This window comes from Lactuca sativa, chromosome 8 (assembly GCF_002870075.4).
Source record: "Lactuca sativa cultivar Salinas chromosome 8, Lsat_Salinas_v11, whole genome shotgun sequence".
Taxonomy (NCBI): Eukaryota; Viridiplantae; Streptophyta; class Magnoliopsida; order Asterales; family Asteraceae; genus Lactuca; species Lactuca sativa.
In genome coordinates this window covers 155,352,487-155,424,575 of record NC_056630.2, presented here as the reverse complement: position 1 = coordinate 155,424,575, position 72,089 = coordinate 155,352,487, and the positions used below count along the sequence as shown (strand labels likewise).

Here is a 72,089-nt window from a genome sequence, read left to right as displayed (position 1 = left end):
TATAGTGCATTCTCAAATTCGATTATGATCACGGCATCCCTCTTCATAGATCGAATTGTGGGAACAGGACACATAAAATATTATGGCAGAAGGATGATAAAGTATCACTTCTTTATGTGAGACATTATGCATCATGTCCAATACGCTTCGGGTATAGGATCGATTGCATATGCTGTAATATTTTACCATTATAAAATTTTCCAAATGCCTAGGGCATTAAGAGGGAAAAAGGAACTAGAATCGGTTTTGACTAAAATAATTAAACAACTATCAAAAGAAAATCTGAGGTTCACTGAGGATTTGTCGTTTGTGAGTAGTTAGAAGTATAGTACTGAATGGGCTATATTGACATTATTATGAATAGATAAGATTCTATTAAGAATAAGCTGTCATATGGCAAATATGGAAATGTCTCCATATTGGGAGTTGGATGTTGAGAGTCTGTGTCTAGATTAGAAACTTTTATGCAAGAAGGATATTCAAAGGAATGTACTTTGAATGTGAGACTTCACGTCTGTGGAATTATCTTGTAACAATTTCCGATAGAGTACTTTGTAATTTCATTGTCCAAAGTCTTGGTGACTTTTGTGCTATGACTTTGTGAAAGGATCGTTGCATAAAATGTTAGAATCTAGCATATTCTCGTAGTTGCAAGAACCTTGTGTTCTAACACTAATAATAGGGATTGGGAATTGTGAAATGAGCATCATTGGAAAGGTTTTTCAATTGATTTATTTCACAAAGTATGGACCATAGGAAACCAAAGTGTGCATGCTTGGAGCATGGGACAATTGTGGTTATAATTCAAGTAATAAGTTGATTTTCTGAAACTGTAAGCAATGAATAATGAGTAATCAATATGGTGTTTAAATAAAAGTGTTTTTATTTACGCTCAAAAGCTTTGGGGCCATATAGGATTAATATTATTATTGCGTTTCACTTTGCATGTTTTGACTTCCCGAATAATAAGATTATTCAAACTCCACAGTCACTCGTACTTTTGGAAGTAAGTAGTGAATCAAGACTGTCATGAACTGGATTGTAGAATTGTCTAAGGATAGACATGGCAATAGATTTGCTGCAACGTTCATGAGTACTCAGAAATTGAGATTTGAGTATTGGATAAACCCACGCTCAGAGTATTACTTCATGGAATTCATCACGAGTAATACTGAGACGATAATATCTATGATCTTGAAACAGAGATATATGAGTTGTAATTTGCAAGTCGGCTATACATTGGTGATACGAAAACGCATCAGTAACTTGGTGTTATAAAACGTATTGTCATGTATGGTTTGATGAGTAAAAGATACAAGCATATGAGTCAATGTTTATTCGTTCCTTTTTCCTTAACCGGAAAAGCGATATCTGTGGGCCCCTCGATGATTTGGTGTTGACTTATGTGCTGGGCCCAGCCAGGACTAATTGATGTGTTCGATTAGAAGTCCTATATCATCACAAATCAGAAATCGGGAAACATAGATTCTGGACTAAGAGATTGATTGTATTCCATGTCTTATGTCTGGGGATATCTTGCAGAACGAAGGATTATATGATCACTTATCTTAGGACTCGTAACTGACTGGGTCAGAGTTCGGCAGCAGCTTTTTGGAAGCTACAATTTGCTGGTCAAATTTAGAAGGCATACTAGCAATTATAGTTACAGACTTATCCAAGTGGGAGACTGTTGGATTAGGTGTCTAAGACCATAACTATAATTGGTATGTACTTAAATTGATAGCAGCACAGTCCTTTTGGGTTGCCCTCAAACCTAGCAACCGGACAAGGAAATTATGAAAGGAGAGATATTAATTTATTATAAGATTAATAAATTAATATAAATGAATTTATTAATATGTTAAAAGATTAATATATTAATAAGAAATCATTTTGTTTAATTAATTGTTAGCCAGAAATTAATCAGAATTAATTTTGGGGTTAAAAGAATTAATTATAAAGTGCAGGGACTAGTTTGCAATTATCTAATAGTTGAGTGGAAGGCTCCAGAACCTCCTTGGAAGGAGGTGGACGAAATCTATAGGGGAAACCCTAAGGATTTCGTCCAAGGGGGCTTGGATAAAGCCTTTGGCTTTGCTTAGGCCCTAAGCAAGGAGCATTAGGGTTTTTCCTAAACCCTAGATCCCTCAACTATATAAGGAGCCTCCTGGTTCACATTTTGGTCACTCTTTTTTTGGAAGAAACCCTTAGGGCCGAAAATTGCATACTCCCTCTCTCTCCTTCTACTTTCCTTCTTGCTAGTTTGGGTGTGATTCCATTAGAGGCATTACACTTGTGGTGCTAAGCTTCCAAGAAGATCAAGATCAAGATCAAGGGAATTATCAATTGTTTACTATAACAATTGAAAGGTATGTAATTTCTAAACCCTAGTTTGTGAATTTCAAAAATAGCCTCTCTCCTCTAGGGTTCTTGTTTTGCAATTCAAAGTTGTATGTTCAATAGCTAAAACATAGATCCAAAGTAGGTTGCATGTGAACTTAGGAATTGTATTCTAGTTTATTTGTTTTACCTAAAACCCATCACTTCGCCCTGAAGATTTTGAGGCATTACCTTTATGGTACGAAGTGCACCATCTTCACAGAACACAAGAGTCTCCATCACATCTTGAATCAAAAAGAGTTGAATATGAGGCAACGAAGATGGGTTGAACTATTAAACGATTATGAGTGTGAAATCAAGTACCACTCAGGCAAGGCCAATGTGGTAGCTAATGCCTTGAGTCGGAAAGAGTACTCTAATCGTCGTGTGAAAACTCTCTCAATAACCATCCAATCCCACCTAACCACTCAGATCAGGACAGCCTAGTCAGATGTTATGAAGGCGGAAGACAAAACGAGCGAAGCATTACGCGGAATGGAGAAGAATCTCGAGGTGAAAGAGGGCGGAGTATACTATTTCATGAACCATATTTGGGTCCCTAAACTTGAAGGATCTAGGGAGGTAGTCAGGAGTGAAGCTCACAAGACGTGATACTCCATCCATCCGGGTTCGGACAAAATGTACTTGGATATTAAACAACATTATTGGTGGCCTAACATGAAGGCAGAAATTGCCACCTATGTTAGCAAATGCCTTACTTGCACCAAGGTAAAGGTGGAATACCAGAAGCCCTCGGGGTTATTACAACAACCAGGAATTCCCGACTGGAAATGGGAAGGGATTTCTATGGACTTTGTGACCAAGCTACCCAAGAAGTCAGATGGATTGGACACTATATGGGTAATAGTTGACCGACTGATGAAATCCGCTCATTTCCTTCCAATAAAAGTATCCTACAAGATGGAGAGACTGACAAGAATATACATTCGAGAAATCGTGAGGCTTCACGGAGTACCAGTGTCTATCATCTCAGATAGAGACAGTAGGTTCACTTCACATTTTTGGCAATCACTTCAGAAAGTACTGGGAACCCATCTCGACATGAGCACTGCTTATCACCTACAAACGGATGGTCAAAGCGAACGAACCATTCAGACGCTAGAAGACATGCTTCGCGCATGCGTGATAGACTTTGGGAAGTCCTGGGATACCCATTTAACCTTAGTTGAATTCTCGTATAACAACAGTTACCATTCGAGAATCAAAGTTGCTTCTTTCGAAGCGCTATATGGACGTAAGTGTAGATCACCGTTGTGTTGGGCTGAGGTGGGCGACACCCAGCTAGCGAGGGAACTAGCATCAGACAAGACGTTAACAGGACCGGAGATCATACGTGAAACCACGGAAAAGATAGTTCAAATCAGAGCTCGACTACAAGCATCGCGCGACCGAAAAAAGAGCTACGCTGATAGACGGCGAAAGCCCTTAGAGTTTCAGGTCCGGGATCGAGTGCTGTTAAAAGTTTCTCCCTAGAAAGGGGTCATTCGTTTTGGAAAACGGGGAAAACTGAACCCACGATACATTGGACCTTTCAAGATTCTTTCCCGAATTGATCCAGTGGCGTACAGGCTGCAGCTACCCGCTGAGCTCAGCAGTGTACACCCCGTGTTCCATGTTTCCAATCTAAAGAAGTGCCTATCCGATGAAACTCTCGTCATTCCCCTTGACAAAATTGAAATCAACGAGAATCTCCTATTCGTTGAAGAACCAGTCGAAATCATGGACAGGGAGGTGAAGCGTACTAAGCAAAGTCGCATCCCGATCGTGAACGTACGGTGGAACGCGAAGCGTGGGCCAGAATTCACGTGGGAACGCTAAGATCAAATGAAGCAAAAGTACCCTCATCTATTCTAACATTCTCAAATCAGGCTTTCAAAAGAATTTCGGGACGAAATTCCCTCTAACGGGGGGATGATGTCACAACTAGGAATTTGAAGCCTTGTAAACATTGAACAAAGATAACAAATGTAAACCAACAATGGGAAAGCATGTAAGATGCTTATTCATTAACAACAAAATCTCAATCAAACACATCATACATGCACTGCAAATAGCCAACAAACAATTGGAAACCCTAGAAAAATCCTTGTTTGAGTCCATTTTGGACTAGGATTTCATTATTGGGCCCAATGGACCAATAAGCTTCTAATTGGACTATCTTGGGCTTAGAACTCTTGAATAGGCTCTAATTGGACCCACTTTCATTTATTTTAACATTTTGGGCCATATTGGGCCTAGAATGAAATAAAATACCTTAATGGACCTCATTGGGCCATAACTAACCTAATTAGCCCTAATGCGCCATAAAAATCATTTCTAGATTTATTTTGGGCCAATAGTTATCTAAATTATCTGTGATTTGGACTTAGGCATTTAAGGACCCAATTCTTTCCTTTTCCCTCTCCAAATCTCGGCCCAAGCCCAAATGAAAGGAGGAGTTGACTTCTCATGGCCACCTCATCTTTACATAATGGTCTTCCATGCAACTTATCCCATGTCTCCATGCACACATCACCTTAAGATATCTCTCTTCTCCTCTCTCTTTCTCTCAGCTGAAACAACACAAACACACACACTTCACTCAAAAATCTCTCAAAGAAACTCTCTCCATTCCTCTCCAAAATTTTCGAGATCTAGGGAGCTTTCAAGGAAATTATCCCACAAATTCTTCATCTAAGGTAAGATCATGCTTGGATCTATGATCTAGATTCTTTGTTTTATCAAAAATCTCTTCCTAACCCATGCAAAATCACGATCACTCTCTTAGAAACCCTCTAAGTTCGAATTCAACAAAGGAGGGCTTGCTAGGTCCGAAAGTAACAACAAACTTCTCCCAACATTCTTCAAAACCGAAATCACAACTCAAGGTGAGTTTCATACCCCTTCCTTTTCGGTTTTTATGAGTTTTATGGGGGAGAATACAAGAAAATATGTAGATGTATGTGTAAATGTATGTTATGTGTGATTTGATTCATGTATGTGTATGTTATCATGTGTTTTGGGATGAATATGTTATCAAAAAGTGTGTAAAAACCGAGATCTAAGACATGATAAAGGAAATAAACATAACTTAAGCTATTATACACTAATCAAGTCAAGAAAAATAGTTTATAAGGTTAGGATGAACATACTTGAACATGAGACCCATTTTTGGGCTTAAATTGTCAAAAATGCAAACTTGGGGTGAAAATCAACAAGTCACGGTTTATGGTAGGTTAAAAGGGGCCAAAACAGTTTCCATAAATATTTTCCTGATTTTTAGAAATTTCTAAGGACTTAAAATGTAAATTTTTAACCTAATGGGCTAATTTTGGGCTTTTCAGCCCAATAAGCCTCAAGATGCGAAAATTTTAAAAGTTGAGGGGCTGGAAAGGAAATTTTCTGGAAAAGAGGGAGTAATTAGCATAATAAAATGTTTATAAGGTTCAAAAATGTTTTTCATTATCAAAAAGGACTAAAAATGCAAACTTTTTAGATTTTGTGCCAAAACCGTAAAAGTTGTGAAAAATTGGTCTTTAACCGAGAATCACTATTCTAGAGGGGCTGAAGCTGTCAACTAAATAAACTTTGGGTTAAAATCGTGTTTTCATCAAATAAATTATACAAAAGTGTCAAGAAAAGTGTTTTAAGGACTAAAAATGAAATTCTTTTATATAAAAGGACCAAAAGTGTTATTTTTATAAAAGGAAGAGTAATGAAAAGGGTCAAACTCTACTTATAAACAAATCAAATCAAGATACAAGATCCGTAACTACCGACGAAATGGAAAACAAATACACTCTCAATAACACATATCGTTACAAAACGAATTGATTCGGTCTCGAATCAATAACAACACAAAATCGTTAAAACAAAGTAATTCGTTAATCACGCGATAACTACAATGAGTCAACATACAAACTTTGGGCTTGAAAGTTTCAAATCATGCTTGTTGGGCCTTGCTAGCCCATCAACATGATCTTTGGGCCCAAAGGGATTATGCTTACGTGATATTGGGCCTTCTATGACCCAATTCCATGTAAAAGGACTTTCAATAGCTCTCATGTGTTATTGGGCCCTAATGGCCCATTAGTACTGCTAAGAGGTCGAGAAGTCAAATGCGAGTTGGTCCAAGTCTCTTTCAAATTCCCGATAGCCTTGAATAACTCCTGGAAATAAAGGGGGCTTCGTACCCTCCTTTTTCCTCAGTTGTTGGGCTTATGAGAAATCAAGTAAACAGATTCATGGCGTTAATCAGGAGAAATTAGGGTGGTTGGATTAAGTGAGTAGTATGGACGACGCCTTAAGGATCATTCGTAATCTGTAGTTATAAACTAGTCATTTCTTTAAATGCGTGATTGTAACAACTCACAAACCCTAATTAATCCAATGTCACCTGGGTAATCAAAACATTCGTCGTATCGGTATAACAATAAACAAGTCATGAAATTTACGTATTGGGGAAAACATTGGGTTTTCCCGGGAAGTTCAACATTTTCACTTGTGTGACGTATACAAAGTTCAACAATTAAACATGCTTTGAAAATCAACAAGCACATTTACGGATCTTCACACTTTTTCTAAACAAACATTTTTTTTTTCAGAAAATATCGGATTTTCTGGGTTTTTCAAACCTCACCAAATCATTTTACCATAACATTACTTATGAAGTCACCAACATTTCATATGTTGACGTTTTCCAAAATAACTTGTATTCTCAGGTAACAGGTAAGCCGAAGAATAAGTATCAAGAAATGTCATGGTGTTTTGCTTAAATTATCTGTCAGACAGTTTGTGTTATGGATTTGGAATGTCTAAAACAATGTACTGAATGTAAATAATATCAGTTGTAATATTCCAATGCATGGTGATGAATTATGTTACGATTCATGTATATTCATTGTGATGGTATTCAATTTGAGTCACAAGAGCCCTCAGACGTTTCTGCCGTCCGGTTCGGGGGTGTGACATATTACTTTATTTTGTGATACATTCACATAAATGATAAGTTAGACTAAGTACTGTTAGTAATAGTCAAAAAGTAGGAAAAACCATCTTTGTTATAGCAAAACACACGAGTCTTGGTAGAAGACTACTTACAAAACACACGAGTCTTGGTAGAAGACTACTTACACAGCACATGAGTCTTGGTAGAAGACTACTCACATAATATTTAGGTCTTGGTAGAAGGCTACTCGTTATACTAATAGAAATCATAGGGATTTGCTAGAGTATTCAAACATTTTCAACTGCTTTCAAACAATTCACATTTATACAGTCTTTTTCCAAAGGTTTCCAAGTCATTACGTTACAGTTTTTGCAAATCAAAGACACATTAATACTTATGAATTCACCATCTTTACGCTGATACTCTCTTTCAAAATAACTTGTATTCTCAGGTCACCAGTTAGACAGGTACGATGGCCAGGCTTTGAGAAGACAGAGCACAGACAAGACTCGTCTTTTATTTTGATTACATATTTTGATGTCTTATTACAATGAAAGAACACACATGTATTATAACTTTACTTTTAATGCAATGGATGATGTTGTTGCTTGTTTACTACTTTACACTGTTATGATACTTTACATGACGTCCTCCACCCCGGAACGTTTCCGCCGTTCTGGGTTTTGGGGTGTGCCAGATTGGTATCAGAGCACTGTTTATAGTGAATTAAGTATATCAACCCATAAAAGATATACTAAATATAAATACATTGGGATTAAAACACTCTGTCTAAGGTTTATACTTTAAATAGTAAAATATTTAATTTAGTATACGTGCCTGCATTCATACTAAAATCCGTGTCACAATGACAAGAACAAAAGTATTACGATTGTTGAACATCACAAGTAAGCCAGGGGATGTATGGTCAGTCATGGGAGTAGCATAGCCTGATCAACTATGATGTTCCGAGGAGTGATTAGCACATGCCCAAGAATGGTTGTGATATGGCAACAAGTCTAAAAACTTACCAATATTACCAAAATGAGAACATTATAACAGAATCTAAGTTTAAAATACCATAAGGGTGTTTTGTGTTACCATAGTTACTTACTTGAGAACTAAAAAGGGTCTTCATTACTAAGTTGATAGTTGCTAAGTGGATACACTAAGGCTATATGTAACTAGGATGTTATAGACTTAGAATCGGTGAAATTTTGCTTTACCCCTATTCCTTGTGAATTTGGAGTTAAGGTCACTTATTCGAAGGCCTATCCTATGCTGATTACATATAACTGGTATGCACTTTACAAATAGCGATATAACTAATGAAGATTTTCTAATAATTACCTAGATAGTTCGTCTAATAATTATTTCCTTACCCAAATTCTTACGTAGATAACATGGCTGGACTCCATCCCCACGACAACCCGTACCTTCCGAACGAGGTCATTGCTGGATGGTTTGAAGAAGAGCCAGAGAATGATCATCCTATCCCTGTGAATGATCACCATGGCGAAGACCTTTCAGACGGTTCTAACTCCAAACCCGAGGTTGAGAACCTACCCCAGGCAGCTCCCTTTCCAATTCCTAACCCTCGTCCAGCTTTTCATGGCCCGACGCCTGAGTGGGTGGAATGTTTGGAAACATGGAGCCAAGGACAAGATCAGCCCATGCCATTTAATGGTGACCGAAACTTCTATGACCTGAGCAATGGGGGCTCAGCAGACAGAATCTTGCCAATCTTGGTCCGCAGAGTGGCCCGAAATGAGATTCAAGGCAGGACAACCCTACATCAGATCACTGAAGTTATCGCCGATGCGAGAATGCACACCCTCCGCACAATTCGTCTAGAAGATGCTCGGGAGAGATCTGAGAGAAACCATGAAACCCTGCTGCAAGCACTGGCTGAATCACGAGCCGAAGTCATAGAACTTCGAGTACGCCAGAGGGTGTACGAAAGACACCTACTTGATGTGGAACGCCAACTGGCTGAACTGAGAGTTCACCAGAGGGATGACCGTCGCCAGTAGTAGATGCTTTACTTTATTTCGTTTTTAGAAAGGAATTGTTTTCTGTCTATGCTCGATGTGGCATTTTCTATGAAACTATCTTGTACTGTAAGTACTTTTGGTTAGGTCTTTATGCTGTCAAGAACTATCTTCTCTGGATAAGATGTAAGACCTTTTACAATGTCATTTTCCCGAACTTATACGTCGTGAATATCAAAGATATTGATAGTCGGCTAACTTCTGTGTCGTTTTCCTCATTCAAGTACTATTATCATACTTCCATTAGAGTTTATCTAAAACATGCTTTAGTCAAGTCATTGGACTATAGCAATTTAACTCCGGAGACATTTCCAAGTCTCTTTTAATGGTTGGATCATGTTATTCACCAACCAACGATACCTCGGCTAGAACGACAATCATCTTGAGACCATTGTACGAACTTATTTCTGATCTTTGCTAGGACTGCATCATAGGGATGTAGGTCAAACCTTCGTGAACATACTTCTATTCCGTACTAGGATTGCATCATAGGGATGTAAGTCAAACCTTAGAGAGCACACTTCTATTCTTTACATGAGCGATTGAACTACGTCTAAGTTCAACCATTCTCGCTCACAAATTCATTTTTCTTTCCGTGTAACAGAATCATGTCGCCAAAGAAAAACAATCAACCCTTCAACCAAACACCAACTCTTCAGATTGATGCAACTACCTTTCAAGCTGCAGTCTCGGCTGTCGTGTCAGCTATTCTGACCCACCTAAACGCTAACAACGCAAATGTTAGCAGGATTTTTAACAACAATTCCAATCCGGGTAACAATCAAGCACCTCAATAAGCAGCAAACTACCACGACACCCCGAGTCCCGAGGCCAAGAGAAACAAACAGAAGTCTTGGGCTAAATCTAAAGACAAATCGCTTCGAAGGGCGAACATGAAACAACTACCAGTAACAACCTTCACAGCCACGACATCGATACCTCCTACTACCATCCCTTCGGGTATCCCAATTGTCCCTAACCCAGCCAGACAATATGCTGGAAATCTCCCAAAATGCATCAAATGCAGTTATCACCACCATGGACCTTGTCGGGAGATGCAGTGCTCAAACTGCAACAGAAAGGGGCACACCATACGTTACTACAAGAGCCAAACAAGGCCGATCAACCAAGTGCCCAACACCGGTGTGAACCAGGCTTGCTACGGTTGTGGCAAGGTTGGTCCCTACAAAAGGAACTGCCCAGAGGCAGCAAATGCTGGCACAATCGGAAGTATGCTACCGACCACCGCCGCAAGAGAGACTACTCCGGACCCACGTTAATGTAATTTAGGCATTTCGTTGTAACAAACTTATGAACCACCCAAAACTAGTGCAACCAGAGTCTTATATTTTGCGAGATCCCGTTCGTTATGGGATGCTCGTACTGTGTATACTTGTCTTTTGTAGTATACCTTGTTCGCAGCAATAGTCTTGTAGTAAATCTTAAGTACAGTAACTCTGTTAAAGGTTGCACTATTGTGTTTTGTCTATAATGACTTATGTTCAAATCTAATGTCTTTAGTTTCCATATAATTCTGACTTTATCATACGACTCGAGTAAATTCGATTCTCGCAATATCAGCTTCATACGTACATCCCTTTCTTCGAGATCGCTTTTTCAGCGAAGCCGCCATATCAGAAGACCGAAGTACTCTTGCATGGAGTACCTTATAGTTGTTTTCCTTTCCAAAGGAATCCCCGCAGTCTCACTCGTGCAGTACGTCAAGTTCAATCCAAAGATTCATACGGTTGATCTATCACTGAAGAATGAATACATAGGGGTGATATATAATCAAGGTTCTACGAGTTTAGAATTGATGATTCCATTTTAACTTCTTTTCTCTCAAGGGGATGTGAGCTTAAAGAAGAATCAGTTATTCGACTACCTTTTCAATCATAATTGTATATGACTCGTATACACGAGATTGTGATCGTTGAACCATGTATGAATTCTAATATGAACTTCAGGACGGAGACTGCCCAAGACTACGAGTAATTGCATTGGCATGTGGACAAACTTAGAACCTAGTATGACTCTTATAACCAGATCGCCTTACAGTCTAAACACCTATGGAGATACAAGAACAGTCCAGACAACTCAGCGAGCTACTCAGCAATAGAATTGGAAGACCAAGCTTCTCGCCCTTGAGAGCTCCGGTCTTATTCTTCCAGAAGTCGACAGATTGCATCATATGTACCTCGACGATCGGGGACTCCATTAAGATTTCCTTTAGAAATTATATCCCTGCCTCGCATAGATGAGTTGCTTAAGGAAACGCAGGGAAAGAATTACATTCAGAAATGGACCTGAGATCCGAATATCACCAGTTCGAGTGTTAGGGAAGGATGTCCTAAAGACTACCCTCCGAACTCGATGCGGACACTTTGAGTCCATAGTGATACCCCTCGGATAGGACCAATACGCCCATAGTATCCATGAGCTAAATGAGTATGGTACGTCTTTCTTACTGGGATCAGTTCGTCATTCTCCTTTTAATGACTTACTTATCTACCCTCGTAGTAAGAAAGAAACCATAGAAACATTACCTTCAGAGGAACTTTCGCGAAGTTCTCTAAACACGAGTTTTGAAATTGAAGAGTCAGATTCCTAAGACACACTGTTAGTGATGTGGGAATTTTTTAGTACTCTTTCAATTTGTCAAAACCGTTGAGAATTTGTCAACACCAGAGACGCCGGCAGAAATTCGCCAAATTCTAGGTCGTGCAGACCTACTATCGTAGTCCATTCAGAACTCCTCGCAAATCATAGAAACCCTTTCGACTTTGACCCCGCAAGGGGTGGTCCTTGACTGGGAAGTTAAGCAAGAGAAAGAATCATTGGAATTCCAAGTGAGAGACCAAATTCTTTAGGAAATCTCACTCAGGGAATGGCTTAATACGCTTCGTAAAGCGTGGAAAGCTAAATTTGTTGGGTCGTGTTTTGTATTTTGTGTTGCGTCTATTGGGCTCGTTAGCTAGTCCAATATGTATCTCCGGAATGGGCCTGTCCATCCGTGAGTTTTATAGGGTTTAGTATATATAGGTGCTTGCATTCATCCTAGAACGAGACGATAGAAGAGGACGATCAAAGATTTATTATTGAGCAAGTTTATCGTTCTTGTTTTTGTAACCCTAGAATCCTCTACAGCGGAAGTTCTTAGTCGAGCTCTGCTGAGGATTGAGTAATCTAATCATTCTACACATCTTGATTCATACTTGTGTTATTTACTGTTTTTACATTCATCGTATTACCTATTACAAAGATCTAATCGATCATCAAGTTAGTTTATAACTTATCAATTGGTATCAGAGCGGGTATTTGAAGATCTATTGATTTTTGAAGTATCGGTTCTTGATTTGATGATTTTCTACACAAGTTACTGAAGATTATTGATGTTTTGGCGGTTTGGAATCAAGATTCTTGTTCAAGAAACTGTTCATGGAGACTTATCTATTATGTTCCTGTGGTATTATTTCAATCCGATTTGTTTTTGTGTTCAAATTTTTTTATTTGATCTGATCATTTGGTTCATGTCAATGGATCTATTTCTCTTGATTTAGTCCATTTATTCAATTCCATATTGTTCTTGTGCCCTAACTAGTTTCATTCACTGTTCATTCTTGAGCCCATCATCGATAGTTTATGATCTCTATTTAACCCAACAAAACCGATGATTTAAGTTTTGACTGTGCTTTTGCCCACTATTATTGATCTGTGTTTATTGGTATAAGCCTTTCATATCGTATATTACAAGTCGACTCATCTGTAAATTTCGTATCTTGAATTTCTGGTTCTTCCATTCTTGAGTCGTCATTTGTAAATGATACTATTGCCAAATCAATTTTTGATTTTGGGTCAAACTTGCCTATCTGTTCTTTCATTGAATATCGATTTTGTCTCATGATTGTATTGATTTGAGAAAGTTGATTTTGGTGCTTGACGGCAATTGGATTTGAGTAGTCAAACAAGAAAAGTCAAAATTGAAAGTTATGAAGATTGAATCGGTACTGTGAATTTTTTTTTGAATGGTGCTCTCATCTGCGAAGAAGTTAACAGAAGTAAACTATGGATTGCGATTGTTATGCACTGAAATTCGATGTTGGTATGTTTGGAGACTGAAATGTCTTGATGCAGTGTAAACCGAGTCGCAATCGAAACTGCGAATGGACTCGGAATCAGTGTCCCTATCGGCTCGGATTCGCAACTCACAAATGAACTCAGGGCTGGGAATGAATGATTGATCAAGGATTGCAGTTTAGATTCGGAGTTCGTGTTTTCGTTACCTGATGTGAGGATACGTTCTTTTATTAGGGGTAAATGAGGAAGAAGGTGTTAAGCTTCAATTTTGGTCCCTATAACTTTAGCATATTGACAGTTTGCATCCCTTTTCGAATTTGTTAAAAAATCAATGGGATAATGTTGCTGAATTACCATTTCAGTCCCCTGACTTTCAGCAAATGACAGTTTCTGCCCTATATTCAGAAAAGTTTACAAATTTGAGGGCTGGTGAACAGTTTTGAATTCTTTAACGCACATATTTTTTTCGTGAACAGAAAATTATGGATTCCATCAAGTCTTGGCCGTTCGGAAAGTCATTTTTCATGATAACGTCAAATTTTCATGACTTTTTCGGATTTTATACTTCATCGTTAATATCATTTTGTCACGGGGGAGCTTAGTAAATTTTTATCCATTCAAGATCATTCTCATGACCATTTGAAGGCTTTATAATCATGTTTTTGATTATAAATCGGGGGAGAATTTGGTATGGTCATTTGAAATTGGATTTGTGACTTTTCAAAGTTGAAGATTTTTGATAAAGCTTGTGGTAGAATTATGAAGGTAGCTTTTACAGCGGAAGTTCTTCATCGAGCTCTGCTAAAGCTTTTACAAAGAAGTATCCTTTACAGCGGAAGTTCTTTATCGAGCTCCGCTATGGACTTGTTATATCTCTGACTTCTTGTATTTTCTCGATCAAGTGGCGTTATGAATCTTAAAGTTTGGGTTGTTACATGATATTTTTTGATGGCTTATATCATTAGCTTATTTGAAGATCATTGTGACTTGGAGGGGGAGCTCTTCAAAGACAAGAAGTGATTCGGTTTCTTTGTTATGAAATGGGTTTTTCTGGCGGGTTTGGTTTTCATGAAGATTCTTTGGGATTACGTTCGAAAATGAAGTTTAAAGACATTACTTCAGTGCTTGAATTATATATCCTAGAGCCCGTGTTTGAAGACTATTGAAGAATCAAGATTCGTGGATTGCTTCATATATTCCTCGTTGCAGATCTTTTTATTTGCTAGATGCTTGTTTTGGAAGGAAAGGATTGTCATCCATTCCATACTTTGAGGGGGAGATTATATGGTTTCAAAGCACTCCATGGATGATGGCAATGGGCCCCTTTGATGAATTCTAGGTTAAAAGCCCAAGACTTGTCTTTTCCCTATAAATAGTCATGTATTATTCACAATTAGGGTGAAGAGTGAGACAAAATGTAGCCGCCACGTGAGGTTTCTTATGTAGTGTTAGATTCTTTAGTCTATGCTGAAAGTGTAATTTATTCCTCATATTTGAATAAATCGAGTGATCATTCGACATAATCTTCATATTTGTGTTTGTTCTTATTTTCTGCTTATGGGTAAATCATTTCATTAGCTAAGTGTCCCTAGAAGCTTGCTGCTGTATGTGTCCAAAGCCTCACCTGATTCTGAATAATAGCCTTACTGACTTGGTATAAACAAACCTTGTCTTCCCAATTAGGCTCTCATATTTATTCTAATCATGAGCTACGTAACTCTCCTCTCACATGAGATAAGAGTTTTCTGTTTGGTCCTTATCTTCACAGCAGAGGTACTTTGGTTTCTTTACACCATCTACATTACATTTCTCCATCTTATTCGCTTCACCAACGTAACCCTTGAGACTCTCAGAAATTACCACTGAGGTTTATGGTTACACAATTTCTGTGTTTATGATCTTAGTGTCGTGCCACTACGTGCTAAGTGAAACCCAAAATTCAATACCCAATACGCATTGACGGTGAACAATTAATTTGCTCTAGTTTTCACTAATGAATTGACGGACGTACCTCCTTGAAATCTCTATTTTTCTTTTGAGTGATTCCTATGAAATTGTTAAAACCAATAACATTTCTTCCCTTGGGATCCAGTTTTAATTTCTTTTGAGATTTTATAAATTTCCTTGTCAAATTAAATTATCTCCAACATACTTGTTCAACAGACTACACCGGTCTCACAAGTACTTCGTTCGATTTCTGTCTTATATCAAGATTAGGAGTTCTGAATCGAAGCGAAAGCCACCCCCCATAACTTCCACTACTGAAATCCCATCCACTTCTATCCCAGTACCACCACCCATATTTACCGAAGCAACCACAACCACCACTGCAGAAGTGAGAACCAACGTATCTGATACGGGGGTTCATACTGACGCACCCGAAACCACCCCAGCACCTGAACCCACACCCACACCCAAACACACAACCCAACCCGAACCTACCCATACTACCGAACCACCAACTTCACCACCACCATCTTCTCCTACTCACGCATCAGAGGAAGAAGAACCACTCCTTGGCGGTGAGAATATAACTTTTGACTCGGTCTATTACAGCCCGTTTCAAGTTCAAAGTGATGACGATGACAACGCTCCTGTCACCAAAAGGCATCTCAAGGAGCTACATGACAAAATCGAATGGCTCATCGCCTCCTCTTCCGCTACTCAGTCATCCATATTTGAAGCTGCAGTTCAGAAAATTGTTGACGCTTTCTCCAAAGCTCAGCAAGCTTCCCTTGATTCAGCCACCACTGCCATAGATGCCTCCACCAAAGCCTGTCAGGCTGCGACCGAAAAAGTCGATAAACTATTCACTGATGCCTCTTCCCTGTTGAAGTCTTTACAGGAAAGTGCTGAAGCCACCAAGACTACGCTAGAACCCATTGTCAATCAATTGGCTACATCAGTCGCTTCTGAGCTGAAGTCGTTCGCTTCCCTCAGACAATCCATTTCTGAAGACAACTCAGCTCTCATAACAACTATCGAGGAGCGTATCTTCAAGCTTCAAGAAGACTTGGCTGCCGATAACACTCTAATGGATGTTCTTGCAAGGAAAACTACTGCTCAAAAGATCAAGAGCATTCAACTCTCCAACTCTCAACAGGAGATTGAATGTCTTCGATCTGAAAGAGAGGTGATAAAATTGTGTGTTTCGGATGTCCACTCTTCTATCTCAAACATCCTTGAAGCACATGATCCAATTCTCAACTACACTATGAGGCGTGACCTTGCAGAGAAGCTCGCTCCCACCCTCTCTCTACTCAGCAAAATAGAAGGGCTCCTTGATTTCGTGTCCATTCCGAAACAAGGGGGAGAAAAAGAACAAGTGTCTCAACCACCTCCTACTTCAACAGCAACACACACAACCGAACCTCCTCCAGTAGGCCAACCTCCTGTTCCGGTGTGAAAGACAAAGGAAAAAAGATTGCTGAGGAGAGTGAAGATGATGATAAAGAGACAATTGCTGACATTCTGAAGCGGCAAGGTCGAGACAAAGAGGCTGACATCAGTGCTCGTGTGGCTAGAGAGGCTGAAGAAGCCGAACGTAAACAGAAAGAAGCCCACGACCTTCTTGAGAGCAGGAAAACTCTTTTTCCTTCCTGGACTCTTGAGATGCTGATTAAAGAAGCCATCAACACACCAAGTATCTTGTGGCTAGAACCTGTGATCTCTCTAGATCGTTCTAACACTGTCGACTCACAGTTCGACATGCCACTGACCCGAAAGGCGTTTATCTTTCATGCCTTTTCCAACGTTGCAGAGTTCCCTCATCCTCATCCACAGGTTGATTGGGACTTAATCGATTTCTATCTGAAGGCTGCTCGACCCCAATACCAGACTGGGAGCGCTCAGAAAATCGTCAACGTTCGGGCCTTGAAGCTGTATAGGGAATGTAACTTCACCAATGTTCGGTTCAAGGTACTTCGGTGATATGCCAAAACCGAACATGCTATCTCACTTGCAGATCTTCCCAACCTTAATCCCCATGATTGGATTATCTTGCACAACATCCTCCTCACTAACGAAGCTAAATACGGTCCGATCATCGACCACTTTAAGAGGATGCTCGTGTGCTACATCATGGAAGTTGATTTGATGGATCAGGAGATTGCGAGCGTATTCAAGAAGAAACCTACCATATCTCCTGTTGGCTCTGCCAGTGATCTCAACATGATGCAGATGGGGAAGATTGACCCAAAGAGAAACTCGGTCATGTTTGCCAGGAACGAAGGACAGAAATGTATTTTCGCCTTGGCAGACAAACATCTCTACACCACTACCTGTTTGGAACACGTTTTGGGGATCATCCATTGATGTAAGCAGAACACAGCGGATGATGTTAAGTAATTTGATGATATGATTCAATGGTACATTCGGTTCAGACAGACTATCCTGGCACTGATCTCACGTCTGTTTGATACAACGAAGAAAGTTCCCGCTGCTGGCCCAAGCAAGAAGAAGAAGTAGTCTCGCTCCAATTTGACGCAAAGGGGGAGATTGTTGGGTCGTGTTTTGTATTTTTTGTTGCGTCTATTGGGCTCGTTAGCTAGTCCAATATGTATCTCCGGAATGGGCCTGTCCATCCATGAGTTTTGTAGGGTTTAGTATATATAGGTGCTTGCATGCATCCTAGAACGAGACGATAGACGAGGACGATCAGAGATTTATTATTGAGCAAGTTTATCGTTCTTGTTTCTGTAACCCTAGAATCCTCTACAGCGGAAGTTCTTAGTCGAGCTCTGCTGAGGATTGAGTAATCTAATCATTCGACACATCTTGATTCATACTTGTGTTATTTACTGTTTTTACATTCATCGTATTACCTATTACAAAGATCTAATCGATCATCAAGTTAGTTTATAACTTATCAAAATCCAATATAGTTAGGACCTCCAAGATTCTTACCAAAATCGGTCCTGTATCTCACCAACTAGACCTACTCCGTGAACTCAGTAACGTACATTTTACTCTTCGCGTCTCGATTTTTTTAAATCGTACCTTTCCGTTAGGACTCTCGTAAGCCACTTGACGAGATCGAGATTAACGAGATCCTTGCCTTCGTATTAGAACCGTAGTGACTCTCGACCGAGAGATCAAGCGGACGAAGCAACGCCGTCGCCCATTAGTGAAGGTTCATTCGGATACCAACCGAGGACCCGGATTCACTTATGAGCGCGAGAACCAATCGATTAGGAAGTTGCCACCTCACGACTCGATCACTTCTACCTACTTCCTTACATAGATTCTAATTTCGGGACGAAATTCCCTCTAACAGGGGGATAATGTGACAACCTGAAATTTCCATTCTGAACAAACCATATCAAGTCAATAGAAGTTAGAACAGTTACAGTGAATTTCCAGACTTTTGGGTATAAGTTTGAGCATTTTAGGATTTATACTTAAAGAGATATCAGGAGAGAGGATGCACTAAGGTTTTATGCAACTCTGTTGTTCCAAAACTCTATGATATTAGAGTTCATTTCGTGAACAAAATATTTTCTGCAAAAAATCCCAGGACTATATATATAGGATTCTGAACCATATTTATTCATTATTTACATTTCCAACTAGAGAAAAGCCGAATTATCTCTCACGGATCTTTGGGTTTTCATCCCAAATTGTGAGTACTTCTATCTAGTTGTATTATATAGCTTAGATTGTGCATAATAACATCAAAATCATAACAAAACAGCAAGATATGTGAGTTTACCGCCCAAGAACACCTTGAGGAGTAAACTCTTTTATAAGGGCCAAATGGTGCCTAGTCCTTCCTTAAGCAATGAAAATAGTTTGGACTTGTACACTAATGAGTATAGGGATAGAAAACAACCTCAAAACACCAAGTAAATGGTGTTCACGGCCCAAGATCTTCTTGGACCGTGAACACTAAATTTAGGGTCAAAGTGTTCCCAATGTCCCTCCAAACTTTGGAATGGAACCTAGAGATTTCCCATGGCTTGTTTAGATATCAAAAACAATAAGAATCAAGGGCTAAAAGTGAGTTCACGGCCAAGGATGTTCTTGGGCCGCGAACTCCATTTTAAGTTACCAAAATGACCTAAACACCTTCAATGAGCCAAGAGACTAGCATAGCACTTTACCTTGATGTGTCTAGGACCCAAAACAATCAAAATACCATCACCCATAGGTGTTCACGGCCGCAAACACATGACCAAATGGTCCATGGGCCGTAAACCCAAGTAAGGGGTGTTTTGATGCCACAAACACTTCCTAAGGCTTAGGCTTGAAGTTAAAATGCTTCCATATGACCTTTAGGACCCTCATAAACATAAATGCCCATGAGTTTACGACAGTAAACTCATTAGGGCCATGAACTCCTCAAAAACTCCAAAGAAGGTAGTCTTTTTCATCCTAGGTTAGAGCTAATGTCCCTAAATCATTCCCTAGCCTTCAAACTTGCATTCCCACATGAGTAGCCATGAGTTTAAGGCCGTAAACTCCCTTGGGCCGTGAACTCATGGTAGTAAACTCATGTGAGTCCCTTTATACCTGCCTATGTTGAATCACATGTGATTCCAACACTTGGCCAAGGTGTTTCCTAGTCCCGGAAGCTGTTTCCTTTCATATAGATGTTATGAACACTATATTCATGTCAATATGTGTCCTTATATGTCATTTAGGACTTATTGTGTCTCGGGACTTCATTCGTGGAACTTCTCATCCCTACACGTATACCTGTTAGAACCACTCACAACAGGTGAGTTCATACCCCTTAATCAATGTTTTAAATGATTTTAAATGCTTTAATGGGGGGGGGGGGGGAATACAAGTAGAAAACAGCATGTTATTAAACCAATCATATGTATTTATAACTGTGTTTTCATTCAGCAGATTTCAAATACTACAAAATGTGATGCATGAAATGGTTTTATATCTTAAAATACCTTGATAGCAAAAGTATTATGTTTGAAATGTTTATTAAAATGACATCAAGTCATTGTTAATTATTGTTCAAAACTCTTAGATGTCTTACAAAACCATTTTTACCTTCTTGAACCAAACTATATCTATACACTTATGTTCTTATATATGTATTGATATTATAGTTTTCATCCTTCATTTAGTTTCCTACACTCTTGTGTATCAAGGGTGTATAAACCTGTTTGGACAATCAATTACCTTCCTGTTAACTATTATAGGGATAGTTAGGAGATACAAAACAATATTCCTATTACAAGGAATTACACCAGAGTTAGTTCATTCATGAGTCTATACTATACATTACATGTTACATGAATACGTCTACATAGATACGCTTACATGAATACCTTTACATAGATACATTTACCTGTATACACTTACATGAATACTTGTATCTCGATTCACTAGGATGATTTATTAGTACCTTCTGTGTAAATTGTCTTGCCTATCCCAGTTCAACGGGATATCTAGACGGGACTAACCATTCGGAAACCCACCTGTTAGCAACAGTGGTAGATGAACATCTACGGATGCCTACGCTTATTACTTATACTAGGGGTACCTTTACAGGACTAACCATTCCTTTAGCATACTGTTCGCTACAGAGGTAAATGACAATCGTGAATATATTGACAAGAAGAACCGCGTCAACCCATAGAAGATTAAAATTTAAAAGGCCTTGAATCTCGTAAAATCTAATATTCACGACGTGAGTGTTGAATAATTCACGACGTGAGATCGATCTGAGCATATTCTGAGAACCTCCTGATAACTGACTCACGACGTGAATTAGAAATGTTCACGTCGTGAGAACTGGACAAGTAGAAAACATTGCTCAATCCTTCTTCTAATGTCTTAATGTATTAAGACTCTTCCAAAGTCATCAGTTTATGACTATTTCGCTGACACTCCACTCTATTAACTCACCCCACACTTATTTTGAAAATAAGGGTCTCGACTCTCGGAATTAAACACTCTCAGCTAAAAACGTACGCATTCATAACTCGCTATCCCTCCTAGGCACTCCGTAGCAATTTCTGAGAAACAACGAAGAATAAAAGTAACATAATATTCAAAGTAGTTCTACAATCCCATAAAAACAAACTAAAAAAAACAAACTAAACACAAATCAAACAAAAGAAATAACGATCAAGCATCCTCCTCATTGCCATGCGCTCCACTGGTACCAGCTCCATCACCTCCACGACCACCATACTCCGACCATCGTGGGCAAATCGGGTAATGATACCCTAAATGAGGCGGCTGCTCCACCCCAAGATGCCGAACCACATTCTCCATCGTGCCGCCTATCCAATTCACACTCAACGATAACTGGTCAAAGTAACCAGCCATATCACCCCCAAAAGGTGCACCACCCATGGAAGCAGGTGGGTGTATCGGCTGCCCGCGGTCTCCCCTTCCTCTCACGTTCCTGCGCCTCGGTCTCGGCTCTGGCGCAGGTTGATCGGCTGGCTGATCATCCTCATCTTCACCCTCATTATCTGATGGAACTATTCCCCAATGCGATCCAAAATTTCTGACCACCCGCATAGTCTCCAAATATCCCATACCAAAGTCATGCTCATCCACACACGTCATAGATCTAGTAATATCGGGAACAATCAGATGATAAGAACGGGCTAAACGAGTAACAAAATGCCCTCCACAAATAGGGCTCCCAGGGCGCGTACTCGCGGCAGACCCGGCCAGAAAACGGGCTAGAAAATACGGGATGTTGCAACAGACACCAGGCTGTAAGATGCACCATAAGAAAAATAAGTCCCGCTTAGTCACTTTGTCTCCATGCCTCTTATGGTTGATGGAAAAGGTAATGAACCGGTGGAGTAAACGATGGATCGGGGACCGAATACTGCTCTCAGGAGATACTCCGGAATTAAACATCCCGGAGGCAATGTTATGCCAAAACGAATATCCCGTGACACCCTCCGCATATCCTCTAGCAGCCTCACCCAAAAACATGCCAAACTCGGGAGTCATAGCCTCCTGTTGATCATACAGTCCTACTCTCCAAGCAAACTCAACTAGGCTACACTCCCGGTAATCACCCCCCAATCGAAATACCAACGCCTGTGGCCAATGTGGATCTTGGACTGTTTCTTGAAATGTCACCGTTGCGAAAAACTCGACACAAAATTCCTTGTAAACCCGCTCTTGCACCCGGAACAGATTTTGCCAACCAGAACAGGTGAACGAATACCCATCTCCAATGAATATCTTTGTCAAGAACGGGCCCACCCGGTCTACAAGCCCTACTTCCCTCAATCTTGTCCAATTGACTGTTGGAGCAACTGCAATTTCCCTGTTGTAAAGCCACCCCAATCTGTTGTTCCAACGGGTCAAAACATCACGGGCCATTGTCGTGGGAAAATTGTAAAACGGGTGCAAACCCGCAACCCCAACCGGAACCTCTCTTCTTGGAGCCATTCCTGCAAAAGCACGAAAAAGAAACAGCCAAAACCGATATCCACAAATTAAACATAGATAAAAAAATGAATTCTGTTTAGCCCTAGAATTCACGTCGTGAATCATATAGGATTCACGTCGTGAGTTCGTAATCGCAGAAGGCAGAATCTTAACAATCGGGGAAAATCCAATAAAAATATCCTTGGGTTTTACTCCTATACCACTTCCAAAAACTTAGCACGAACATTCCAAGGTTATTACGAATTGTAAAGAATTAATTTCGTCTTTTAACAAACCCTAACCCTAAATTCCTCTTCTAGAACCAAAAATTAAACTTAATAATCAATAATTGGTACCTTTGTTAGAAGTATTACGTAAGCACAATGGTGATTAGTGGAATTGTCAGCTAAAATCGCAGCAATGGGGACCAAGGGGGACCAATTTCAGTTTCCACTTCGTGAACAATAAACAAATGAAAGAGTTTACTGGTTTCCAGGGACTTATCATGTGGTCCCGTACTTTTGAACATTCACGTCGTGAATTCTATAAAATTCACGTCGTGAATAGTGTCTGGGTTTAAGTTTGGGCCATGTACTCACGGACTGATCTTGGGCTTGCTAGTCTAATGGGTTAAGCCATATCATGGATTATGTGTCCGGTTCATTCACAATTCATGTCGTGAACTGCTAACTATTCACGTCGTGAATAAAATCTGGAAAATAATTTTAGAGTTTGAACTAAGTTCTTAATTATTACTACTTTCGTTTTAAGGTCCCCACATTTTGTTCTAATAGAGTTGGATGACTTGATCTAAGTTTTCAAAACTAAAAAGCAAAAAGAAAAAAAAAATTCAAACCAAACTCGGGTTGCCTCCCGAGAAGCGCTTCTTTTTTCTTGGAGTCTTGAGCTGGACTCCGTGCCTCTTACGTTGAGCCTTCAGAGGAGTCCTCCACCAAGATCTTTTGTTCCTTGAACCGCCTCTTGTAAGCTTGAACTCACCTTTTATAAGCTTTCTTTGAATTCTCCTTTTTAGCTCTTCCCTCTTCTTCAAGCTTTCGTTTTGTGCCCTTGGGTTCCTCCTTGCATTTTATGTCATTCTCCTCCTCTTTCTCCACCGGCCTTGTTACTATTGAAGTGACCTCCTCTTCATCACTTGTTAATTCCTCTTCCTCTTTGCTTACCCAAGAAGGTGGACTCTTGTAAGTTATGACTTCAATCAAATATGGAACAGATGCCCTTAGTTTTGTCCTTTTGACTTGATGAACTGCCTTTATCTCTTCTTCCATAAGCTTTTCCAGTTCTTCTAGTTCATTCTCTTCATTAATTGTGAACACCTCTTCTCTATCTTCTTGAAAGTCATCCTTTATCCCAAAGACTTCTTGTTCATCTCCAACCCTCAAAGTTAGCTTAGACTCGCGGATATCAACAAGGGCACCAGCAGTGTTAAGCAATGGCCGACCAAGGATTATCGGAACATTCAGATCTTCTTTATTGTCCAAGACCACAAAGTCTATTGGAAAAACAAATTTTCCAATTTTCACCAAAATATCCTCCACTATGCCTCGGGGTTGCGTCACCGAACGGTTCGCCATGTGAATCTTCATTTTTGTAGCCTTCATCTTCTGAATCTCCAATTTTTGATAAAATGAAAAAGGCATTAGATTAATGCTAGCCCCAGAATCGGCTAAAGCATTAACCTTCATTTTGTTCCCAAACTCACATGGAAGAGTGAGGCGTCCAGGATCCTCCATCTTTTCTGGTGTTTCTCCCAACACAACTTTTGAAGTTTGTTCACTTAGAATCACTGTAGACTGCATCTTTAATTGCCTTCAAGTGTCTATCAAGTCTTGTAGTAATTTCTGGTTCTCGGGAGCTTTAGATAACGACTCGACAAAGGGGGTGTTAATCGGGATCCCCTTCACATGCTTGACAAACTCTCTATGCTCTCTCTCCAGTGGACTAAGGATAGCTTGGGAAGGAAAAGGTAAATTTGGCTTATAAACTGGACTGACTGCAGAATTTTTATGTTCATGACGGGCCCACGTCGTGAACATATAAGGTTCACGTCGTGAATTCTGGAACTCAGCAGCTTCATGATGTTCGAGCTTGATCTTCTTCATCTTTTGATCAGGCTTCTGTGGTTCTTCTTCCAATGCTTCCAGGAACTCCGAGATGGCTTCTTCTTCGGTGTCTATGGCCATTACATGAGATTGATTCTTTACTTCGGGATTCTTCGGGGACAATTTTTCATGAACTAAAGTGGCTAGTTGACCAAATTGTACTTCAAGGTTATGGATGGAGGCTTGCTGATTCTTTATCAAAGTTTGTTGTTCCAGAATAGCAGAATCAGTGGCCTCGTGTCGCTTTTCCGATGCTTCCATAAACTTCATTAAAATGGTCTCTAGGTCGGGTTTCTTCTCGGCTGGTGGTTGCTCCTTTTGATAAAGGTCGCGACATGTCTGCCTATACTTCTCTTCTTTTTGCTTCTTATACTCTTCATATGGCAGCCACTCCTTCTTTGGTTTTCTCCAGTCCTCATCAAGCTTATCCCCACTAGAGTAGCACACTTGAGCCTTTTTGTTCCCATAATCATCTATATTACAGTCCTTTGTCAAGTGTGGACCACTGCATCTCTCGCAACCCACTCTTATGGCATGTATCGACTGGTCCATCTGTGTTATCCTGCGGTCCATATTATTTAACATGGCCATGATCGCTGCTATTTCTTCAGTTTGGGACCCTCCTCCGCCTTTGATTCCTTCTTGCCTCGGGTTGTGGTATTCGCGGGAGTGTTTCGCGAACTCTTAAACTAGCTCCTTGACCTCCCTTGGATTTTTCTTTGTCAAAGGTCCCTGAGAATCAAGGAGTTGTCTTGTCATCACGTTGACCCCATCATAAAAAAATGACATCTCTTGCTGCACATTTAGGTCATGTTGAGGGCAATTTCTAAGTAAGCCCTTGTACCGCTCCCATGCTTCGTATAGTGACTCCCCCGGCTGTTGCTCAAAGTTGGCTATTGCCTTCTTGAGTTTGGCTATCTTGGATGGCGGGCAGAACTGATCCAGGAATTGCTCACGCATCTGAGCCCAAGTGGTGATTGTACCCGGTGGGAGTGCTTTTAACCACTCCATAGCAGCTCCTTTGAAAGTGATGGGAAGCATCCTAAGCAAGACTGTGTTTCTGCTGACATTTGGGACATTGAAGTAATCCGCAATGTCGTTGACTTCGTCTAGATGCTTAAAAGCATCCTCATGATTCTTCCCAAAGAATGGGATGTCCTTCAGTGCTGTCAATATGTGTCCCTTCAGCTCGAATGTGGCAGCGGTAGGAATTGCGGGTTGGACTAAACCGGGACCCACATCTTCTCGGATCCGCTTCTTGTAAGCTCCCATGGACATTTCTTCAATTGCTGCCATCTCGTTCCTTGGCTCGTTCTCGGGTTCACTCGTGTGTTCTTCAAATTCTGGCTCGGTATCGCTTTCGGACTCGGTTTGCACGGGTGTGTGATCCAAATGCTCAAGATTGCTCTTGTGCTTTGCTGATGAACTTGACTCTCCTGTCTTCTTTCCCGACTTCCTAGAAAAGGCTGACTTCAATTCTTGCAAGGGCGTCTTTTTCTTGTGAATTGCAGACTCGGGATCTTCAAGTGGTGACACCAAGGGAGTGTTTGAGCTTCTGGTCATGAACTCCTGCAACTTGCTAAACTAAAACGTAAAACTGGACTAAAATAAGAAAAACTAAAAATGAACTCTTCAGATTTCACGTCGTGAGTGTACTAAATCTCACGTCGTGAACGCTGTGGCAGAAAAAGAAACTAAACTAAGATAAGCTAGCAAACAAAATAAATAACCGATTAGACTTTTTGCAGTTTTAATTCCACAAAAAAGGGCGATTAATCTAATGCAACTAAATAAACTAATAATCTGCGTCGTTCCCCGGCAACGGCGCCAAAAACTTGATGTGCACAAAAGTACCCACTAATTTTAATATTTATAACCTAACAAACTTAACTATCTATGCACTTATAGGCAGTGTACCTAGTCAGATTACAGTATAGCTTGGGTAAGTCGGGTGTCGATCACAGGGAACGGTGTTACTAATTAATTTACTTGCTATTAAATTAACCTATTTTATTAACAAATTTAATAAAGGGTTTTATCTGGTTTTACAAAATCAGATGAACTTAAATCAAATTCAATAAATAAAAACACACTCTTGTTTAGTTTGAATCCACTTCTCCCTTATAGCTAGCTAACGATTACGGATTACTAAGTTGGTTTTCAGTTATATTAGTAATTTAGTTCTATCTTACCAATACTTAACTAATTCATGTCAAACCATGTATGTTCACCCATAATTAAACACAGAACTAATTATAGATATAAATATGCTATGTAAGATTTGTTGTGTAAACGCAATTATGATCACAATTTACGTTCTCTAGCACAGCTAAACTTTATTTATTCTAATTACTAACTAAGATTGGTCAATCCTAGCTCTAACAATTCAATGTTCACTAAATTATTAGGTAAACAGGTTCATGCAGTTTAATGGTCACTAAGCTACACAGAACATGCAATTAAGCAATTAGATAAACAAATATTAACATGTTAGGTTATACAAATCATACACAAGCAAATTTTTACCAACTAAACTCAATCCATAATCATATAACTATTCATAAGTTTAAAGCTTCATCTAGCTAAACAAGAGTAGCTAGATTCAGCTGCTCATCATAGTAATTAAACTAACACGGCTAAAACTAACAAAAGACATGTTCTAAAAATAAACCTTTACTTCTTTTGGTGTTGAAAATCCTCTTCCAGAACCTTTCCTTCGCTCTGAAACGTCTTCTGAAAATCCTTCTTTCTGCCCAAAAGTGTCTCTATTCGTAAAGGTCAAGGATTTATATAGTTGCTGATATCCATAAATTCACGTCGTGAATAATCATAAATTCACGTCGTGAGTCTTAGATAACCGTGCCCTTCAAGGATTCCTTCACCCGCGTACATATCTTCTAGAACCAACGATTCACGTCGTGAATCCTTTAGGTCTCACGTCTTGAATAACCTTTTTCCAGATTTTCTTCACTTTTACTCGTTTGATTCCTAAAGTTTCTTTCTTTAACACTTTCAGTCCCCTTTTCTTCAAAATGTCTTCTTTTTGGCTGTAAACAACATTTAAGCTCATAAGTACAATTATTCTAAACAAATTACCGACTTTTTAATAAAAATGTACTTAAATATTGTCTAAAAATAAGTATAAATATGACAATATCACCGCCGTTCTTGGTTTTGGGGTGTGACACATTCGCTGACGGGGCCCTCTCCTGGTGTAGTGGCCATGTCAAATCACTAACTGTCTTAGTGGCCAACTCTATGAGCTGGGAGGACTTAAAAATCATGATGCTGGAGGAATACTGCCCGAGGGGCGAAGTACAAAAACTGGAACAAGAGCTCTGGAGCCTCGCGATGACGGGATCTGATGTAGCAGCCTCTACTACCAGGTTCAACGACTTGGCGGTGCTATGTCCCGGGATGGTCACTCCGAAAAGCAAAAAGGTGGAGAAAATTGTATGACGCTACTTCAGGTACATCCATTATCTAACTTTATTAAGTTCCTGTTCATGGATTTTTAGTACATGATGTGATAAGTTGCATTTTTATGTTTTGCAGAATCTATGAAAATGAAGGAAGCTTAAGAGGATGTAAAGGTTGACTCTCATCTAAAGAAATGGATTTCAGTCACATAGTTCAATGATCAGGATTTGGAGCTGCTACTTAGGAATTATGATAGATTGCTTATGAATATTTAGAAACATAGTTTTCATGTGTAATTGCATTGCAAGGACAAGTTTTCCTCACAATATCAATAAAGTGAAATTTTATGGTTTATCGTATTTACTTTAGGATTACTTGCAATGGCATTTATGAAAAAATGATTTTTATATTTCTATTATTAGCAATGTTGAAAATGGATTTGATTCTTAGTTATATACCTTGTGGTAGTGTCACAATTTACCAAGTCAGGAAGGACTCTCATCACCCAAGTTTCAATTGGACAGATGCTTGGAATCATACAATTTATTTTGTGATGTATAAGAATCTTGATCTTTGGTAAATTGAGACTAATTCCTTGTTCACATGTATATGTGAGTCAAGTGAAGGATTAAAGGATCTAGTACACACTGATGTGATCTGGTCAGATCCACCACAAAGGATGATAAAGTATATTCGTCATGGTTTACTGTTGATTCATTAAATATGGTATGCTTACAAGATTAAGTATAATTATATGATAACTTGAAAAGTTTTAAGGTATAGCAGAACGAATAAAAAGAATCCATTGGGCAGAAAGATAAAAGTTTCTCCAATCTAAAAGGAAAGGAGAGTACTTTAGTATCATGGTTTATGATCATCCTAAAGATTATGAAACCATGTCACAATTAATCCTCTAAGGACACCTTAGTGCATTTACATGACTAAGAAGAGGGATCAGGTACTATTGAAATGGTTAAATCAAAAAGATGAGTCATACTTCGTTCCAGAATAAGTTTTAGAGTCATACTCTAGTTACTTCAAGTTGTACCTTGAATAACATGTTCTAAGTAGGTTTACAACACCTCATGAAATGTGGAGTAGAAATCTTTTCTTACTCTTGCACATTTGAAATTGGTAGTTGTGATGTTTTGGTTTAAACAAAGACCAACTAAGACCAATTATATGAAGTGTTTTCTTGATAAGAACCCACACTAACTCTTGAATATACGTCAAGGAATGATCCTTGACAGAGAATCTTATATGTCAGGAAGTCAGTAGGAGTCTTATTGATCTTGGAAAGTTTCAGGAAGACAATCGAGAGTGAGCCTATTAGTAATCGCTAGCACATGACCCGATGTTAATAACCTATAGTGTTGATACATTCTTATTTCTGTGTCCATTCGAGTTGAGTTAGCAATGCTTATGAGTTCTATGGTTTTCATCCGTCTGCATAAAGCAAAGCACCTTGATCAGTGAAAGTACATTGATATGTAAGGGTGAGCCGTTCAATAACTTGGAAGCGTTGGTAGGCCCTTGTGCTATCGGATGGCAGGAAATTAAGATTAAGCAAGTTTAGTCCATATGAGTTTTAATTTGTCATAAACCTTGTCTTATGATAGTGGTTGGAAATGACAAATTAACATGGATAGGAACACAAACACCATAAAATCTAAGTGGTAAGAGGTTTCTCTCTACTTCATGAAAATGATCATGAGGAAACGATTTCATGGGTAGGTTTTAAAGGATTGATTAATATCATTAGAGTTAGCAGTTATGATAATTGCGTTCCCAAATTCGAGTTTGATTACGACATCCCTTTTCATAGTTCGAATTGTGAGAAATGGCAATTAGTTTGAACATTCAGGACTTATTGCCATAAGTTCTGAAAGGGTTTAGACACACACATAAGTTGTCTAATGAAGTGTGTATGAGCTTGAGAAATCTATATAAAGACTTATCGAAGCATCACATATCATAAATCTGAACTTTGGTAAGAAAGTCAACAGGTATTGATTTCTAGAAGTTCAGCTGATTTCTGACTACATTTCAAAGCTAGTGGGAGCATAATTGTTATGCTGGTAAGAACATAATTGTTATGATAATGGGAGCATGATTACTATGTTAAGTGTTGAAAGTTAGCAATGTTATTTATAGGAAACAAAGTTCTGAATTTGTAAAGTTGCAAAGTTTGGAAATTGTTTCGCTATTGTAAGGTTTAAGGGAGAGGATAATTATACTTCATTTGAAATCTAAAAGTTTAGATTGAAGTTTTAATAGAAATTGGTCATGAAGGTATATGAATATCATGTTGAAGTAATTCAATATAGGAAATTATATATATATATATATATATATATATATATATATATATATATATATATATATATATGTGTGTGTGTGTGTGTGTGTGTGTGTGTGTATTATAGCAAGAGACTGATCAAGTATCATGTCTCTATGCAAGGCATTATATATCAGATCCCATATGATTCAGGTATAGGATCGATTGCATATGCTATAATATCCACTCGTTCTGATTTTTTAAATGCCTATGGTATTAAAAGGGAAAAATACTGGTACCAGATATGACTAAATTTGTTAAACAACTGTCAAGGATAATCTGAGGTTTACCAAAGATTGGTTGCTTGTGAAAAGTTGGAAGTATAGTATAAATTTGGAAGGACCATATTGACATGTTCTGAGTGGAGGTAACTCTTGCTCATAATTGATAGTCATATGGAAATATGGAAATGTTTCCATAATGGGAGTTGGATATTGAGATCTAAGGGTGAGTTAGAAACTTTAATGCAAGAAGGATGTTCAAGGAAGGCTCCTTGAATATGAGACTTCATTTCCTTGGAATAGTTTTGTAACCAATCTCAAATGGAATGTTTTGTAGTATCAATGGCAAAGTCTCTTTGACTTTGGTGCCTTGAAAATACAATAGGATCATTGCATGTAAGTTTAGACTCTAACGGATTCTAATAATGGTAAGAATTTGGTATTCTTACACTTGCGATAAAGATTTGGAATTGTGAAATGAGCATCATTGGAAATGTGTTCAATTGATCTATTTTACAAAAGAAAGGACCATAGATAAACATAGTGTGCGTGCCTGGTGCATGGCATGACTATTGTTTTTAATTCAAGTATTAAGTTGATTACTTGAAACATTATATAATGAACAATGTCTGATTAATATGGTGATTAAACAATAAGTGTTTTATTTATATTCAAAAGTTTTGAGACCATAGTTAATTAGATCATTCTTGTGTTTCACTTTGCATGTTTTACTTCCTGAATAACTACGTTATTCAAACATCCACAGTCGATTATACTTTTGGAAGTAAGTAGTGAATTAAGACTGTCAAGAATCACATTGTAGATTGTCTAAGAGCCTAGACATGAAAAATGTTTGCTGCAGTGTTCATTAGTACTCCTAAAATAGGAATTTGAGTATTGGACTAACCTACGCTCAGAGAATTAATTCATGGATTTTATTACGAGTAATCCTTAGATGATAATATCTTATATTCTTGAAACGGAGACATATAAGTTGTTGTTTCCGAGTCGGTTGTGCATTGATAATACGTAAACGCATCCGTAACTTGATGTTATAAAACGTATTGTTATGTGATTTGATGAATGAATTGTACAAGCATATGAGTCGAATTTTATTCGTTCCTTTTACCCTAAATAGGATAAAAGTGATATATGTGGTGCCCTCGATGATTTAGTGATGACATCTAAAGCACTTAGCCAAGCCTAGACTAAGTTGATGTGTTCAATTATAGTTTAAGTCAGTCGTCATGAATCGGAAATTGGGAAACAACTCTTGGACAGAGATTGATTATAATCCATGTCTCATGTCCATACGATATCTTGTATAATGGTGGGATATTTTATCACTTATCTAAAGGATGCGTCATTGACTAGTTCAGAGTTCGACAATGGCTTTTGAAAGCTATGATTGCTAATTGGATTATGAAGTCATACTTGTGATTTTAGTTATTAGACTTATCCAAGTGGGAGACTGTTCGATTAGGTGTCTAATCCCATAACTATAATTGGTATGTACTTAATTTGATACTAGCATGGTTCTTTTGGGTTGTCATCACCATAGCAACTTGACAGGATGATTTTTTGGAGAAAGAGGTTAATAAATGATTTACTAATATATAATAAGAATAATATATTAATTAGAAATCATATTATTAAGTTAGTATTTAATCAGAAATTAATTTGATATTAATTTTGGGATTAAAGGAACTGATTGAAAGTACAGAGACTGGTTTTGCAAATCAATGATAGTTGTAGAGTTGGGCTGATGGACTCCTTTAGAAGGGAGTGGACGAAATATATAGGAGGCCATATAGAATTTCGTCCAAGGCTTCTACTGTGGAGGTCCATGGACTGCTTAAGGCCTATGCAATCAAATTAGGTTTTCCACCTAAAAACCCAACCAGCCTCAGCTATAAAGACCCCTCTGGCATTTGATTTTCGGTTATAAGCTTCTGGAAGAAATCCTAGCCCATTTTAATAGTGCCTTACCACCTCTCTCCTCTCATCCTTCGCTATTGGTGTTTGTGACTCGGTTAGAGGTGCAACACTTGAGGCACTAAAGCTTTCAAGAGTCAAGATCATCCGAGGAAAACTTGATACTACAAAATAGCAAGCAAGTTAATATTCTAACCCTAGTTTTCATATAGTTTTCGAAATTGTATGCTAGTATTAGGGTTGTTGCTTTGGAATTTCTATTTGCATGTATAACTATAGAGAAACATAGATCCAACGCAATTAAGGTGAATGTTGTTATCCTCAATACTCATCATTATCATCATTCCATCTTTGAACTTTATGGCAAAAGTATGCCACCACGCAGAATTAACAGGCGTGTCAACAACACATCAACGGATCCACCGCCACCGCCACCACCTCCACAGATGGACTTTGCTATCTTCCAAGCCGTTGTGACAGCCGCTGTGGCAGTCGCCATGGCACAAATCAGTAAAAATGGTACAAATGGGAACAGAAATGGTACCAATAGTTTTAATCAGGGCGAAAGCCATGGAAGCCAAAGAGGATGCTCCAACAAGGACTTCTCAAATTGCAAACCTAAGTATTTCTATGGTATTAGAGGTGTCATAGCCTTGACTAGATAGTTCAAGAAGACAGAATCGGTATTCGAGATCTGTGCATGCTCGGAAGAAAGCAAGGTCAAGTTCACGGCCTGCACATTCGCTGACGGAGGCCCTCTCCTGGTGGGATGGCCATTTCAAATCACTAACTCTCCTAGTGGCCAAATCTATGAGCTGAGATTAAAAATCATGATGCTGGAGGAATACTGCCCGAAGGGTGAAGTACAGAAACTGGAGCAAAAGCTGGAGGACCCTCACGATGACGGGCTCCGATGTAGCAGCTTATACTACGAGGTTTAGTGACTTGGTGGTGCTATGTCCCGGGATGGTCACCCCGGAAAGCAAAAAGGTGGAGCGTTATATCTGGGTACCGTCCCCCCCCCCCCGGCGATTAAAGGAAATGTGGTATCTCCAAACTCATCCACTTTTGACAGGGCCAAACGCTTGACACAAAGCCTTGTGGATCATGGTGTCCGCCAGGGCACTATGACACCTACCCCCGAGAGAAGAAAAGGGGGAAACAACAAAGGAAACTTCAGAAAAAGAAGAAGGCCCAACCGACGGAAGAGCTCGCAAATATAAAAAAAAATTGTGACAGTCCATGCTACCACTGTCCCTGCCGCCCCAACACCAACGAAGCAACGGAGCAATATGTTGGAAGATTAATAAAAATACCTTCAGGACCCTGTCTAATATTCAAGCCAAGGAAAAAGTTAATAGAACCCATTGAGCTCATTTCAAATTTAGTCTCCATCAACTTCCTAAATTCAGCTGTTAAGCTAGGATTTGTGGAGCCGAAGATGATGTCATCGACGTAAATTTGAACTATCATAAGGTGGTCACCTGTTTCCTTCGAAAGAAGGTTGGGTCAACCGAACCTTGCTTAAACTTGGACATTTTAAGAAATCTAGTTAGAGTTTCATAGCATGCCCTTGGTGCTTGCTTGAGACCATAGACTGCCTTGTCCAGAATTTAGCAGTGACCTGGATACTTCTCGTTCACAAAACCCGATGGTTGTTCTACATACACCATCTCTTCTAGTTCTCTATTTTAGAAGGCACACTTCACATCCATTTGGTATACTTCAAAGTTCATGTGTGCAACATAGGCAAGAAAAATACGAACTGACTCTAGCCTAGCTACGGGACAGAAGGTCTCTTCGTAATCAATGCCTTCTTCTTGACAATAACCTTTCACAACCAATCTTGCCTTGTTGCGAATTACATTTCCTTCCTTTTCCATTTTGTTCTTGAAAACCCACTTAAGACCAACCACAGAAGCAAACTTTGGAGTTGGAATCAGTCTCCACACTTTGTTTCGCTCGAACTCATTGATTTCGTCCTGCATGGTATGTACCCAATCAGAATGATCGGGTGTAGTGTTGATCGTCTTCGGTTCAACCTTGGAAACGAACGAATTAAACATGCAAAATTCCACTTTAGAGAATAGTGCAGTTTGTTTCGATTTCAGTTAAGAGCGTGTGAGAACTTTTTCTGATGGTTTACCAATAATTTGTGTTTGAGGAAGATCTTTGGTCCATTTGGTAAGTGGTGGGTAATTAGGATCATAAGAGGGATCTAGTTCATCATCCACTTCTTCTTCGAGTTCTGATTGAATATCATCATCGTTTGAATTTTCATTCTCCCCCTCGAATGATGATACTTCCTTCGGTTCAGGCTCAGAAGACTTTCCATGGACTTGGCTTTCGGTTGATGATGATGGATTCTCCCCCTGGAATGATGATTCTTGGTTATTTGGAGGATACGAACCCTCCACTGAACATAAGAAATGTCTCTAGAAAGTTTTCTTGAGTTAGATTGTTCGTCTGCTTGAGGTTGTTCATCTGCCATTTTCTGTGCAGCTTCATCAATTATCTTCTTCAGGTGATCTACCTTGTTATTCGCAGCTTCAGATTCAAAGTGAATGGCCTTTTCTGGTTCATCAAATAACAACATGTACTGCTCAAATAGATTTGAAATAGGTACCATAACTTGACCAGAAATGGGAAATATTTCCTCCATAGAGCCTTCGATCTTCTTCAGTTTCTTGACATAGTTGTCATCAAAGGTAACATAATAGGTATCCTCTATTTTCTTTGAACGCTTGTTGAGAACTCTATATGCTTTGGAGGTCAAGGAATAAGCCAGAAAAATTCATTTGTCTGCTTTGACATCGAACTTGTTTCGGTGCTCCTTTGAATTGAAGATAAAGCATCTTGAACTGAACATGTGGAAAACCTTTACATTGGGCTTTCGGTTGTTCAAGATCTCATTGGGGGTGATTGAGAAATGTTTGTTCAGATAAGATATTTTCTGTGTAAAACACGTAGCAGCAATTGCGTCAGCCCAGAAGTATAGAGGTAGAGAAGCAAAGCTCAGCATGGTTCGGGCTGCTTCACATAGAGATCGGTTTCGCCTTTTGACAATTCCATTCTGTTGTGAGGTATACGGAGCTGAAAAATTGTGAGTGGTTCCCTTTTCTGCAAGAAAATCTTCAGAGTCTTTGTTCTTGAACTCCAACCCATTTTCGCTTCTAATGTTGCGAACTACCTTTCGAAGTTGAACTTTTATCTGTTTGATAAAGAGTTTAAGTTTGGGAGTGGCCTCCGATTTCTGCTTTAAAAAGAACACCCAAGTAAACCGAGAGAAGTCATCTACAATAACAAGTATGTACTTGTTAACGCCAATGCTTTCGATTGAAGAAGGACCACATAAATCAATGTGCAGTAATTCAAGTGGTTCAATAACTTTTGTGTTGATTCGAGAGGGATGACTCTGCCGACTTTGCTTTCCCATTTCACATGCGGCATACATGTGTTCTTTATCGAACTTCAGAACAGGAAGACCTCGAGCATGATCCCCAAGCACTAGTTTGTTGATGTCTTTAAAATTGAGATGGGAGAGTCTTCGGTGCCATAGCCATCTTTCATTTGAATGAGCCTTTGTTAGCAAGCAAACTGCTGGTTTTCCTCATATGGGATTGAGTTTCAAAGGGTGCATCTCTCCTTTTCACTTCGATTTTAGCAAAATGTTGTTCGTCTTCTTTTCAATAATCTCTTAGCCATCGTCATTGAACGAAACCTTTAATCCAGTGCTGACCACCAGTTGAGAAACACTGATGAGGTTGCGTTTGTAGACCTTCAACGTATGCCACTTTTCGTATTGAAAAATCACCATTGGTAATCATGTCATAGCCTTTGATTGTGCCGAAAGAATTATTACCATACTTGACACATCCACCATCTTGAAGTGACTGAAATTCCATCAGTTCCTCCTTTCTTCCTGTTATGTGAGGCAAGCAGCCATTGTATATATACCATTCATCATCGAACTGCTCGTCACGCATCACCTGCAAAAATTATGCAAATTTATGAACCTAAAGTTTCTTGGGTCCTTGTGAGCCTTTTACATAACAGGGAATAGCAAGGGAAACATCGACCATAAAGGTTCTTTTTATTAGAGTTGTTTCATCTTTTCTTTTTATGGTGAAAACTTTGATTTTATTAGATTTGAACATTTCAGATTCAATTTTTGATTTGACGTCAGCATTCTTTCGGTTCTTCACTTTGGAATCAAATGTCTTCTTCTTTTCAACTTCTGGAAAAAGCTTTCCTTTACCTTTTCTATCATTCTATGAATGAGAGTGAGAAGGATGAGATTTGGGAGAAGTACAAGACTTTTGATGATTGCCCTTACTTGGTTGAGAGCCGAAACTACCTACCCTTTGGTTCCTCTCAATGGTTGATTTAGGACCGAAACCACCCTTTCGGTTTCTCACACATTGAGGACCGAAACTTCATTTTTGGTTGTCGTCCATCTAATAACTGAAACTTCTCTTTTGGTTGACTTCATTATGAGAACCAAAACTCTTCTTTCGGTTGTCTTGACTCTAAGGCCCGAAACTCTTCTTTCGGTTGTCTTGACTTTAAGGAATATGAGGAGCTGAGTTTGCTTTTGTTTCTTCTTTGGACTTAGAAGCCTTTTCATGTCGAACGAAATTAGGATTTTGAGACTGCCAAAATTGCTTCCTTTCAGTGAGATTCTTCTTGTATCTCAAATTTCGTTGATGCTTTCTCTCTAACACTTGTTTTGGAGTTTTATGGATGTTGGCCTTTCGCTTTGGTACTTGAGCATGACTTCCACTCTTTAGAGAAGAGGTTTTGCTTGACATCTTGACTGGTTCGTCTGAGTCAATTTTAGTACCTCTTGTACTCGGTACATCAAATCGAGTAGGATCATTAAGTGGTTCTGCCACATACCTCCCTTTCACTCTCCATGATGTTTTCTGAGACGGACCTTCTGTTTCATCAGCATTATCTATCGGTGCTGACCTGAAAAACTCATCGCAGCCATCAGCATTATCTTCTTTTACTAATGTCGTTAGTTCAGCTGTTTGTAGCTGTGTAACTCCTTGAACTGTGTGAACTTGATTTAAAGTTGGTTGTACCTTTTGATATACAACAATTTTTTCCTTGAGAATTTTGTTCTTGTGTTTTGATGAGCGAGCGAACTCAACAGAGTTTTTAGAAATGAGATTTTTATTCGTTTCGGGTTCGCTCTTGACAAATTCAGAACAATCCACCTCATTTTCTATAGATATCACACTCATATCATCATCCTCATTAAATTCAGAAGTGTTTTCAATATCAATTTTGTTTTTTGAATTCAACTTGGCATTCAAAGAGTCAAATTTATGTACAATTTCAGTTTGGATTCTTAATTTGTCATTCTCATCCAACAAATTTTTTAGCATGTCTTTATGGTCTTTTAACTTAATGAAGGATTCTACTTTGTCAAGGCCAATTTTGTAAGAGGGAGAGATATCATCAGAAGAAATAACATTTTCACAATTGTATGCATCAACATCGATTTCATCCTCCTTGAACTCAGGGAAGGGTAAAATCATACGATGTATCTTCTTTCCTATATCACAATTAAGATGCAGTTGAGTAATGTTTGAATATAATCTTTTAGCAATTAAACAAAAAACATTCCGTTGTTTCAAAAGCTCTAAATTATCTCTTTGCAAATAAATTTTTTCATCCATAGACCTAATCAACTCCATCTACTTTTGCTCTATCCAAATACGACTTTCCTCACTCTTTTGATGATACACTGCTGATTTGATCAGTTAGGTTAGAGTTTGTGACGCGAGTTTGAAATAAACTACCACTTATACTAGAAAATTTTGATTTTAATCCATTTAGTTCCTTTTCATAGTTTGTGATGGGGATATTTAAAGAAACAAGAATATATTGTACCTTCTTGATCAACTCATCGCATTCATTGATCTGCACATTGACAGGTTTCGTTGCAAAACAATTGTCTTCTCGCTCTTTCGCTTCGTGTCGTCCCCCATCGGTGGTATAACCTCTCATTTGTGACACCTCAGAAGTCACCATCAGACACTTTCCAGCAACTTTTTCTTCTTTCACCAACAAATCCCTGCCATGAGTGGGCTTCCTCACATCCTCCTCTTCAGAATCAGTCGACCAAATTTCAACACTGCCAAATTCATCATCAACAGTATTTCCCTGCACAATTAAAGCATTCATTGTGTTATGAGATCCAACTTTCTTTTTCTTGATTTCATCCAATCGATGTAAGAGGCTCGCTTCCTCGTCATCATCGTCATTCTTTACAGACTTCTTTCTTAACATGCAATCTTTGGCAAATTGACTTTTGCCTCCACAATAGTGACAGTTAAAGCCTGAGTCACCACCAAATTTTGTTTCCTTCTTTGGTTCTTCAGACTGAGGAACATTTTTCGGTTTCTCCTTCACCTTCTCAACACTGTAGCTTCCCTGCCAATTGCGGTTCTTGTTGGCTGGGAACCTTCTTTTGATGAACTTCTTGGGATTGGACACCATCAATGTAAAATCTTCACTTGTTAGATCATACTCAGAAAGATCTAAATCTTCTTCTTCTTCAGCAGCATTCTTTCCTTTCAAGATTAGAGCTAATGACCCCATGCTAGAAACCACGTTCGTTTCATTAGATACTGCACTCTCATGTGACTTTGATATTCCCACTAACTTTGCAAGAGAGTAAGCCTTGAATTGTTCGTGTGCCTTCACAGTGGACACCATAGCCATCCATTCAGTTCTAAGGCCATTCATAAATGTGACCTTTTGTTCAATGACATTCCTTTCTATCCCATTCTTTATCATTCTATTTAGGAGATGATTAAAGCGATCAAAAGCTTGAATAAGCTTTTCTTCAGGCTTCTTCTTAAAGTCACCAAATTCCGAGTGCAATAAAGTTTGGATGGAATGCTCAAGATCTTCATCTGTGGAATATAGTTCCTTCAACCTATCACATATCTCCTTCACTGTTGTGCATGAACTCACTAATCGAAACGTTTCCGATTGTAAAGCAAACCTAATCATCCTTAAGGCTTTGATGTTGCACTGAAACTTCTCTGTCTCATCTTAGGGAATATCTTTCACATCGAGGGTGCTTTCAGGAACTCGTCCTGTAGCTAACTGGGTATCACCCACCTCAGCCTAGCACAGAGGGGATCTGCACCTGCAGCCATAGAGGGCCTCAAATGGAGCAGCCTTTATGCTTCTGTGATAACTGTTGTTGTAGGAAAATTCGACAAGGGGTAAATGAGTATCCCATGCCTTCCCAAAGTCGATCATACAGGCTCGCAACATATCTTCCAAGGTTTGAATAGTCCTCTCACTTTGTCCGTCTGTCGGCGGATGGTAGGCTGTACTCATGTCCAGCCTAGTTCCTAGGGAACTCTGTAGCGACTTCCAGAACCTAGAAGTGAAACTACTATCTATGTCCGAGATAATGGATATGGGAACACCGTGCAGTCGTACTATCTCCCTAATGTAAGTTCTTGCAAGTTTTTCCATCTTGTCTGTTTCCTTGATAGGTAGAAAGTGCGCGGACTTGGTCAATCTGTCGACGATGACCCATATGGTATCAAGTCCACCCGTTGTCTTGGGCAACTTGGTAATGAAATCCATAGTGATCCGCTCCCACTTCCATTCCGGGATCTCAGGCTGTTGTAGGAGGCATGAGGGTTTCTAGTACTCGACCTTGACCTTTGCGCAAGTAAGGCATCTACTCACGAAGGTAGCAATCTTTGCTTTCATGTTAGGCCACCAGTACAACTTTTTAAGATCCAGATACATCTTATCTGAACCTGGGTGGACGGAATAACGAGTGTTGTGCGCCTCGTTCATGACCAAGTCTCTGAAACCACCAAGTTTCGGGGTCCAGATCTGATTCATGAGATAATAAGCTCCGCCACCCTTGACTTCCAAGTTCTTATCCATCCCTCGTAGGGATTCACTGGTCACATTTTCAGGTTTCAAAGCGTCGAGCTGAGCCGCTTTTATTTGTGTGGATAAGTGTGAATGGATAGTCATAGTCAATGATTTAACCCTACGACCAGAATATTCTTTCCGACTCAGGGCGTCAGCTACTACTTTGGCCTTGCCGGGATGATTCGAATTTCGCATTCATAGTCACTAAGTAGCTCGACCCACCGTCGCTGTCTCATGTTGAGCTCCTTCTAGTCGAATATTTGTTGTAGGCTCTTGTGGTTTGTAAAGATTGTGCTCTTTGTATCGTACATGTAGTGTCTCCAGATCTTCAGAGCAAACACAACTGCTCCTAGTTCAAGATCATGGGTCGTATATTTGACCTCATGTGTCTTCAGCTGTCTTGAGGCATAGGCGATGACCTTACCCCGCTGCATTAGAACACATATGAGTCCTTGATTTGATGCATCGCAATAGACTACGAAGTCTTCTATCCCTTTGGGGAGGGATAGTATTGGTGCGGTACACAAGGCTCGTTTGAGCGTTTGGAACGCTCTTTCCTGCTTTTCTTCCCAGTCAAAGGATACGCCCTTCTGGGTAAGTGTTGTAAGAGGCTTCGCTATGCGGGAGAAGTTCTAAATAAACCAGCGACAGTAGCCAATGAGGCCTAGAAATTGACGAATTTCTGTAGACGTCTTTGGTGCTGACCAGCTCTCACTAGCTTTAATTTTGGAAGGGTCCACGTGTATTCCCTCTTCGCTAACCACATGCCCTAAGAATTCGACTCGTCGAATCCAAATTTCGCATTTCAAGAACTTCGCATAAAGCTTCTCCACACGCAGGGTTTCTAAGACTAATCGCAGATGTTGGCTATGGTCCTCCTTACTTCGAGAGTAGATAAGTATGTCATCGATGAAGATTGTGAGTATCTCGGAGTGCAAGACCCTAAATGATATGACTTCCATAACTTGAGAGCGGGATATGGACATGGAGCACATTGGTAAGAGGGAACCAAATCAGTTGCTTATAGTGAGGGGTCTTGGGAGGGGACCATAGATTTCAGATTAGCTTTCGAGAGACCACCAGGACCAGATTCGGTGCAGCACTTGTAGGAAACTGCACACAGGAGCCTTTCATTCCATAGGTTTGAGTAAGTGTAACCCTGAGTTATCCTTAGTTTGTGTCTGAATTGTATTTTTATGAGATGTAATATGTTCATTGCATACCGAGAAGCATTGGCGAATATTGATAGACCAATTCCCCAGATTGCGGGATTGGGAGAGTTCAACGTCATCTTGGTTTAATCCAAGACTAAGGAGTAGCACGAGAAACACACTGAGGGAGGTGCTAGAGACTTTAAGGAGGAAGAGAATTTTCGCAAGTTTCTTTAATCGTGAGTTCTGGTTGCGCGGGGTGCAATTTCTTGGGTACCTCGTCAATCGGAAGGATATTCTAGTCGATTAGGCCAAGATAGAGGCCGTGATAAAGTGGGAGATTCTGATGGTATCCAATTGAGATTCAGAGCTTCCTGGGTCTAGCGGGTTATTACCGGAGATTTATTCGGATTTTTAGAGTTGTGTGATCTTTGGGACTAGCTAGTGTTGAAACACTAGCAATGGTAAAGTGTGGTTTCTAGCAGATTGGTCATGGGTGGTGAGAAGGATTGGGAATTCTTCAAGTTTTGTGTGCTGTAGGGCATTAGCTGAATCAAAGTGGGGGAGAATCACCCAAGGATTCAGAAGCGAGGCAGTTTTGAGACTAGGATAAGTTTCGCATCCTTATTGGGAAGGAAGATAGCCCAAGCGGTTGTATGGTTTGAGGATAGTGTGAGATGGAAGTTCGGAAAAGCTTGCCAATAAGGAGATCGCGTTCTCGTGATGTTACTAGCAAGCCTTAGGGAATCAGGTTTGGGATTCTATTCAGGACACGAGTTCAGTTGAGTGCGGGGCAATCGCATGTTCGATCCAGTATTAGAGTGTTGTAAGTCTACGGGTGTAGCCGTAGCATTCACTAGTAGTCAGATAGCATCAGAGTGCTGTAAGTCTGCGGGCGTAGCCGTAGCATTCACTAGCAGTCAGATAGTATTAGAGTGTTGTAAGTGTGCGGGTTTAGCCATAGCATTCACAAGATTAGCAGATAGTACTAGAGTGATGTGAGTCTGTGGGTGTAGCCGCAGCCTTCACTAGGTTGGTAGATAGCGTGAGTGCGTTGTTAGGATGTAGAAAGAACAGTAGTACCCACCAGTTCGGGTGTAGCAGTGAGGAAATGGAAATCCACGAATTGGATTTCGGAATTTCCCAGACAGATGAGACCTGGTTAAGCCAGTGATAAGATTGTAGAAGCGCCATGATAGAGATTAGAGCAATGAAGCAGTGGACTGCTTAAGGTCATTTATGACATAAGGCTATAATTGGTGATGTAGCAATCGCGTTTAGCTTTGGTTTTGGTGACGTCAGGATTCGACGCATGGAACCAATCAGTTAGAGCGGAAGGCCGTTAGGGCCACAGTGTCAGGATAGCTAGTAGCAGCTAGATCCATAGAAGGATTTCGTCCAAAAGTCGTGTGAGGCGACTAAGTAGGGAGTCCTTTGACTCCGCAGTTGGGCTGGAACCCGATATTTTAGATGATTGGCGGAAAATTGAGACCAGGTAGGTCTCGGTAGATGTCAGGAAGCAGCCATGTGGCAGGATACAGTTTCAGGCAATTCAGTGATTCAGGCAGTTCAGTGTTCAGACAGTTCAGTGTTTCAGGCAGTTACAGCTCTTGGGCAATGTTAGTAATTGTGCCCTAAGTTGCAAGTACAGATAGGATAGCTGGTTTATTAGGAAGTGACAAGTCACTCACAGCGGAAATAGCTGAGCATTGGCCATGTATAAGTGATCTACAGGGGTAATTAGGTTGTGAACCTGTTTTGTAGTGGGAATTTTCGAGCTAGCAAAAGTTGAGTAGTCAGTTGAGAGATAAGCAGGTTGGTTTCATCGATAATAAATGGTATGAGTGTTCTGTCAGGGAATCAGACCATCTCAGGGCAGCAAATATCAGACGGATTAGATGTGATCTTGTCGCGAGGGTTGGTTACAGTTACCCTAGAAAGGATAGGGTGTGCCTAGGAAGGTGATCAGGTTACTAGAGTGGTTTGAAGTGCAAGGAATGATAATGAATGATTTCGAGGACAAAATCTAATTTAAGTGGGGGAGAGTTGTAACGCCCTATTTATTTGAATAAATAAATAAATGTATAGAAGCCCTAAAATTAATAATAGTTGAGCAAGGCGTTATTTTTGAGGAGTTAAAGGTCATAATTATAGAAGGTAGGGGTTAAAATGTAAGTTTTGGGTTAGTTTCGTAGATAGTAATGAAGGTAAGGGCTCCATGGTATTTATTGTGAATTAATTTGAAAAGATTTGAAGGCTTAGGGGGTTGAATGGTAATTTCAGGACCTATTATGAAGAGATTCTTGAAGTCAAGGTCTATTTGGTAAATTTTGGATTTAGTTTGAAAAAGAATTGGCAAGGAGGGGCTGGTTGTGACAAAAGTGTAAGGATGTTTGGTATATACATGGGACTTGAACCCGACGGCTTATACCCTCTCGTATGCAGGTTCAGCAGCAAATACCCTAACCCTAAATGATATAAGCGGCCGCCACCCTTATCCCTCCCCTCCTCCAGCCGCCATCACCACCCGACTTCCCTCTTGCCTTCCCGATGAGTCGAAGCTCCAAGACTCCGAATGATCTCCGGTGATTCACGTTGATGACAAGCTGAAGACTTCCGGATTGCGGGGACGTCGCAACAAGTGAAGGGCGGCGGACTAGTCATCGTCGTGTGCTCGTCATCGCTGACGGAACGACCATTCGAGTGACGTCGGTTGCTGCCGGCGAAATCAAGGATTGTTAGGCCGATGTTCGTCTGATGGGAGGTGAGAAATCAAGTCAGTTGCCACCCACGGTTGTTTCTGGTGGCGAAAGAAACCCCCAAGCTCCATCTGCCGCCGCAGGCCCACTCCTGTTTGCTCCGGTCTTCGTTGCCACCCCGAAGGGGTTGTGGTGTTCGCTGTCTCGCTGTTGCTGCTTTTTCCTTCTTCCTCCGCCACAAGCCACCGTGAGAGGTGGCTGTGGGTGTAATTTTGGGTGTGTATTCTTGTGTTATCACGATTCTAGTAGTTATTAGATTGTATGTGCGTTTTGTTTAGCTGGAATTTCCAAGAACAGCCACTGCCACCACCGTGAGGTGGTGGTTGCCGCCAAGCATCGCCGCCGGCCACCATGGTGTGGTTGTGTGCGTAGTTAGCTTAGTTAGTGTGTGTGTGTGTGTGTTAGTTTTGGAGTAAAACTTGTAATTGTAATTAGCTTGGATTATTAATGAAAATAATAATAACCACCACCGTGAGCCGCCATCGACCACCACTACCCGAGGTGGTAGTGGGTGGTGCCCCGCTAGCAAACCCTAATGGGCTTAAAGATTGTTTTGGGCCTATTGGGCCATGTTTGGGTGGAAAACCCTAATTATGAGTATTGCTGCTTTTTGGCAGCCTTTGTCTTCTTTTTCTCATCCCAAAACTTCCGCTTGGACTCAGCGGTTCTGACAGGTTCTGAGATGGCCAGGGTGGTTGTTGCTGTTGCGGCCGGGGTACGAGCCCCATGGTCAATTAGCCGCTGTGCCAATCGCTTGGCACTATCAAATGTAGTGGGATGTGAAGCCAATACATTTCCCTGGTACGGTGGCATCAGTCCCCATATATATCTCTCGATCTTCTTCCCTTCAGTATGTACCATGTTGGGACAAAGGGCCACCAGTTCAATGAACCTGGCGGTGTAGGCGACTACGTTGGAGCCCTTCATGGTTAGGCTCCACAGTTCTTCTTCCAGTTTCTGGATCTCGCCCCTCGGGCAGTACTCCTCAATCATGAGGTCCTTCAAAGTATCCTAGCCCATTGCATTAGCCACTACTAGAGATAGTGACTTAACATGGCTATTCCACCATGTTAGGGCCTTCGTTCAAGGGTGCAAGCAGCAAACTTGACCTTCCTCTCCTCTGGACAGGAGCAGATTTCGAAAAACCAATTCGGTTTTCTCGAACCATTGCGAGAGGGCAATGACTCCGCCAGTCCCCTTGAAGGACAATGGCTTGCAGTTCGCGAAGTCCTTATAGGAGCACTCTCTCGAGCGCACAGGAGCTTCGACTTAAATGGAATTAACAGGGGTTCCGCCTCCTCCAGTGGAACCTGATGCATGATATTGAGCAATGGCTGTAGCCACAGCAGCTTTAAGGCTGTCGTGTCGAACTGAGGAGTAGGTGGTTGAGGAGGTGGTATCGGTGTTTCGTTATTAAGGTTTCTCCTTGGGTTTCTGCAAGGCAGCATCTTTGATCTATAAGTTTATGAAGATGAAAACATTGATAAGAATTTAATGGGAGAATTGATGTGAATGACTCATTAACCAGCTCTTCATAGCCCAACAATACGATTGAATAATATACTTGAATGAAGACAAAAGCAATTTGGATAATAATTTCCATTAGATTAGATATTTGTCAAAGGTACGGGAATTACAGATGTAATAAGTTCGAGAAAAGTGACCTAGAATTAGGTCTTACATCAACCAAGATGGAAAATTTTAATAGAACTACGACCTAATCAAGACCTAACAGGTCTAAGATTTACAAGGATAGGAAATTAAACTAGGGTTGTTAGCATAACTAAGCTATATCCAAAAGAGAAGTTGATGAGAATCTATCGGCGACGAGAACTACCAGAGTGAGTCCTGGATTCCGACAGAAGGCGTTCAATGTCCCTTATACGCCTATCTGATCTTGCTTGCTGAGTTCGAATTTCCCTGACTTCAGCTCGGGTTTCCGCAAGCTCCCTCTGAAGCATTGCATTGCTGACCTGATCCCTTTCCTGAGCAGACTCTAGTTAGCGAATGTGGACAGTATTAACACCAGTGTTGGCATCAATCTCCAAGATTCGATTGATAGATGATTGTCCCAGTATCGTGTTCTGATACATCCTACTAACAAGGATGGGTAGGACTCTGTCAGCAGAGCCTCCATCCGTGAGGTTGTAGAAACTTCTATCTCCATTGTAGGGAATGGGTTGACCCTGCTCATGGCTCCAGGTATTCAAGTTTGTTGCCCACAGAGGTGTGGGTCCTTGAAATGCGGGTCGGGGGTTGTTATTCGGAGCCTGACCTACTTGAGGTAGGTTGTTGACTTCAGGCTCTGAGTCAAAACCATCAGAAAAGCCTTCAGCTTCATGATCATCCAAAGGAATTGGGTGATCATCTTCTGGTGCATCTTCTAGCCATCCTGCCTTGTCGTGGTTGGGGAAGTACGGGTCACCGGGGATATGGAATCCAGCCATTTAATCTATGTGAAAATAGGGATAAGGAAATAATTAATAGACAAACTAACTAGATAGTTATAAGATGGCCTTTACTAGTTACTCCAATACTTGTTTAGAGCATACCAGCTATATGTACTCACAACAGGATAGCCCTTCGAATAAGTAAATCCTAACTTTAAGCCCACAATCAAACAAGAACAGGAAGTAAAGTAAAGATTTACAGATTTTAAGGCTATGACATCCTAGGCCAATATACCCGTAATGTATCCACTAAGCAACTATTGACATACTAATAAAGACCTTTAATTCTCAGATAAGTGATTATTGTAACACAAAATACTCTTATAGTATTTTAAGTATAATGTTATGTTCTATTGTTCTCGTTGTAGTAGTGTTGGTATGTTTTTAGACTTGTTGCAACCTCACAACCACACTTAGGCACATGCTAGTTGACCATCGGATAATATAGTTGATCAGGCTATATCTTCCCAGTTTTGACTATATGTCTCTAAGTCCACTTGTGCTGCCCAACAATCGTAATACTTTTGTTCTGTCTTAGTGACACTAATTTTAGTATGAATGCAGGTATGTATACTTGGTTAAATATTTTATTATTTAAAAGTATAAACTATTTATTAGAGTATTTTAATCCCACTTGAGTTTATAGTTCGTATACCTTTTATGGGTTGATACACTCGATTCACTATAAACAATGCTATGATACCAATCTGTCACACCCCCAAAACCGATGAACGGCGGAAACATTCTGGGGTGGAGGACGTCATGTACAGTATTACAACAATGCAAAGTAGTAAACAAGCAACAACATCATCCATTGCATTAATAGTATAATTTCATACAAGTGTGTTCTGTCAAGTTATATAGACACCAAAAATTATATACATCAAAATGAAAGAGGAGTCTTGAACTAGCTCCTTCTTCTCAAAACCCTGGCACCTGTACCTGTCTACTGGTGACCTGAGAATACAAGTTATTTTGAAAGCAAGTATCAGCTTTAAAGCTGGTGAGATCATAAGTATATTAGTGTCTGTGTTTGTATGAAATCATTTGTAAGATGTTTGTATAAGTTTTGTGAAGTTTGTATTTGTTTGAACTCTCCTAGAAAACCCTATGTTTTCAACTACAAGTAGCCTTCTACTAAGGCATCTAGTATCTGTGTGTGTGTCTCATGTAAGAGTGTGTATTTTCCCAATTCCGACTATCATTAACCAAAAATATAGTTTTTACATTACCATGCATCGTGTGCATGTTCACGAAGTGAATGTAATGGGGAAATATTATAGTACTGTAGTGTTGTTTTAAGTAACTACTGCTGTACTAACTACCTTAAGCAATTGTAATTTTTAAGGTAACATCTGATCGTCCTGTATCCTGCTACCGACTTAGCTAAAAAACGACAATGTAAGATGCCATAAAAATGACGTTTTGCACCCATAGACTTGCAAGTCGCACTGTAGCGAGCAGCAAGGTGTAGGATAGTCAATCCAGTATAGATCTATACACAAACTCATACGCTCCCTAATTAAGGAGATTCTGATACAAAAACAGTCATGACAGGTAGTTCCATGCCCTGCTTAATGGCTCACATAACTGTGTTAATGTATATGTAATGTATATGTGTGCTAGCTGTATTGTATGTTCTTTCTCTGTCTAGCCTGTATGTTTGTTTCTCGTCATAGTGTCTATTGTTTGTTTCTCGTCATAGTGTCTATTGTTTGTTTCTCTTCATAGTGTCTATTGTTTGTTTCTCATCATAGTGTTAACATGTTTGTATACCCTTGCTACCCAAGGGCATTGTATGTCTTGACTCATGTATGATTTGACTCATTGTAGGTTTCATTGTTCTAGTAATAGCATTAGTATCTTCCTAAACTACTCCTATAGTAGTTTACTAGCAATGTATGATCATGTTTGTGTACCCTTGCTACCCAAAGGTATAGATTTGATTGAAGGAACTTTTATGACTATATATGTATACATGATATACAACTAATATTTAAACAACCTTCGGACGGATAACCGATGCCCTAAAGCCACATCCAAACAAGGAAAAGGAATTAAAGCGAGTTGGCCTTCCTAAGTCTTTTAAACATTGCTTATATAACTATACATACATAGACATGCATTTGACAATATATAAGTATGAAAGACTTTAAGTAAAAGTATTTGATAAGTAGAAGAGTTTGTAAAACAGCTTGAAGCAAAACAGTTTGAACAGTAGGAAAACCATTAGTTTTGTAGTTATTAATCACATGTGATTGATGTAATAACTATAAGTATTTAACTTGTATTCCCCCCCCCCTATAAAAGCATTTAAAACATTTAAACCATTCATTAAGGGGTATGAACTCACCTTTAGTGAGTGGTTCTTACGACAATGTTGGATCAGTTGCTAAGTGCCAAGTGGTGACTTGAGTACACGCGCGAATCCTATTTAGCATATATTGATACATATATGAATATAATTACTGTTATGAACAAATAATTAAAGAATTGGGACCACCTTAGGGACTAGTAAACACTTATATTGAAGTGTTACAACCATATATGATTGTATGAAGGGTTATAAGGCTATACAAGAGAGTGTATGGCCAAAATACACACTATATGTGTGTGTGCGGCCATGTGTGCGGCCAAGCGTGCTGCCAGCACGTGTGTGTAGCCATGTGTGCGGCCAGAAGGCGTGTGCTACCAGAAAACATGGTGTTCTTGGTGTTCTTAGTGTTCTTGGTGTTCTTGGTGAAAGATGTTACCTTTCCGGATGATACTTGAGAGGATTTTCGGGTCCTTGCTTTGTAGAAGTGTAAGAAATGATCAAAATGACCAAGGATAGTTTATATAGGAGGGTGAGTGCGGCTGCAGGTGTGTGTGGTTGGCCTGTGTGCGGCTGGCTGGCCGCACACTCTAGTCTGCGGCCGCACACACCTGGTTTAGTGTGTTTGGCCTGATTTTTCGATGCTACACTCAATCTAACCCATCCTCCAACACGTATCTCAATTATACTAAGCTTTAAGCACTCTTTTAGACCCATAACTTCATTATAAAATAGCAAACGAAGCTAACTTTGATAAAAATGAAGAATGTAAGCTAGAAATTTCGGGTTGTCACAGTTAACGAGTTGATTATACTCCTGTTGAGTTTTGACAATTCTTGAAGTGCTAGAATGAGCGAATGAAACAATTGTTATCGCCTCCCAAATCAAGTATCCATTGTCTTCTGAACCAATAACCTAGTCTTCAAAGTGATGCGTCCAGACCTCATAATCCTGAGTGTATAGTATGGGAATTCTCGTCGTCGATCCAATGATGTTGGAGATATTGATTGGGTTTGATTGGGAATCATCCATGGAGATGACGATGTTTGTTTAAAAACTTGCTAAAGATCAGACTTGTAAATAACGTTAGGGTAAGATCTATTTAAAGAACTACGTCAATAGATAATGACGGCTCTAACAAGATCAATCAAAGTGGAAAAACCCTAAGATCTTCTTCAACAGAAGAGATGTGTATGGATTACACAGTCTCCTGCTCTGATACCAATTGTTGAGTTGATTAACTCTTTGATCGATTAGATCTTCAACAGGTTAAGCAGAAAAAGAAAACAAGCAAACACAGAAAAATACAAGACGGAATCAAATAATGCTTAATGATTCAAAGTGATCACGCCTCAGCAGAGCTTGATGAAGAACTTCCACTGTAGAGGCGAGCTAGGGTTTGTAGTACAATTATGAGAATAATAAAAGCAATCCTTTCTAAGGACGCATGCATGCATCTTAAATACTAAACCCCAATAAAACAATCACAGTTGGACAGGCACAAACCGGATAACAAAATTGGGCCAAGGACCGAGCTCAATGAAGCAACACATTCCGACCCAATAGACGTTATCATTGGCATGGACTGGTTGAGTCCTCACCATGCCGATATCATGTGTTATGAAAAAGCCGCCCGACTCAACTTACCGAGTAACGAAACCCTTTTCATCTACGGTGACAAACCCAACACAAACCTCCGAATCGTCTCCTGTATCAAGGCTCAAAAATACCTCCACAAGAAGTACCATGCATTCCTAACTCACATTGTTGACGAGAAGAGAGAAGTAAAAGACATCAAGGATATCCCATAGGTCTGTAAATTTCTCGACGTATTCCCCAAAGACCTTTCGAAAGTACCACTCATGCGACAAGTCGAGTTCAAAATTGATTTGATTCCAGGAGGCACCCCCATAGCCAAATCACCGTACCGATCGGCCTCGGCCGAAATGCAGGAATTATCCAATCAACTGAACGAACTGTTGAGCAAAGGATTCATCAGACCAAGTTTCTCACCTTGGGGAGCACCAGTTTTGTTCCTAAAGAAGAAAGACATATCGTTTCATATGTGCATTGACTATCGGGAGCTGAACAAACTCACCATAAAAAACTGATATCCCCTACCCCGAATCAACGACCTGTTCGACCAACTTCAGGGATCGAGCTACTTCTTAGGCCTTGTTGGCTACTACAGGAGGTCCATACAAAAACTTTCCAAGATCACAAAGCCACTCACTACCTTGAGCCAGAAAGGAGTGACCTTCAATTGGGAGGGTAAACAAGAAACTGCCTTCCAAACGCTAAAACAAGCCCTATGCAGTGCTCCAATCTTGTCCCTTCCAGAAGGGACAGAAGACTTTGTGGTCTACTAAGATGCATCTAAGTAGGGTCTAGGTTGTGTGGTTATGCAATGAGGGAAGGTTATTCACTATTCCTTGAGACAACTTAAGACCCGCGCAGTCAACTACACAATACATGACCTCAAATTGGGAGCGGTAGTGTTTGCCTTAAAGATCTGGAGGCACTACCTCTATGGAACGAAGTGTACAATCTACATGGACCATAAGAGTCTCCAGCACATTTTAAATCAAAAGGATCTCAACATGAGACAACGAAGGTGGGTAGAGCTACCAAATAACTATGAATGTGAAACTCGTTACCATCCAGGCATGGCCAACGTGGTAGTGGATTCCATAAGACGAAAAGAATACTCGGGGCGCCAAGTAATATCCTTAACCATGACCATCCATCCACACCTATCCATGCAAATCAAAGAGGCACAACTTGAGGCTTTGAAACTTGAGAATGTCGCAAGGGAAGCCTAGAGAGGAATGGATAAAAACCTCGAGGTCAACGGTGACGAGGCTTATTATCTCATGAATCGAATCTGGAAACCAAAATTTGGTGGGTACAGAGACGTTATCATGTACGAGGCTCAAAATACCAAGTACTAAGTTCACCTCGGGTCTGATAAGATATATCTAGACCTCAAGAGACTCTATTGGTGGCCAAATATGAAGGTAGAAATTGCTACTTATGTGGGCAAGTGCCTGCACCAAGGTCAAAGTAGAATACCAAAATCCATCGGGTTTGCTACAGCAGCCAGATATACTCGAGTGGAAGTGGGAGCGGATAGACTCGACACCATATGGGTGATTGTCGATAGGTTAACCAAATTTGCGCACTTCTTGCCAATAAAAGAGACAGACAAGATGGAAAAACTAACGAGGACATATATCAAGGAGATCGTACGACTTCATGGTGTGCCTCACAACATTGGAAAATGCTACAAAAGTCTTTGGGAACTAAGCTTGACATAAGTACAACTTACCACCTACAAACCGATGAGAGAGTGAGAGAACCATTCAAACGTTGGAAGATATGTTGAGAGCTTGAGAGCTTGTGTGATAGACTTTCGTAAAGCCTGGGATACCCATTTACCGCTCATCGAATTCTCATACAACAATAGTTATCACACTAGCATCAAATTTGCTCCATTTGAAGCCCTCTATAGGCGCAAGTGCAGATCACCTCTGTGTTGGGCAGAGGTGGGTGACACACAACTAGCAAGAGGACAAGTGCTAAATAGCACACTCACCAGTGCTGAGGTTATATGAGAAACTACTGAGAAGATAGTTCAGATCTGTGAATAACTTAAGGCATCCTGGGATCGACAAAAGAGCTATGCGGATAAACAACGAAAACCCTTGGAATTCCAGGTTGGTGAACGCATACTATTGAAGGTATCACCCTAGAAGGGAATGATACGTTTTGGAAAATGTGGGAAATTGAATTCAAGGTATATCGGAACATTTGGGATCCTCTCCAGGATCGGCCCAGTAGCTTACAAACTTCAACTACCGCAGGAACTCAGTAACGTACACCCCACCTTCCATGTTGCCAACTTGAAGAAGTGTCGGTCTGACAAGACTCTCATCATTCCACTTGACGAAACTGAAGTAAACGAGAGTCTCCACTTCGTCGAGGTATAACATCCCGTTTATTTATTAAATAAATAAATAAATTGATGAATGTATAGTAGCCCTAAAATCAATGACTATATATGCAGGGTATTGGTTTCGAGGAGTTAATTGCCATAATTGAGAAGTTGAGGGTTGAAAGTGTAAGTTCCGGACCCAGTTATAATTACTTAGGAAGACAGGGGCTCCGTGGTAAATATTTGGATTTAATTTAAAAGGGTAACATATGGACTTTATTTGAGAATAAATTGTAAAGGAAGGGCCGAATGGTAACTGTGGGACTAAATATGAAAGGAATTATGTGAGCAGGAGTGGGAAGAGTAAATTATGGCCTTGGTTTGAAAGAAAAGAAAAAGAGAGGGTAGATCTTGGCATTTTGGGATAAATTGTATAGGGTTCAGGGTATAAAACCCATCGCATGGTAAACCCTAACCCTAAAAGAAGTGTCAGCCGCAATCTATCATCTACCCCTCTATCTCCGGCGCTGTTGCCACCCTTATGCCTCCACCACTGGCGTCGTCTGCTGCCTTTGAAGATGTTGAGCCACCACCCGTGACCGATCCAGTCGCCAGCATGGAGTTGCTCAGCCACCAAAGTCAACCACGAACTTGCTGCCGGCACAACCACGATCAATCACTGCCTTTACTTCTTCGCAGCCGATAGACGTTGTTGTTGCCCGTCATCCGTCTTCATGAGTGCAGCTAGCCGCCGCCATCGCCTGCTCAACCAACGAGGAGGTTGTTCCATTGCCTTTCCCTCCGACTGCCATGAGCCACCATGAAGTGGTTGTGTTTGGGAGTGTTTCCCTTGTTCAGCTCGTGTTTGTGGGCGCGTTCATGCTCTCTGATTGACCGCAAAAGCGTGGAAACCACCATGGCAACCCACCATGGTGGCCATTACCTTGCCGCTGCTGTGTAATCTTCCTTTTGCCGTCTTTTGTCGGATCTTGACACCACCAACCACCTCTACAAGTTTGTGTATGGGTTTGTATCATAGTAGACCAGTTGTGCTCGATTTTCATAAGGTTGTGGTGGTTTGTTTTTCTGGAAAAGCCACCACCGCCACCACCGTGAGGTGGTGGCTACCACCTTGTACCACCACCAGCCACCACAAGGGTGGTTGTGTGTGTGTGTGTGTTTATATTGGCATGTGTGTGTGTGTTGTGGAGTTGTAAATTGTAAATTGCGCCCGGAATAATAATAGAAATCTTAAACCACCACCGTAGGGTGGTGGCTGCCGCAACCGGCTGCCATGTCGGGTGGCGGTGTGCCTCGTTGTATGGTGACTCGTTTGTGATGTTTGGACAAGGGACATAAACCCTAATGTGCCCAATGAAGCCCTAATTGACATTAACGCCCAAACATGTGTCTAATGGGCTTAATGGACCCTAATGGACCTAAGGATTTAGCTAATGGCCCTATTGGGCTATGATGGGTTAGAAACCCTAATTAGGGTTTGGAAAACCCTAATTAGGGTTTGGAAAACCCTAATGCAATGAAACCCTAATTTGGGACTTATCGGGACCGCATCAGAATTATTTAATGAACTTAAAATATTAATTAATAATCATTGCAAATTAATCTAAGGCCATGTGGGACTTAATGGGTTAAGTGTTACACTTAACCCTAATCATCATTTTATGTGAAACCCTAATTTCACTTGGGCCTTAAGTTGGGCCTTTTATTAGGCCTTGATGATTGGGTTATTACTGGGCCATTCAAGATCAAGCAAATTGACTAGAATAATTAATAGGCTTTGTGGTAAGGCCCATATGAGGAGTTGGGCCCAATTTGGAAAATTGGGCCATAGTTGGGCCTTAAGGATTATATGATATTGGGCCATTAGAGTGTCAAATGTTGGACCGGAATAAATGGTTGGGCCTTTGAATAGGACCCTGTAAAGGCTTAAGCCCAATTTGGAAATTTGGGCCATATGTTGGGCGTTGATTCCTAGTTTGACTTTTGGGCCTATGGATTGGACCTTGGGCTGGAATAAAGCCAAGCTTGGGGTAATGTAGTAATTATCCAAAGTATGTATTTATGGTTATGTAGTGGAACCCAATTATTAATTGGGTGATGTTTTGATGTTGACAGTTCGGGAACGTGTCAACCATCACTAGAGTTTTATCTGCGGGACTTCAGCAGTGCCAGGTGAGTCTTCTCACCATACCCATGGGTCTAAGGCACCAAGGCCGGCCCATTATGTGATTATGTTATACGTGTTATTTATTCTGTGATTTGATATGATATGTGATTGTGTGTTTTGCATGAAGACCCCGGGGGGAGCCCGTGGCATTGGGTGTAAGAGCATGTAGGGTAACCCATGGCAGTCCTAGGTAAAGACCATGTGGGGTAGCCCATGACATTGGATGTAAGACCATGTGGGGTAGCCTATGGCAGTCCTAGGTAAAGACCATGTGGGGTATCCCATGACATTGGATGTAAGACCATGTGGGGTAGCTCATGGCAGTCCTAGGTAAAGACCATGTGCGGTAGCCCATGACACTATTACAGGTTTTATGTATAAATGGCTTATGTAATATATGTGTAGCTTTTATAGCTAAAAGGATATGTGATATGTGGATTATGTGTGTGGTATGCTCTGGGAAACTCACTAAGCTTCGTGCTTACGGTTTTCAGTTTTGGTTTCAGGTACTTCATTTTCAAAGGAAAGGAGTCAGCTCGATCGCAGCGCATCACACTATGTTTTCCGTACAGGAGGTATTTGGGATTATACTCTGATATTATTTTATGATGACACGCTTGGTTATTGACACACTGGTTTTGACATGAGATATTATTATGAATGTTTTACACTGATGGTTTTATGTAATAACTTAATTAAAACGAAAATTTTGGTCTGAAATTTTGGGACGTTACACGAGGAACCTACGAAAATCATGGACATGGAAGTCAAGAGAACAAAGCAAATCTACATACCCATAGTGAAGGTTCGTTGGAACGCCAAACGAGGACCCAAATTTACATGGGAACGCGAGGACCAGATGAAACAAAAATACACACATCTCTTTCCCAACCCTTGAGGACCCACTTAGAATGCAAATTTTGGGACGAAATTCCTTCAACCAAGTCAACTTGACTAGTATTAGGATTTTACGATAAGCACTATGTTTCCTAGTGTTCCTAATATACAATTCACAATCATAATACAAAGCATCTCTCTGGAATTGCCATTTATCAAATATAAACCCTAATTAGGGTTAACAATATGAAACTCGATAATTCAAGTATATATTATTTTGGTATAAATAATATTTATAACATAATGGGCTTGTATCTTTGATGATATTGAGACTTTTATAATAATTTGAATTTTTATGATTCAAATTAAGTAATTATACATTACTTTACCACACTTTTTATAAAAATATCACTCTTTTATATATATATAAAAAAAAAGATGCCAACTTTATAAAAAAAAATGGGCTAGTTGACTTTTATGGTTGAGAACCCAAAAATGAGACAAATTGGTCCCCTTCTTTCCAACAAGTCAAGTCTCCCACACTTAACCATGCATGCCCACCCTACCCAACCCCAACCCCTTACCCCTCCCTCCATTAGTTGCGGCTGAGAGGCCATTCTTTCATCACCATCTTCATCATTTTCTTCATTTTTGGTTCTTTTTCTCCAAGAAAACCTCCCAACTTTCAACCCTAATTTCTTCCAAGTTGGTTCTTGAGTTTTTGTAAGTACTTCCTTCATAATCTAGTGATTATACACACTTCTATACTAGTTTCAATCCATTTACACACATTATCATGTGTTACTATTAATATGATCCTCAAAATCTTCAAAGTGTTCTTGACTTGAAACTTCTATCTACAACCTTCCATTCATCGAGAAAACATACATAAGGTGAGTTCATACCCCTTCATTTTCGAAATTTCTATGTTTTAGGGGGAGAATATAAGAAAACTTTTAAAAATATACAAGTTGTTATGCATACTTACTTACATGTTGTGTAAAAGTGCTAAATACATGAAATGATGTTATTACCAAGCTTTATAAACATTTAGATGCAAAAGTTTGTTTAAAATACAAATCTATGGAAAACAAGTATAAACATGCTAGATGTTCTTTTGAAAAAGTCATAAACATAAAACTATCAAAAAAAAAACAAAAAAACAAAAAAACAAAAAAAAAACCCTAGGGTTTTTATGAGCATAATATGTTTATTCTAGCAAAAATGGTTATAACCAAGTTATTACACCATTTTTGAGGAATATAAACCAAAATATGCTATTTTGGACATATGTCTTAAAACTAGTAAAAAATACTAAAGATTTAATTTTACAAAAAGAAAACTTCAAAATCTATCCTTTTATGCAAAAAAATGGGTTTTCTAACAAAAATGGTCGTAACTAGGTTATGATACCATTTTTGTGGGTTTTGACCAAAAATATGTTGTTTAAAACATATAAAGTTAACTTGACCTACAAATCATAAAAAGGTAAAAGTAAGTTTTTCATAACTATATTTCATTATTTGTCGTTTGTGACGTTAAAAGTCAAAAACTAGAAAAATGGACATCTTCATACTAAGGACTCACTTATTTATGCTAGATGTAAAATATTTATTATTTATGAATATCTAAGCATGTTACCCTCTACATATGTATATATATATATATGTATATATAGGTACAAAAATCAAATATTACAATAAATTATATAAGTGTAGTTTATGGATCATTAATATTATTGTAACCTGTTGAGCAAAGTGAATAATTATATAAAGATAGATATATAATTATTTTATACTATTTTATCATCATAGAAAAGTGATAATTACACATACAAAGGTTTTCATTACAACAAAACGTAAACTCGTTGAATCAAATTTTGTGAGCCAAAGTTTTCATCGTACCTATCAGTGTACCTAAAAAAGTCTTGTATTATAACCAGAATCTCCCATAAGAGAGTGTAATACTTGTGTATAGATCTATACAGGACTGACAATCTCACACCTAAGTTGCATGCAACAGCTAGACCGGCAGGTTTGGGGTGACAAATGTCTATCATTGCGATGCCTAAATAACGTCGTAACAAGCCATCTAAATCTTTAGCACAGTTATAATAACTCACATGGGGAAACAACGATACATTTAGTTTACAGGGAAACATACATTCAAACGGATTTAATTTGCATAAAACTGCATAATATTATTTTAAGTATGAAAATACTTGTACATTTTGGTCTTAGGGTTTTTAAGACTACAATTCATTTAAAGGAAAATATTGGATTTTATGGAAACGAACACTATCATTTTACAAGGAAACGCTTACAATTCTTCATACAAACTCTTATGAACTCACCAACTTAATTGTTGACACTTTTTCAAAACTACTTGTATTCTTAGGAAATCACTAAAACAGGTAACTACAAGTTTTTGAGGATGGGACGCTAAGGCGTCAGACAAATCTTTTTATCATCATATTGTAATTGATTTTTGAAACATGTAACTCTTACTACAATGTAACTTTTTCAGTTATATTTATGATGGTTGTGTTTGCTTCGATCACTATTATTCATTATGTTATGATATAGTACATGAAAGTCATCCACCCCCGGAAGTTTCCACCATCCTGGTTTGGGGGTGTAACAGGTTGAGGAAAGGATGCAGATTAATAAAAAAATCAAATATCCTGAGGAATGGAAAAAAAATGGCTAACAAGACTATCAAAATGACTAAAAAATGGTTTGCTTAGAAGGATGCATATATAATAGATCATGGGCAGCAAAAGAACTATTTTGAAGTTAAATAAGAATTATTGACGACTATATAACAACGGAGAAATATAAGTATCCATTGCAATTCACTTAAGTTAATTATTGTTGTTGTACGTTTATTATGTGCTTTTTGTTTGTTGTATGTATTATCTTCGAGTTTTAGTTATTACTCTACTAGTAATGATGCACTAATATAATCATATTATTACCCATAATCTTTAAAGTAACCACACCATTTCAAAGTACACAATCAATATCTTCCAAAACATAACATACTTAATTATACATACAACATCAATCATTCAAATCAAACGTTGAACAATAGTCTTCTCTTTGTGTCCCTTGCGTCCTGCGTGTCTCTTGCGTCCCATGTGCCTCCAGCATCTCGTGAGTCCCTTGTGTCCCTTTCCCTTTTGTGTTACTACTTGACGCCATGCTACTTTTTCTAGGCTTCTTTTGCTTCATTGGTACCAATGTCGGACAAGTCGCTGCATTATATGTTGTAATATCACATCTACTACACTTTCTTACTATAGGTTCCTTACCTTGTGACAGGATACGATTTCTGTTTTTCGGTCTACCAGCTTGACGTGTATCCATTATCGGGGGTTTAACAACCATCATCTTAGCAGGAATCTCCCAATCACACGGTTCTGGAAAGGGGTAAACCGCCTCCTCATACGTATTTCAGTATGTTTCCATTTTGTAAGCGTCTATGGCCAGATGTCCAAAGTTAGTTTTTTTCAAGTGCTTTAAGACCATTGTGACATGACTATAAGGCAAACCAGTTCCTTCCCAATAATTTCATGCACAATTCTCTTGCCTCAGATCAACTATGCCACCATGTTTGAAATCATGCACTTGATATATTGCATCTGAAACACCTAAAACGGACCATCTTGTCGTATGCTCTTCATTTTTGCTAACTACTTTTCAACCCACTCTATTAGCACTGTTGAATGTTTCCCTGTAAAAAGATATATATAATTAACTTATGATTCGACATAATTAAAGTCCAAATTAAATTCATACCTCCATCGATGCGATGCTTGTTACACCACTCCTGTGAAATACGACAGAAGAACTCAAGAAGGGGTATTGTAGGCATCTTCCTTGCATCTACAGATAAATCATTCATGGACTCTGCACTGTTCGAGGTCATGTAATCATACCGTTTGGACGGGAAATATGCTCTAGTCCATTTTAGCATGTGGAATTTCACTTAGGTACGCCGCTACTTGTGGCCTAGTAGAAGCCTCCAAAACATTTCTTTTGTAAGCTCTCACAAGCCTCCAAAACAACACTTTTGTTTTATCATTTTTCCCAAAATGATGTACTATGTTTCCTAGTAGATGAAAAGAACACACGCCATGATGAGCATGTGGGAAAACATTTTCAATACTAACCCGGATTGCATCGGCACTATCACCTACAAATGTTAAATCTTGACAATCACCAACACATTCATACAAATTTTCAAGAAACCATGTCTAAGTAAGACCACTCTCTTTTTTGCATATTCCGTGTGCAAGGGGCACTATCTGGTTGTTCCCATCCATAGTTATTGCATGCAATATGGTTCCCTTAAAATCCCCTTCAAATGGGCACTATCCATAATTATGACTTTACGACAAAAAGATTTGAATTCTCGTATCTACAATATTTTAAAATGGAACATATAAACACTCTACATTTTTTTACAAATAAGTATATATTAAATAACAACAAGTTTTTTGTATTTACCGTGCTCCCAATGTCATAAACAGAATACTCGAAACAGTCTTCAGAATCTATTTGTATTTGGTCACTGTATTGGGATTATGCCTCTTCAAATTGTGAAAATAAATAGGAAGTTTTGAAAAACATTCTTCAGAGGATCCTAACAACAGTTCCATAGCATATTGTTTTGCACACCAACCTTGGAATGAGTTTTTCCCATAATCTCATGCAATATATGTCACACCCCCAAACCAGAATGGCGGAAACATTCGGGGGTGGATGACTTCACGTAGTATCACAACCATTGAATATTGTAAAGAAAGTAACACAACCATCACATATATAATGAAAACGTATGTTGTTGCGTTATACATAATAGCAAAAGAATATTACAATGAGATGATAAATGTTCCATAATAAAACATCCTTAGTGTTCCTTTCTCCAAAAGCTGGTGGTTACCTGTATTACTGATTCCCTGAGAAATACAAGTGGTTTTGAAAAAGTGTCAACAATTAAGTTGGTGAGTTCATAAGCGTTTTGTATGGAAAAAGTATGTCCTTTTTGATAGTAAACCGATGAACGAGGTTTTCAGAAAATCCAATATTTTCTATAAATGATTTGAAAATTTTCCCGTGTTGGAGTGCGTTTGTGTTTTCCATACTTGAATAATAGTGATAAAATTTGTGTTAACGATAAAATGGAAAACTGAAATGCATATATGAATCTCGTAAATCTAACTTGTTTTTATACTTTTATGTGAGTTTTATAACCATGCTAATGACATTGTTGGCATGTAACAACGTTCTTCAGGCGTTGGAACTGTTATGACATTTGTCACCCCAGGCCTGCCGGCCTAGCTGTAGCTAACAGCTTAGGTGTGGGATTGTCAATCCCGTATAGATCTATACACAAGTATCATGCTCCCCCTACAAGGGATTATGGTATATAATACAGGACTTAATAATGCATACTCGAACGTACGTGAAGCTGTCTCACATTACTAGGTATAAACAGATTTACGATGATAAAAGACTGTACTTCTTTTGAAAGCATTTCATTTGTCGAGATGTATATGTAAAATGTGTGAATCACTTGAATACTATGCTCATTATAGTTTGTCAAAAATATGTTCCCATTTGGTAATAACAACTTGGTGATATAATATCCCTTTAAAACATAAAGTTATTTTTGTATCAACACTCTATAAGAACGATATTATAAAAATGATACTTTGATTTGTAAGGTACTTGTATCCCCCCCCCCCCTAAAACGTGAAAAGAATTGAAAAGTAGGGGTATGAACTCACTCGTTAAGTTTGAAGAGTGAGGCTAGGGTTGAGTAGAACTTCGACCGCGAATGGTTGCGTCGTCGGCTCTTCGGGGATTCCTGCAGCGTAAATCTTTCGTCGGGGGCTCGAGTGCGGAAACCGAGGTGATGGAATGGTCTCTGGAGCTTTAGAAGAGTGTGAGAGTATCTGGAGGTTTGTGAATGTGTGCTTAAACTCGAAGCTTATGCCTTCTATTTATAGGGCTGGAAACCCCCGTACGCGGCGCGTACTTCCGGAGTACGCGGGGCGTAAGATGGCGTCATGGCTTACGACTCGGGTCTAGCTAGCGTAGCTTGGTCAGGTCGATGGGACTACTGGGTCTAGCCGAGCGTAGCTTGGGCGGGTCGATGAGACTCGACTCTGGGTCTAGTACGCGGGGCGTACTCCCAGAGTACGCGGGGCGTAATCCCTGCTTCCGACTTCTAAATTCCGTAACTTTCGCGTACGAGCTCCGTTTTTCGCGTTCTTTATATCCACGTGTAGGTGAGATTATGCTCTACAACTTTCCTTTAGACTCCGTCGGCTAGTTTTGACTTTATTTTTAATGATATATTTTTAATAGGCCGGGCCTCCTAAAGTTCATTAAAAATTCATAGGTTCTTTATTCGACGTCGGTTTTCGTTTGTCTTTTTATTGTTTTATTACTACTGAGTAGATCTTCAACTTCCGTTTAGGTGGCGATAGCTAAATAACACTCGATCTTCAATCCGAGTTTTTAGTCCTCTACTACTGTAACTTCTTCATACGATCTTCAATCCGTAACTTCTTCATACGAGGTCCAATTTGGGCGATCTTTTTATATACGCTCACCTTTCAACGAGATCTACGACTTCGGTTTAGATACTTAAGGCTAAAATGCATTTTATTGAGATTCTACTTTTTTTACGTCAAATAATGTTTTAACGTCGTGTCGTAAATATACGAGTGGTTATAATTTCTTCAATATAACCCGGTTTTGAGCGTTCTTTATGTTCTTTGAAACCTTGGCATGATATCTAATATTTGATGTATCCCAACTTAGATACTTGAACATTTTATTTTCGAGGTTAATTTCGTTGCTTTTTAGCTTTCGAGTGTTTACAATGCATTTTGGGAAAAATAGGGTTGTCACAATATAGTACTCATGACTTTTTTTTATTTGAGTGCTTATGATTTTAGTGTATCTGTAATGACGAACATGTGTGCACGTTGTTGAAAGTCCTGATTTCAAATTCATCAGTCGGATCAATGCGCTTTGCATATAAACGCCAAGTACAGTTCTCAATTTCACAATATACCTCGTAACGGTTTTTGTTAGAATGTTTGGTCTTAAACTGAAACTTTTCTCTAGTTGCTTTAAGACTTAAAGAAAATATTAGTTGTTGTTTGTTATCATACGTTTGACGAACAAACATATCATCATTTGGACCTAAACTGTGAAATGGTCCAGGCTAAACAATAGGATCAAGACAATCAGGTATGGGAGGCATACCGTAAAAGATGTTTAAAGCTTTTTTTTTTCTGTGTGTGAACTCATCTTCTGACCAGCATTCATTTGACTCTTCATCGTCTGACAAAGTTTTGTCACACAGTCTTCCAAACTCATATAAATTTTTTTCCACCGTATTCACTGCCACAGTTTTTTCTTGTGGACACTCTTCAACATTATCAGATACGATGTCTTCAACATTGTATGGTACAATCTTGTCAACCGCTTATGTCTGTTCGACCCATCCCTCAAACACCTCCAAATACAAATGCACAATCTCCTTTGTTTCAGACATTACATTTCTAAGTTGATGAACATCTGCTTCGTCTACAATATTCAGAACATACCCATGAACTGGGTGTTGAAATGACAATGATATATTACTATTGAACGTATTAGCCTTACTTTTAACCAAACCAATCAATATTTGACGGTCAAAATTTGGCGAAAGCAGTAAACCTAAGTTGTTAAACTTTGGTCTAACGTAGGTGTTAATTCCGTTACTCATCTACCAAAAACCCCTCATACATAAAATGACAAAACTCATATTTTCATTGAAAACAAATTTCAACACAAAAACTGATTGAATATTGCAAATAGATCAAAAAATGAAAAAAAATCGTTTATATCACAAAAAACCATCGTTAATAGTCATGCAACCACCATTCTGCCGAGATTTTTAGGCCTCCGCGGAGCCCCTCTTAACCTCCACTGCGGAGGATTTAATGAATAACCAAACCAGTCACTCCGCGGAGGGCTTAATGTCTCCGCGGAGGTATCAATGCACACAAAGATTTTAAGACTAAAAAAGTACATCATTTATCATTCCGCGGAGGATTCTTCGTTCCGTGGAGCTCCGCAGAGGATCCTCCGCGGAATGCATGTCTATACACGGAAATGTGATTTTTTATGGCTAAAATTTAAAATTACCCCCAAAAAATGATTATAGCCGGTATTTTCCGTTGTTTTATTTAAGTTTTGGATTTATTTCCGTTTGTTTTGAATAGTGTTTCTCGAGAGTGAACATGTAGACGACGAAGAAAAATATGCAGAACACATGTTTACATCTTTTGTATTAAAAAATTATTAATAAAAGTGAAAAGAGATGCTAGCCCGTAAAATGATGTTTAGAGTTTTACCAAAGGCTCCAATTATGAGTGGCATATGATGATTAATTAGCATTATCCTAAAAGAAACTAGGGTAGGGTTAAGAAAATATGATCGTTTTAATGTTTCTCGTGTCATTGGATAGGAGACCAAGCATTTATTATTATTATTATTATTATTATTATTATTATTATTATTATTATTTTATTTTTTTTATTTTTTAGTTAGTAGAATGAGTAGCAACCGGTAAATTTGCTTATGTGTTGGAATAGAAAAGATAGTTGTAGTAGGAGTTTATGGGATAATGACTTAAAAGAGTAATGTATTTTTCGATTTGTATATATTTAATTATTGAGTTTTTTCGTTCATATTTGTCTTTTTAACTTGTTTAACTATATACGTTAAGTCTTTATGAGTGACTGCTTCATGTAAAACGAAAAAAATATTTAATAGGATAATATATTTCTTACTTTGTACATGTTTAGTCCTTAATATTTTTCTGCATATTTCGTCCTTAATGATTTTTTTTGCAAAATAAGTCATTGTTGTTTTTATACACATTCAGTACTTATCAACGAGTTCTTTAGTTTTTTCTCACGACATCTACGTGGATCTATCGTTAATGGGGTGTTTCAGGATGTTCATGCTTATGGTCATCGCGACCTCAGCTGCTTGGTTGCTTAAGTTTTGTGCTTTGAATATCGTAATTTCTCCATACGATCTCAGATTTTAACGATATTTATATTCACACATTCATATTTGTTGTGTTTTGGACGTCGTAACTTCTTCATATGATCTCGGATTTTACCGATCTTTATTTCCACACATTCGTATTTGATTCCACTACAACTTTCATTTAGATTACTCCCGTTAAAAACTAATATATTTTTACTTACAATCTTTATATACATGAGTTCTTTATGAATATATGTATGAATGTTTTTTCATAAAATCGTAAGTAAAAGTATATTAGTTTTTAACAAGAATATTATAAGTTGCTTGGTTGCTTAGGTCTTGTGGTTTGGTTTAGGTCTTGTGTTCTGAACGTTGTTACTTCTTCATACATTCTCATATTTTAATGATCTATACACCCACATGTTCGTATTTAACTTTATTATAACTTTCTTTTAGATTATTCCTGCTAAAAAGTAATATATTTTTATTTACAATCTTATGTACGTGCATTCTCTATGAATGTATGTAGGAACTTTTTTTTTTTTATAAAATCATAAGTAAAATATATTACTTTTTAAATGGATTAATCTTAACGAAAATTATAGTATACTCAAATATGAACGTGTGGATATAATGATCGTTAAAATCTAAGATCATATTAAGAAATTATGAGGTTCAGAACACAATACCTAAACAACAAGCAACCGAGGCCGCAATGGCATAAACATGAACAACCTGAACACCTCATTAATAATTGTCCTATGTTGGATGCTGTGAGAAAAACTAAAGAAACCGTTCATAAGTAAAGAATGTGTACAAATATAATAATGACTTGTTTTGCAACAAAAAATATTAATGACTAAATGTATAAAAAATATAAAATGAGTAATATATTTACCCTAATAAATCATTTTTCCAGTTTACCTGGAGTAGCTGGTCAAAAGGACTGAATGTGTATAGTTAAATAAGTTGAAAGGAGCAAATGTAGACGAAAAAACTCAATAATCAAATGTATACAAATCAAAAAATATATTAACATTTCAAATCATTATCTCGTATATTTGTTGTTGTAGTTTCATTTTGTTGGAGACTTGTTTAATAACTTTAAGGTATCATTGAATCTAATTATTTATTTTTTTTGTTTATTTAAAATGACCATTCGTCTTAAATCAAATCTGAAATACAAAACCATACAAGAACTAAATATGTAAGCTACTTACAGTTGCATATTATATTATTATTTGATATATATATATATATATATATATATATATATATATATATATATATATATATATATATATATCCTTTCTAATAAATGAAAGTTTTTTTTGCGACTTGTCAATCTCTCATGAGTTTTGGCACTTGTCATTTTGTGGTATTTTTTAAATAAATATTATCCACCTGTTAATTTCTGATTTGTTTCAAGTTTTAAAATTAAAGTCATATATTTATATATATAAAAGTATTAAATATAATATATATGAAATTAAATTGCAATGAATATATTTTTTCCTTTCTTATTTTAAAGTTTTATATTAAAAAATATTTATTGCTTAATGTTTAATTTTTTTTAAATTAACTCGTATAATATACAGGTCTCACACCTACTATCTTATAAAACAAGATTTTTTCCTTGAACCTCATGCATTTGAAACTTCCAACACTATTCACCTTATATAATTTAATTTATGATTAATTATAATGTTGTGATTTGTAACTTCCAAAACTCTTCAAATCATGCTATTTAATTGATGGGTGAAATAAAATATTTAGCTTATATAAGAACATTGTAGCTTGCGTATTGTATGTATGTCCACAAAAAATGATAGATTATATTGGTAGAGTTTGAAGAGTTATATAAGTGGTTCCATAGATGTAAGACAGAAATTGCAAGTTTTCTAAATGTAAATGCAAATTTGGTGCATGTAAAGTTTTATATATTAACCAAGTTTCAAATTTGCATATGTGTGTAAAGGTATACTTGAGACAATTTTTTTAATTTTATGTGTTATAGATCTTTTTATAATCACAAGATGATGAAGTGGGACTAATAATTATTTCTCATCAGCTTTTCCTAAATCAATCTTTAAGCTATTTATCAGTTAGAGCAGTTAACTTTGTTAATATGTACGTATCTTTATGTCGTCTTTCTCTTTTATGTTAAGACAATCTATTTTTCTGTCCAAGAGAACATTATTCAACATGTATTTTGTGTTATTAGTTATATACTATTCTAGTTTCTATCGTTTTTTTTATAAATAACATCGATGGAACTTTTGATAATTGATTTTGATAAAAGGAGTTAACAATTGTGATTCCAAATTGTTGTTGATAGTGATGAATGAGACCGAATGATTTTAAATATGATATGGATTTATTGTTGAAAACCAATGATTATTTATGAGTTATAAAAATACACTCATTATGTTCTCGCAAAATTTATACATATGTATTCATTTTTCAAATGTTTTTATAGCAATAAAAATAAGTACTATATTATATCGTATTACATTATTCAATTTCCTTTTTCCTATTCGTTTTCACCATAAAGTTAAATAAAAATAAAGAAAATATTAATAATTTTATAAGAAAATATAACTGATAAAAATATACTTCACGTGTAACACTCCCCACTCCCTAACCCACTTTTAACATTTTTTTTAAAGATTTATCTAGGTAGTTAACAATCACTATAACTTTAAATTTCAAATTACTATTTTACTTGGACCCTTGATTCTATTCCAATGGTTATTTGAAAAGAGTTGAAAAAAAAATGATTTCTATCGTATCAACAGTCATTTCAACGCGATTTTTTTATTAATAATTTTTTTATATATCAAATGTATGTTGGTCTCTAAACATCCATTTTGAATGAATTATAAGTGTTTGATAAGTTTTGATTGTTATAAATGTTATTCTAAATGTTGTAATCATTTTATGTTGTTAAAAGTTATAGTATTTTTCCATATTATTTCTTATTTGTTTTATATTTAAATTAACATATGTTATATATATAATTGCACAACTTAAAACAGTCAATAAAATGATCAGAAGTTATAGTATTTATTTTTTTAATACTACTTTTTTATTTGATATATAGAGAAATCAACATACGTTTGATATACAATTTACACAACATAAAATGGTCTATAAAATCATCAATTAATAGTAGAAATAACTAATGATATAAACTTATTATAACTAATAAAACTAACAGGTTAACTATATGTTTTATTTTACTACTGACATTGGTTTTTGCATGTATAAATTCTAATTATAATTTGTAAAATTTTATTATTTTAATTAAATTATTATATTCACACGCAACGCGCGAGGATTCGCCTAGTCAAACTATACTTATAAAGGATACATTTTTCCTATCACCTCATGCATTTGAAACCCCCACACAAATTTCCAAGCACCTCATGCATTTGAAACCCCCACACATTTTTCACCTTCAAAGTAATTAATCAGACATCATGAAATGTTTTATAACTCATATAATATGTTTGATAAGCAATTAATGGATAATCTACTATAAAAATGTCATTCTCTTTGAATAGACATACAAATATAAATCACATACAAAATTCATAAAGAAAAAAGTTTAAAGGTTTTCTGTTGGTTTGAGGGTTTTGGACCATTTTTCGAGCCATGTTATTATGTTAAAGTTTTTAGTTTGTAAGTTAGTTATATACTAATTATTTTTTTTATATTTTCTTGGTTTAAGTATTCTTCTAAGACAATCATTGTATGTCATGGTTGAAACTTTAATGTAAATTATATTAGATTCTTGTTATCGATCTTATGTTATGAAAACTGATATAGCTAATATTTAATTAAATATTGTATATATGTTTGTATATTTATGTTGCTTCAAAGTAATAATTGATAAAAAAAAAATCATGGATATGCAAAATTATCCATAGTATCCATGTAAGTCTCTTTAAAATGCAAATGTCTATCTTATCACTTTATATTTTTTTGTATATGTTTAACATTTTAATTATAATAATAAGTGTTTTATAAAAGTTTTTTTTTCGTTTATTAATAATAATAAGTGGTTTTAAAACTAATGAACCATAATTATAAATAATAAAATCAAATTATAAAAATCATGGATATGTCATATTATCCATGCAAATCTGTTTTGAAATACAAATTGTCTATCTTATCAATTTATTATTTAGTGTATGTTTCTCATTTTAATAGTAATATTAAGTGTTTCTTAAAAGTCTTCTTTAACTTATTAATAATAATAAGTGGTTTAAAACTAAAGAACAATAATTTTAAATGATAATAACATCAATTTATAAATTACACAACGTTAACAACAAATAAATTGTATTTTAAATGAACATCATTATTGAAATTAGAAAATAATCGCATAAGTAAAAAATTTAAATTAATCAATCATAACAATTGTTAAAAATATTATGAAATAAATAATTTTATTTAATTTTATTAATGAAGAATGTGAGTTGATGTCAATGAATAATATTGTTCAAAATATTATGTCAAATTTAATGTCAATAACATACCCATTTTAAACATACATTTTTCAACATTTTAACAATATATTTTAACATACGTTGCGCAACGCGCGAGAATTCTTCTAGTATACTTAAAAATAAGGCATTTTTACTTGCACCACATGCATTTGAAGCTTCCATTACTTTTTAATTTTTTTCTAATAATTATGATAAATTGGTTAATAATGTTAAATTAATGAAAAAACTAAATTTTAATAAAAATTAACTAACCTACAATATTAAAATATCATATTTTACTTATATTTATAAAATTATGACTTTAACTTTTTAAAATATTATAGTTAACTTATTAGTTTAGATATGTTGTTGTATGTGAAGAATTGTCATTTTAAAGTCACAACTTCTGTATAATTTATGATTTTATGCATAATAGTTAAATTATTAATTTCAATATAATGTTAAACAGTTAACTTAAATCGAAATTTCAGTTAAACATAAAAAATTTGACTATTCTATAAATAAACAAAAGTTATAAATTATAGTGTTAAACCTAGATTGCAATCCTAAATTAACAAAAAAAACCATGAAACTGTTTTTATAATCATTAAGAATTTTAAAATAAATAGCTTAAATTTAACTTACAATAAGAATAGTTAAAAGTAATGTTATATAAAAAATTATAATATTATCTTTAAAAAACAAAGACAATGTTTGTTGTTTTAAATCATTACAATCAAAGAAACTAACAATATTCATCAATAAATTTTAAAAAAGTTAAGTTAATTTCTAAAAGTTACAACAACAAGAGTTAAAAGTAACATTATATACAAAAATTATATTGTTACATTTAAAAACAAAAATAATATTTGATGTTTTAAATAATGTCACACCCCAAAACCAGAACGGCGGAAACGTTCTGGGGTGGATGACGTCATGTCAAGTATCACAACATATGCAGTATAGTAATCAAATTACAACAACCATTGCATTAATAGTAATAGTTTTACATGGTTTACATTACATAGAAACATCAAGTAATACAAGTAATAATGTAGATGCAGCTTGGTACTAAACAGTCTTCATCAAAAGCGCCTGAGATGTACCTGTCTATAGCTGACCTAATATATAACTAATGATCAAACGACCTTCGGACAGACATCCGATATATAACTAATGATCAAACGACCTTCGGACGGACATCCGATCCTACCAGACCACATCTCAACGAAGAAAAGGAAATAGGGCGAACAAGCCTTCCTAAGTCCTTTAAACATTATATATATATATATATATATATATATATATATATATATATATATATATATATACAAGCACAGGCATACATTTAACTAAGTTTAAGTGTTTAACGAAGTAGAAGTGTTTCACAAAGTATAAGTGTTAACAAGTAGGAGCGTATCATGAAGTATAAGCATATCGTGAAGTAGGAGTGTATCGTGAAGTAGGAGTGTATCGTGAAGTATAAGCGTATCGTGAAGTAGGAGTGTATCGCGAAGTATAAGTGTATCGTGAAGTAGGAGTATTAACAAGTATAAGTGAAGTAGAAGCGTTAACAAGTATAAGCGCATCACAAAGTGAAAGCGTTATCAAGTAGGAGTTTAAACTAAGTAGAAGTGAAGCAGTAGTATCTTAACCAAGTAGGAGTATAAAAACATGGGAGAAAACTTTGATGAAAAACTTTAGGAAAAACCTTTATACTTAAGAAAATCACAACTTGGTATTCTTTTGTAAAATAAGTTTGAAAACCTTTAGAAATCCTTTGGGAACCTTTCATAAACAAGTTTTAAAAAAAACTTTGATAAAACAATATAAGTAAAAGTTGAACAAGTAACGACATTTTAGAAAATCATTTACAGTATCATTCTTGGTAAAACAGTTAACAGTGTAATATATCCTTGTGCATACGGGTTATCAATCACATGTGATTGTTATGATAACTGGCATGTTTAACTTGTATTCCCCCCCCCCCCCCCCCATAAAAGCATGTAAAAACATTTAAAAGGTTCATTCTGGGGTATGAACTCACCTGATGTAACTGGATCCGACGAAGGTGCCGGTTGGGTGCTCGGTGTCAAGTAAAGACTTGAACACACTTAGTGACC

General features: G+C 38.0%; 1 protein-coding gene and 1 non-coding gene across 2 annotated transcripts; one reads left to right on the top strand and one right to left on the bottom strand.

The window, feature by feature from the left end:
* Positions 1-25,743: 25,743 nt before the first annotated feature.
* Positions 25,744-25,850, top strand: LOC111886682 (small nucleolar RNA R71). The gene has a single exon (XR_002848524.1). It is a non-coding gene; the product is annotated as a small nucleolar RNA R71 (small nucleolar RNA).
* A 10,709-nt stretch (positions 25,851-36,559) lies between these two features.
* On the bottom strand, positions 36,560-39,881 carry LOC111886644 (uncharacterized). The gene is made up of 4 exons (XM_023882901.1): positions 39,360-39,881; positions 38,961-39,296; positions 37,619-37,939; positions 36,560-36,841 (listed from the first exon to the last, which is right to left on the bottom strand). Exons 1-4 carry the CDS (start codon positions 39,879-39,881, stop codon positions 36,560-36,562), a joined length of 1,461 nt encoding a protein of 486 aa, XP_023738669.1.
* Between the last annotated feature and the right edge of the window lie 32,208 nt (positions 39,882-72,089).

Bases quoted from the DNA above. Each gene is read 5' to 3' on its own strand.
- LOC111886644 (XM_023882901.1), bottom strand. From the start codon at position 39,881: ATGATTAGGTTTGCTTTACAATCGGAAACGTTTCGATTAGTGAGTTCA. The intron at 39,297-39,359 runs GTGTCCAATCCC...CGCAATTGGCAG, and splicing joins GTGAAGATTTTACATTGATG to GGAAGCTACAGTGTTGAGAA. The intron at 36,842-37,618 runs GTACCAAAGCGA...TAATTTTTGCAG, and splicing joins AGAGTGGAAGTCATGCTCAA to GTGATGCGTGACGAGCAGTT.